This window comes from Chanos chanos, chromosome 5 (genome assembly GCF_902362185.1).
Source record: "Chanos chanos chromosome 5, fChaCha1.1, whole genome shotgun sequence".
NCBI lineage: Eukaryota > Metazoa > Chordata > Actinopteri > Gonorynchiformes > Chanidae > Chanos > Chanos chanos.
Window position 1 is genome coordinate 18,577,628 of NC_044499.1, and position 70,579 is coordinate 18,648,206.

Here is a 70,579-nt window from a genome sequence, read left to right on the forward strand (position 1 = left end):
ACTGCTTCTTCTTTCTGATTTTATCGCTTCAAACTACTTTCCATAAACATTTTCAAACATCTTATTTTGAAATCTTCTTATCAATATCTTTAATTTTCTTATTCTAAGTAAATAGAATAAGACAATTTGAAGATGTAGCTAAGAATGGGAAAGATATACTCCCCCGCAGATGTTGGAAATCCAAATTCAAATGAAACTCTGATTTAAATTTAAACGAGGGAGAGAGAGAGTGAGAGAGTGAGAGAGAGAGAGAGAGAGAGAATTGGTTATCGTATGGGAATGTAAACTACGAAAGCACTGGTTCTCCACCTATGTACTCTGTGTCATATATGTCTAATATGCTGTCATAGATCAATAAATAGAACTGCCTTGAGGTCTTCTCTGGCAATGCGGCGCTCTACAAATTTCAGTGCAGGATGCAGAGTGTAGTCATGTGATAGTTCTTTCCCCCTATAGTTCCCCTTGAAACAGCGCTAAAGCAGACAGCACTCTGCCTTTCTCTCCCACACTCAATCTCGGGGCGCAAGAACAGCTACCTGGATGCGGGCTCTATCATTCCGTTTCACCTAGCTAAGTTTACTTCCACGACTCGAGAGGCACAAACTTTTCAAAAATGGCCGGGGCAATTATTGAAAATATGAGCACGAAAAAGTTGGTGATTGTGGGAATTATTCTTCTTTTATTCCAAGTATTTTCCTTTATGGTCGGTGGATTGATTGGTAAGTAGCCTGGTAAAAAAACAAACAATGAAGTTTTTTCCTTCATTATGCTTTTTCATCTTTTGTTTGGAAGTGAGCAGCAATCCTTTAGCCTCGGATCCTATGCAACATAGGCTGTACGGAAAGTGAGCCGACTCAAAAACAACTGACATACTTGTCTTACTAAAAGCAGATCTTTCTGGAACGGAGTGAAAAGTCTCGGAATTTGTTTGTCGCACATTATCCAAGATAAGCACTCGTTTTTTAGAGCGGTACGATCACAGCTTTTGTATCGTTAGTATTTCAGGTGTGGAACATTGAAAAGTTTTTTCCTGTGTCTGCAAATCAGATGGAATACAAAGGAACGGCTTTGTCGCAGCTTTGATTTCCACAAGCTATTCTGGCGTGGTCCTTTTTTAGTACTCGTGAGTTATTCACACTGTCTGGTTATTCGTGTTTTTAAAGGTGCTCGATCACTGCAGGAAGGCAGTAATGCTCTAAATTATATTTCTAAATTGTTCAGTTCGTCAATCCTTGGTAAAACAAAGTTTTGCACCGCTTCTAAAGTGAAGCATTTTGCTACATCCTAAGTAGCCTTGATTAAAAAAACCAAAACAAAAACCCCGTAGGTTTCCTACCAGAAATCTATCGGAATTTCATCATCCATGGTAAATATGCGTGGCACAGTTTCATTTAGAACTGCTGTGAAACAGTTAAACACCAACGTTGTTGATCTCATACGGATTGTATTTTTTTTGTGTTGTTTTCCCTGGGCATTCAGGGTTTGTGAGCTGTTAATTTGTTATCAATAATAACATCATTTTGGCCTCTGTGCGTTTATACTTCTAAGAATAAGGGCTGTCCAAGCATTCAGTCAGTAAATGGTTAAACAAGGTACATCTATTCTGTAGAACTTCGTGTCTTTGATCTTCCTTCTGTCAGAGAAAAAGGAGCCCCTCTGTTTCTTTTGACTTGTCTCGCTGTGCCTGTGGCACTTTTGTCTCCCGGATCCTTCTCCTTTCTTCTCTTTTCTCTCTCCGGCAGTTTTTGTCCTCTTACTCACCAGTCTTGTTATCATAGCTTTGATTTCCTTTAGCTTAATGCAGTCAAATGTTCACTCTTCACCATCTTTTCACTGCCTTCCACACTGAGATTAAACCACAACAGAACTGATGCTTGAAACAGACAATAGAGTTATTGCACAGGGGTGAATTTCAGTTAGAGATGCAAGTTTTGCTTGCATCATTCTTGTCCTTTGGAGAACAGGCTATTGCTGCCACCCCCCATTGGCGGTGTCTCTTTTATAGATTTTTGGGAAACTGTTCTAAGTCTCCCCGGGAAGAGATGGATGACTGGTCATAAATTAGCTTGTTTGGGCCATTCTTGCCTGAGATTGATTTAATGAAGCCGGATTCCTTTGTGTTTGCTCGTTGGCCGATGGCAGCCAGGGTAATTGAGTAGAAAGGCGCTCTGCTTCTCCTGTTATTGGACAGCCTCAACATGGCATGAGGTCACTGGGACCAAAGGCTACCATTATTTTGGACAGTTTGGGGTGGAGACTTGAAGAGTGTTTGCTCCCAGGATTGCGGGTCAATGAATAATTGAACTCCGAGTGGTTCACAATTGCTAATTTAGTTTGCTTAGTTTTTTATGCATTGGTTTATACACTCCTGCACCCCACAGATGCCAGTAGAGAGTAATCTGCCAGGCCACCCTTGAGAAGCAGATGTACTTAATACCATTCTAATACTGTCTCTGCTATAGCTTGAGGGTGATGTCATTGAAGTACATGCAGGAGTACACTCTGTAAATGTGCAGAGGTGAAAGGTGGATAAATAAAGTTGTTGTGTGGCAGTAAAGCTAGTGTATGACTAAATCTTTTTTTATGTCCAGCAGCTGTCCATGCAAACGTTACTTCCCTGTAATTTGTAATTGCCTTTTTTGTGATGGTGTTTCTTTGAAGTCTGTTGTTTTGAATGGGGTTGGAGGGGATTATCTTTATTGTAAATCGGCAGCAACCTGCTGAATATTCAGGAAAATTCCCCGCAGGCAAGTGTGATTCCTGCTGCAGACCAAACTCTTGTCTTCTGCTTTAGCTAGTTCCCTCAAGGCGACAAACTGTTTTGCATTATCTTCCGCTTCCTGGACATTTATAGACTTCAGGTGTCCTTAGTGACCTAGGAAGAGTTCTCTTAACTGATGTTTAACACACTTCCCCCATCCCCTGCTCCATGAGCACCTCAGGGGCATTGACACTCACTTTCTGATGTTAATGGGCTTTTTCGTACCAGTGGGTGGATTATGCACAGTGTTTCAAGCAGTGCACAGTCTCTAGGTTTTTCTTGGAAGACCTTGTTGATCTCTGAATTTTAATGCGTAGAAAGTAATATTCTGAATAAGGACCTTTTATTATGTATGTGGTGATAACACATGCTCCTGTATATTCCTGTAGGTCTGGTCCTACTTGCAGTCTCATCTACTATTTTCTCTTCTCTCTGTCTACAGCTCCCAGTCCTACCTCTGCTGTCCACTATTTGGCTGCTAAATGTGTGGACTCTGTGAAGAGTCATCAGCCCAAAAAATGGTTCATGCCCTGGGGCCCCAACCAGTGTGAGAAGATCCGGACCTTTGATGAGGCCATGGCTCGGAGGATTGAAGCCAATAACATTGTCTTTGCCGTCCACATCCCTCTTCCCCAAAAAGAGATGAGTCCCTGGTTTCAGTTTATGCTGGTGATCCTCCAGTTTGATATTGCCTTCAAAATGTATAACCAGATCGGTGAGTCAAATCAACTTGTTTCTCTGCCTCTGTATTCCTCAGTGTGTCCATGACCTCCCTCAGTTTGGTGAGATATAAAGAACTCGGTGTCAGGCCTCTAGTTCTCAATCATTTGTGTGAGTGATGGTTGTGTCTTTGTTTTTCTCCCATGTCAGTATCACTGTACCTAAGGGCAGAACATAGCCGTCCTCTGTTGTGTAAGTCCAAAGGAATGGAGCATGCACCCAAAGCAGTTCTGTTCCTCCAAAGTAGATTGAATTTCTGATTTGCTGAAGGAAGACTTAACAATGATGGATGTGCTATTTTCTTACTCTGGGATACCTAAAGGCTTTTTATCCGTGGATCGGGAGGGTGTGTGTGGGCGGGGTATTCTCAAAGCTGTTGCCTGTTCCACTGAGACTTAATCTCAAGGAATACTGTTCTTACCACATGATCAAATTGACCTTTACATCTCCCCATTCACCAGTGTTCGGAACAATTGTGGTGGACATACATTTATAGATGTGAGATTTCATGTGGATTTTCATTCTCTTGGTTTCCTTTTTTCACCTATAAGTTAAATCACATCTTTATGTCGGTGAAATACCTCATATTTTTGATAGGATCCCTCATCTTTGTGTTGCATTGTCAAAAAACTAAATCTTTCTTTCTAGTATCATGACTGGCCATTTCCTCTCAGTAGACCTCCTTGGTACTGTAGCCATTTGAAATCTCACAACTCTGGGAGGGTTGGACCTTGGCGCCAGTCCAAGTCTGCTCTTTGAAAGAGAGGATTAAGAGGATAACACAGGCAACTAATGAAGAGCCATTGTTGCACCGAGGCAGTCTGGGAAAATGATCGGAACACGGGGTCCTTTAAGCGGCAGGAGCTCCCTCTCTATCTATTCACATCTTGAGAGTTGGAGGAGGGGCCTCTGTAGTTCTTCAGCGCATTACCAGCCAATAGGGTGCCTCCTAAGATTTGCCATATTTCCAATGGCATAACCTCCCCCTCTTCAAACACATATAAAACTCTTTCAAAGAATAGTTTGAGAGACATTCCTAACATCTCGAAACCTTTCTATTATTTTGTTAAAGCCGTCCCACTCCTCATGTTGACCTTTGTGCCACATGCCTGTATTTCCACGAACCATATACTGTTGACATTATTTGCTGTATGTGTGATATAGTTAAAATGTAGCTGAGTTTTTCGACAATAACAGAACACAGTTTCAGAGTTTCGTAGCAGCTTCCTCTTCTTGCTCACTCTGAATCATCCTTTCCGAGGACTCCTACACAGCCAGATGTTGCTGTTTATCATTTATCTAAGAGCTGATGTGGCACAGAACCTCTGATCGTCTGCCAGCCTCATCCCCTGGTGTGGCCCCTAGCATCTGAGCAAAGCTGCTGTTGATGTCAGCAGCTTCCTCTCAGTAAGGTTAACTGGTTGCCTTGGTTAATTGGGATACTAGAATTCAGTGCATGTTTCTGTCAAACACTGACACAAGACCTCTGCATAGTTATGTTTTTTTTTTATTATCTTTCACAGAATGCATGATTTCTGTAAAGGCTGAATATTACATGATTGCTATTCATGAGGAGGACATGATGGGGTCTGAATTGCTGTATAGACATCAGAGTGTGTTGTGAGTTGGGGGAACTGGCCTCAGTGAATTTTGAGATATTTTTAGATACGTGAAAGCAGAGTGTCTGGTGTTCCAGTGTGTTTTGGATGTGGCACAGTGCAATGAACATAAATCAGATCCACAACAGATTTTACTCCTCTGACCGTGTGAATATGACGGGGCTGGAGATACTGTACCTCACCTCATCAGCCTCTCTCACCTAATGAGAATGCTAAGGTCCTGGTAAAATGTTCTTTTTATTCTTTAAATAATTCAGCAATGTATTTGCTTTTAATTATGACCATGGCATCTGTTGACATTAAATAGGACTGCTCAGTACAGACTAACATAAACACTGTGGCGGTCATAAGTTTACCTTAGCATTTCCCCCCTTTTTGAAGGACCACCTGAGTCAAGTCATGGCTTTCATGGTGATGCCAAAAACTCTTTGAAATAGTCATTTTCACTGAAAACTAGATTAGTTAATAACTAATATTCGGTTACTGTTACTTTGAAAATAATTTAATGTGCTTGAAGTGGGTTCCCAGCTAAGTTTCTTTAAAGAATATATTATACTATTTCAGTCGTTGTAATGCACACAATTGTATCACAAGTTCAGTTCCAATTCTTTTATGAAGCTAGCAATAGCTGTATATTTCCTTTAAGAATAAGTCAGTCAGTTTGAGGCTGGTGCACAGGGGCAGGAAAACACGTGAAAAACTTGCTTCCACTCCTGGAGTAGATAATGTTTGCCTTTCAAACATGGATGAGAAATCACCTTGGTAACTCTCCTGTGACCTAAATACCTCCAAGGTGGGAAAAGTCCGGCCTACATTATAGTCACATGACACTGACTCCACCTCTGTCCCACGTCTCCCTCTGGTGTAATAAAACTGGTTAGCTGGGCTGAATGCCCCCAGCATTGAGCAGCCTGGCAGGGTTCCAGCAATAACACAGCTGTTGAAACGGCTTAGTCGCCCGGGTGATGGGCGCTGCGCTCGGGCGGAATGTTTGTGTGTGCTAAGCTGACATTCAGACTCTCTGGCACAGGCTACAGCAGGGGGGCCACTGCAGACACAGGAGGAGAGGAGGGCGCTGCCAATAACACATCTCTCTCTCCCTCTCTCTCTCTCCCTCTCTCTCTCGTCCCCTCCCCCATCCCCACTCCTAGCACTCCCCCTTCTAGCGTTGCCTCTCTAAGTTCAGCCACAGAATTCCTTTCTGTGCTCTCCAGCTTGTTTCATAACAGCACAAGGGTCTCTTTAAAGGGGTGAAGTAGAGCACACTAAGCTGTGCAATGCGATCTAAACCAGGGGCCACACTCAGATAGCTGCTGCTTTCCCAAGGCTGGGCAGCATCAGAATGCATTGTGGGGACCGTTAAGCTGCCTGACCACTCGATTAGAGGATGTCATTTGCTATTTGTGGCAACCCTCAAGTTTGTGCGTAGTCTGTGTACCTAAAGATTCAGCAATATTTGAGGTAGTGTGATGGAATGCATCATTTGAAATGTTTAGAGAAGAGAGACACATTCTTTTGCTCTGGGTTTATAAAAGTCGGTATCGGTGAAGTGATGTTTGAGTTAAGTGATGTCATGACATTTGAGGTGGGGGTATGAAGAGTCAGTATGCTGAGAGTAAATGGGTACTGGAGAACCTTGAGGTATTCCCTGCTTTGCTCTGATCTGAGGGGAGATAATGCAGGCTGTGAGTGGTTTGTTCTGAATGTATTCTTTTATTGCTCATGCTCTGGCCTTTTCCCAGAAGGGCACATCTGCTCATCGCTCATCAGGAACTAATTTTTTGTCACATAAAAATGCAACTGGGTATCGCCATATATTGAAATAACTTAACAAAGCAATCTGTAAAGTACTTTTTGAAATACTATTGGTATAGTTTTCTTTTAAAATACATATTTTAATGTGCTTATTTTGCATGCTGATTGTTGAACCTCTAAAAGTGAATAGAAGATATTATAAGTATCTCAGTACTGTGTTAAAAAGGAAAGCTGGTAAAGCTGATGTGGATTTTTTTGTTTGTTTGTTTTTTTCAGAGGATGGGGCTATGGTTACCATAGATGTTGGCTTGGCTTACAGAGATGACACAGTGAGTGAATGGACTGAGATGGCTCATTCTGTGGAACAGAGGAAGCTCAACTGCAATTTCACCACAGCCAAGGTAAACATGGGTTTACCGGTCTCTCAAATGTTCACATACCAGATGTCTAAACGCCCACATGTCAGCAACCATAAACAATAACCATGTTCCAGCATTCAACGTTTTTCCTTAAGTATATTTAATCGATTTTTGAAACCTCTTTTTGGTTATTTGTGAATAAACTGATAGTGACTCTCTGATCAAGTAAGCTTTGGTGAAATCTCATGAATGTAACTGCTATCTTGCATCTTCAGACTTTTGAGAATGAGGGACGTTATTATGAGTGTGACCTGCTGCCCTTCATGGAAGTGGGCAGCGTGGCACACAAGTACTACCTGCTCAACATCCGCCTGCCGGTCAGTGAACGCAAGAAAGTGAACATCGGTATTGGAGAGGTCAAGGACATTCGGCTGGTGGTGAGTGTGAATCGGACTGTAGCATGTCTGGTTAATCAGAAAAATTATGGAGATTAGGAGAGAGCTTTCAATACATGCCTGTAAAAACAGTTGTGTCCTTATGGTACTGTGTAGATCATGTTTTCTATACAGTTGGACTCAGCACTTGGACTCGGATCTAAATTTTAATAGCCACATCAACTTAATAACAAAATCAACCCATTATCATCTCAAAAATATAGCGAGAATTAGAGGATTCATCCCCAAACAAGACTTAGAAAAGCTCATGGATGCCTTTATCTCTAGTAGGTTAGATTACTGTAATGGTCTTTTCTCAGGGCTAGCGGAAAAAGCTCTCAGACACCTACAGCTTATCCAGAACACTGCTGCTAGAGCTCTATCTAAAACCAAGAAAGCTGAACACATTACACCAGTTCTCAGATCTCTGCACTGGCTTCCAGTTAGTCGAAGGATTGACTGTTGGTTGTTTACAAATCGCTCAGTGGTTTATGGCCAAAATACATCTCTGACTTACTATTACATCTCAGCTAACTATTCTATATATTAGAGCTAAACACGGTGAGATTGTGTTTAGTTACTGTGCTGCACACAGCTGGAACAAAGTTCCAGAGGACCTCAGAAGCGTCCCACTTTTAAATCTAGACTTAACTTTTTTGTTCTACACTGTCTATACACCTTGACCTTTATTTTTTTTATGCATTCTCTTGTTTGTCAATTTTAATTCTGTTATTTTCCCTTATGCATTGTATTATCATTTTTTTAATTTGTTTTTGCTTATCTTACTCTGCATTTCTTATCTAATGTTTTTGTTCTGCACTGCCTGACCTGTATTCTTTTTATGTTTTCTCTTCCTTCTAAGTTCAAATTTTTGTTCATTTTCCCTTATACATTGTATTATCTCTTTATTTCTTTTTATTTATCTTATTTTATATTTCTTATCTGATGTTTTATATGCCTTGTGTGAAGCACATTGGATGGCCTTGAGTCCGAAATGTGCTCTATAAATAAACTTGCCTTGCCTCGCCTATATGCTTTATTACGTAATGACCAGCTCAGATTTCCCGTAAATGTAGAAAGGCATTCCTGTTACTTGTAATCTAGAAAAATACCAGAGCTAAATTTGTGTGAAATTTGTTTCTGTTTAATACTCACTTCTCCTATTTTAGGGTATCCACCAGAACGGTGGCTTTACCAAGGTGTGGTTTGCCATGAAGACCTTCCTCACTCCAAGCATCCTCATCATCATGATATGGTACTGGAGGAGAATCACCCTGATGACCAGACCTCCTGTGCTGCTGGAAAAGTAAGATCATGAGTACAGGGTTTAATACCTTGAACAGGGAGGAATATTCCTTCAACAATGCATGCAGCTGTGGTACTAGGTTGGCACTTTCAGCATATATCCTGCAGGGTGTAAATTTGACTGGGCTTTTATTCATTTACTGGCCAAGTGTAGGAGGTAACGACAAATGCGCATTTACATAGCAAATGAGCAAATGATGGTACCATAGAAAATGTGAACCTCTACTTGGATGACTAATTCAGAGCACTGCTTCAACTGAGGAATGTTTGTTCAGAGTGCTGTGACTTTTTCAGTGATTCTGTATTTTCACTTCCCTATGTATTACCTCCTTCAGAAGTCTTGTCGTGTGGTTTTTTTTTTCTTCCCCTTTTTCATTTTTTTTTCTTTTTTGTCCTAAACAATGAGAACTACAGTGTTATTCACTGTATGTGAAATGTACAGTTAATGTAACATGGAGTTCGTGCAAGTTGTTTGTCGGTTTTCTTCTTGAAATGTAGCCAGGGTAAAAAAAAAAAAAGAGAGAGTTGCTGCGAGAGTTTTGCTGCTCCAAGCTCTTGCTCTAAGCGCTCTGTTCCTCCTACGCTTGGGCTTGCCACAGTTGGTCCATCCCCAAAGACCAGAAGCTCTCAAGTCGTCACACCCGTATGTCATTCCTGGGCAGGGGGATGATTTTTTCATGCTGTAAAAGCTTTGGCGAGCTGACTTGCATGCTATTCCACTGAGGCGTCAAGACAGAAATTGGAGCCCTTTTAATGTCTTAAAAGAGGAGAAGCTAGAGAATGCATAACATGGACTTCCCGCTGTCTGTCTTATTGTAGGAGCCGTGCCAAGATAACACTCTGCTCTAGTGGAGCCAGAGTCAGCTGTTACACTGAAAATGCAAGTTTAAAGCTATCACAGACGATGCCTTCCCTCTTTTCATGCGTGACTTGTTCACAGATTTTTATCCTGCGGTATTATCAGTTCTGAGCCTTATCATGCTCTCTTCAAAAAGCACATTGAGAATAAACTTAGATAGTTTGAAAGTACCACAAAGTCTTACTGAACCTTTTTGTTCAGAGAGTTTGAAGTTTATGCTGTAGGAAGTGTGTTTATATGTAAAATCAGCCTTAGTAGTCAATTATTGGAATGCTAACTTCCTTGTTCCTGCAGGTTTAAGTGCTGAACATAGTTCTGCTGTAATTTTACACCGTTAAAACAATCTTTTAATCCAAAATGCATGCACGCACACTTGCACAACTGCATGCTTCTTACCACTGGTTTACATTTGCTAGCACAGGACATTCTTAGCATACCAACACAATGTGGACTCTCTCTGTGTTGGCTTGGTTGAACATGCTGAGACTGTTCTGGCTTTTGAGCGAACTGGAATGCAATTCATGTTTTGAGTCAATTTCAGCCCCCATCTCCCTGCACCCTTCCCAATTAGCCTTTTATCTTGTCCCAGCATGTATGTCTCTGCAAGTACAGAGCAAAAAAAGAGGAGCAACTCGTATTGTTACTAATTCATAACTATTCTTGTCAAGTACGTATTTTAGACATTTAGATAAAGTGTTCTTTAATGCTTAAAAGTTTTGTTACAGAGCAATGTTGTGGTTTTGTTAAAAGTCCTAGGAATGTACATTAAACAAGAGGGCTTTGCTCATATCGGTGCTATTGCGCATCCACGCTGATGAATGATTTTTCCCAAACAGGGTGATCTTTGCTTTGGGAATCTCCATGACTTTCATCAATATTCCAGTGGAATGGTTCTCAGTGGGTTTCAACTGGACCTGGATGCTGCTGTTTGGGGACATCCGTCAGGGAATCTTCTATGCCATGCTTCTGTCATTCTGGATCATCTTCTGTGGAGAACATCTCATGGTCAGGAACTTAAACTGTCTCAAATGGAAGTTGAAGTTTTATGTCATTATAATTTTGGTTAGAGAAAGTGTCTGTCATTTTTGATCAGATCAATCCATAGTCACTATGTTCTTTAGCAAAAGATTATCCAGAACTAGGCCTTGCTAATGAAATCATAATTAGGTGTTGTTTATGTCTGTGATAATCTGCTCAGTTGACTTTCTGTGAAAACAATCCAGATGTTCAGCAGTTGTAATATTCCAGTCATGGTGGAAAATACTTTAACATGACTGTAATGTCGGACAGTTTTACTTTTAGCCGAGCTTATTCTGTGTATGTCCTTGACTGGTTTATCTATCAGGACCAAACTGAGAGGAATCGTTTCTCTATGTACTGGAAGCAAGTCGGCCCTATTGTCTTTGGCTCCTTCTGCCTTTTCATCTTTGATATGTGTGAGAGGTGAGGTGACATCAAAGCTGTAATTACTCATGAGATATAATTTTTTTCTTTTCTACCTTGGCCGCTGATCTTAATCATGAGTTGAAGATCAATTTAAACTGTAGCTGCTGTTAGATTGGCACTGATGCATGAATGATTGTAATTCTTCAAATAATGTTTCCCTCTGTTCTAGAGGGGTGCAGTTGACAAATCCTTTCTACAGTATTTGGGCTACGGATGTTGGGACAGAACTAGCTGTATCCTTTTGATCATTTTATGGTTATGGTGTCATTCTCAGTTGAAAAGGTCTGTATTACAAACAATCTGCAGGGTTCCCCCACCTCCCCATAGGTTTGTCACTGCCCACACGGCACTAATACAGATCCACATGCTGAACTGGGCTAATTTGTCACTTGCGTAAAATGGAGAGGTTGATTTTTTTCTTATCTAAGAGGTTTCTGTCCATATTTGCATATATTGTGCAGTGTCTCAGTCGCGGGATTCCCGTCTGAATTGTGACTTCCTGTTTCACACAGCAGGATCTCTCTGGCTTGACTGAGCCAACTGCCTCCTCCCTTTTCCTCTGTCTCTCACTCACTCTGTGAGATAAGAGTAAAAGATGAGTGGGACATATCACAGCTGTTAACTGTTTATGGACAGGGTGGACTGTTTTTCAAGTCTTAGCACCTCTGAAAGATCTCTTTCTCTTGAGATGGCCAGAATGGTTAGGGTTCATTTCTCAAAAGCAACACATTAATGTTATTGGGAGAAAGCACTCAGGTTAGGCATTCTGGTGGTTTAATGTAAATGTATGCGTAGTTAAGAGTTAATTATTACATATTATTTGTCAGCTCATCACATGCTCTCTGCTGGATTCATGGTGTATACCAGCTTTATTCCAAAATTGTCTGTGTCCTTGATTGAGAACCATACAGATGGCTTTCATCATAGTGGCTGGTATCTGTGCCTGCCTCTACTTCCTCTTCCTGTGCTTCATGGTTTTCCAAGTATTCCGAAACATCAGTGGGAAGAGATCAGCTCTGCCTGCCATGACCAAAGCCCGCCGACTTCATTATGAGGTAAAATTAGTCATGATAATTCCACAGTAGTTGAAGTTTGCTGCAGAAGTACATCATCAGTTAATGAGCACTACAGACTGGAGTGCCAATACAGGCACAGTAGAATGGTCACTGATAATCAAAAATCATTAATAAAAAAAAAAACACTCTTTTTGATTTCCACAGGGCCTCATCTTCCGGTTTAAGTTCCTGATGTTGGTTACGTTGGCTTGTGCTGCCATGACTGTAATTTTTTTCATCATCAGCCAGGTCAGAGTGTTAAATATTTCCATTTGTTCAAGTTTCATCTTAATTTCATTCATTTCTTTTCGGATTGTCCTGTGCTTGTGTGTTGAAAGAACATGTGCATTTGTGATCAGGATTTGAAATCCCTGACAAACAAAGCCAATGATTAGGTCACTTAGACTGTCATATCTCTTTGGTGATAGGCACCAAAACACTGAAAAGTATATGTGATTGTCTGTGCATATTTGAACACAGGTGAATGAGGGCCATTGGCACTGGGGAGACTACACGGTGCAAGTGAACAGTGCTTTCTTCACTGGGATCTATGGCATGTGGAACCTATACGTGTTTGCCATCATGTTCCTGTATGCACCGTCACACAAACGTTATGGAGATGAGCATTCCAGCGGTAAGCCTCTTAGTCTTTTTATGGGTGACTAAACTAAAAAGTCAAAATTGTTTTGCCCCATATCATGTTTACTCCCTAGTGAAATCCAATGAATATTATAATATTTAAAATCAAGCGCTGAAGGATAACGAATCAGAACGGGAACATGATCAAGTCTTTAATCGTGTTAATTTAGACAGGTTATTAGTAGCATAAAGACCGTGGTGGGAACTATAAACAAATGACGCGCGCTTAAATCCTTTAATTTGAAAGTGTTGTGAGACTAAGCCTTTTAAGTGTAAAAAATCCTTGAAGTAGCCCACTCACACACGCTATGGTCTTTGCAATACAAATTGTAATTTCTGAAGGGAGACTAAAGGCAGGATTCTGGTTTCAAATGTAGTATACAAATTCTGCTAAGAAAGAGAAGATAATGTATAATGTACATGCAGCTGCTGCAGCAAGTCCCTGACAAGTCAGTTCGGATGTACAAATTCAAACAGCAGTCAAAGCTCCTCATTTCTTTTTTTTTTTTTAACTACATATCTCATTGGCCAGGAATGGGTGAGGCTTGTGTTTTTTTCCCATGGGGAAATGGGGCCTCTTTGGCTGGAATGGGTGTTTCTAATGGAGACCAGACTTCCTTCCAGGGACGGCAAAATGAGAACCATCCATCTCTTGATGTGAGAATTACAGCATTTTTCTCCTCCCTTTCTTTGGTCTCAGTCTAGAATTTGAGTGTGTCAGATAGCAAACACACTTTACAGATGACTCTTCAAACAGTAATCCTCCACTTTTGAGACCGAAGTCAGTCGACTTCTGGGCCTTCTTCCCTGCTTTTTACGAGCAGAATAAGAGCTTTGATGTGAAGTTACAGAGAGCCAAGCAGTAAACACTGAGAACTAAACAGTGAAAGCTTTTCTTTGGATGTTGGAGACGCCCAAAACCTGTCTGTGACATTTGCAGAGCAGCAGAGGGTCCAGTCTCTTTTCTGGTGGCCTTTGATTGTGTCCAACTAAGAGTCATTCGGGATCTTTCTTGATATTTGTCCCGACCACATTAAGTACATGGTTTGGCTATGCTTTCGTATGTTCCAAGAGGTGTCAATCAAGAATCGTGTTTTTTTTTTTTTTTTTTTTTTGTGGATTCACCGTTTTCCTCAGTTGTTTGAATGCAGTAGAGTTCTTTTGGGAGTCGGTGAGTAGTAGTCATTCTTCCTGCTACTCAGCAGTTGTCAGAGATGATCAGACTCCTTATGTTGGGACAGTTCAGAAAATAGCCTTATTTTTCTCTTGAAGGCTATGTGAGTAAGAGTGTGAAAAAAATAGTGAGTGGCTTCACATGTGTTTTGGAAAGCATGTGCAAGCTTCATTATCCTTGAGTAATGTTCTTGCTGTGAGACGGGTGATATACAAAATCACAGATAACCGCATATTACAGTTTGGGGGCACAAAAATTAATTAAGTAGATGTGACACACAGCCAGATTTTACCAGAGCAATAGAGTTGCTCGTTTTATGAGAATTTTACAAAGCACCTTAGCATTTTTATAATTGAAACCACATCTCCAAACCAAATAACTGTTTAGATGTGTGCGTTTTTCTTCTGAGTAGTTTTATCTATTCAGCAAATTCAGTTGATTCAAAAACTATTGAAGAAAGGTGTCAAAGTATTACAGTGATATAGAGAACAATGTTAACATGAAGAATGATGCGGAAATTAGGGAAGGAACTGGTGTTTGGTCTGAACCATTGACGATCCTTTCTCTAGCACAGTGGATTTTGAAAATATAAGGTTTTCTATTGACCATTGAAACCTCAGTTTCATTTGTTTGGTACATGAGACTGAGAGAAACTCATGTTTCTGTCCCTGCTCCGTAAAGGTGACCAAGGAGCCAACAGTGGAGAAGACATTCAGCTGACTACCACTATTACCCATGTGGATGGTCCTACAGAGATCTTCAAAATGACTGGAAAAACGTCGCAAGAGTAGCCTCAACGCCTGCCCCGACCATCCCTGAACCCATCAAACTCACGGTCTTCCTTCTGCTTGCATCCCTGTAGTGTTCCAACATGCTCAAATGGTACCTACCCATCATTACAATCACAGACTCCTTCTTGCAAACTCTGCCTCGTACCAACTTATTTAGGGCGCTCAAGTTGAGGTCACCACGGCTGTACTTTGCTACTGGAGGTCGTTCTAGGAGAAACGGCCTTTGGTTGGACATATGAATGAACTAGCACGACACCTGGTGGACAGTTGAAGGTGCTAGAAATTTTAACTTGCACTGATGGCTTTCAATGCGCCGTTTTATGGCTTTACTGGTCCATGCAATCAAAGGGAGCACTACCAAGTACTTTGCAATTCTGAGGAGAAATACATACAAGAGGACAGTATTGTCTTACAGTTAGTGTTTGACATTTGCCTGCCTTCAGCATTTCATCAAATTTGAGTGACCTTTCTAGTCAGTAGAGGTATTTCAATATGTGTACATCTTGCACAGTGTTTCTAATTTTGTTGAAGATCTAGTTGAATTTACTATAGCTGTGTCCATGTTTTTCATTTGTGGTATTACAACACTGGCTTCCTTTCACTGTTCCAGTTCTCACTTCCTGAAACACTCCCTTTCAAAAGTAAACTCATAACATTGTAAACGACCAAGTTTTTCCTGATTTCAGCCATTTGTCACCAAGATGGTATAAGAGATCTGTGTTGTTGGACTGAAGAAACGCATGGTCCACTGGGCTTGAATTGCCAACACTGATATGGTGTAGATATATATTTTTATAAAGTGCTTATATTCAACTGTATGGAATACATTCATTAGTTGTATAACTGTCTATACACAATATCTTGAGGTTTTCAGAACAGCTATCACATGTGGATATTTAGTTTTTCTCCATGCTTTTTTTATGCTAATTTAAATAAAACTTGTACTTCATATCTCATTATGTCTGGATCTATAATTGTGTGGTGGTTTGTTTATTGAAATGAACCCTTTAATTTACAAAACTGAGCTTTTACAAATACTGTCGTAGGTATTTTGGGACACAACCTCCATTTCTGCTATGCCATTTGTTTTCCATGTGATGGCAAATACCTTCCTTTAACCAAAAGCAGACCCTGGGCTCAAGACACAGTTGTCACAGATATCTTGAAGATTATACTCCCCCCTCATTCAAACTGGCCATTGTGAGAGTTGAAACAATACACATTGCACATTCTCATTTTGGCATACCATTTTAATCTCACTTATTCTAATTAGGGTTGCAGGGGGTGCTGGAGCCTATCCCAGCGCTCAGGTCACCAGTCCATCACGGGACAGACAAACACACGCATACCTAGGGGCAATTTAGTGTCTCCAAGTCACCTAACCTGCATGGCTTTGGACTGTGGGAGGAAACTGGAGCTCCCGGAGGAAATCCGCACAGAAAGGCCCCTGGCTGCCCCGCAGGGAATTGAACCCAAGACCTTCCTGAGGCACCAGCGCTACCCATTGCTCCACCATGCCGCCCATTTTAATCTGGCATTTAAGACAAAAAAAAAAAAAAAAACCCCAACCACAAAACGCAAGAGCAATCTTGTTTTTCAAATGCTTTAATTTGTGAATATAGTTGACATCACCACAGCTCAGAGGTACACAAAAAACAGGTCCAACTTTAGTACTCATCCTCCTCTTCCTCCACACAGCCATCATCAGACTCTGCCCCTACCTCCTCATAGTCCTTCTCCAAAGCAGCAATGTCTTCTCTGGCCTCAGTGAACTCCCCCTCTTCCATTCCCTCACCTACATACCAATGAACGAAGGCGCGCTTTGCATACATCAGGTCAAACTTGTGATCTAGGCGACTCCAGGCTTCTGCAATAGCAGTGGTATTGCTCAACATGCACACGGCTCTCTGGACTTTGGCTAGATCGCCACCAGGCACCACAGTGGGTGGCTGGTAGTTGATGCCAACCTTGAACCCCGTGGGACACCAGTCCACAAACTGGATGCTACGGCGGGTCTTGATGTTAGCTATAGCAGCATTAACGTCTTTGGGCACCACATCGCCACGGTACAGCAAACAGCAAGCCATGTACTTGCCACGGCGTGGATCACACTTCACCATCTGGTTGGCTGGCTCAAAGCAAGCATTGGTAATCTCAGGAACAGAAAGCTGCTCATGGTATGCCTTTTCAGCAGAGATGATGGGAGAGTAAGTAACCAGGGGAAAGTGGATACGAGGGTATGGCACAAGGTTGGTCTGGAATTCGGTGAGGTCTACATTAAGGGCTCCATCAAAGCGCAGAGAGGCGGTAATAGAGGACACTATTTGGGCAATTAGCCTGTTGAGGTTGGTGTAGGAAGGACGCTCAATTTGAAGGTTGCGCATGCATATGTCAAAAATTGCCTCATTGTCAACCATGAAAGAACAATCAGAATGCTCTAGGGTGGTATGTGTGGTCAGAATGGAATTGTAGGGTTCCACCACAGCAGTAGAAACCTGAGGTGCTGGGTAGACTGAAAATTCCAGTTTGGACTTCTTGCCATAATCGACAGATAATCGTTCCATCAACAGAGAAGTAAAACCTGATCCAGTCCCACCACCAAAACTGTGGAAGATCAAGAAACCTTGCAGTCCAGTGCACTGGTCAGCCTGGGAACAGGATTAGAAGCAAATGAATTCAACAGACTAAACACCACTTAGTACAGAAAGCACCATGGTGCTTTTTAGCCTTCTGTCCAATCCAAACCAAGGTCGGCTTTTTCTTAATCAAATGCATCAGACTCACCATCTTCCGCATTCGATCAAGCACAGAGTCCACGATCTCTTTGCCAATGGTGTAGTGACCACGGGCATAGTTGTTGGCTGCATCTTCTTTGCCACTGATCAGTTGGTCAGGGTGGTAAAGTTGACGGTACTCCCCATTACGAATCTCATCTGCAAGTTAAGAGGAACATTTGTGACAGTGCTTTATTATTGACCAAAAACGTACCCACGAACCTCAATCCGTGTACGAGCAACAGAACCAGAAACTCTTGCTTGTAAGACAAGTGAAACCAAGATCATTCAAAAGCAATCCAATAAATGCTGCCAGACCACCAGAAACCCATATGAATGAATGTTTACCTACAACTGATGGCTCTAGGTCTATGAAGACAGCCCTTGGAACATATTTTCCAGCACCAGTTTCACTGAAGAACGTGCCAAAAGAAGAGTCCGTTAAAGCAGAGGTATCGCCAAGAACAGTCCCATCTGGTCGGATTCCATGTTCCAGGCAATATAACTCCCAGCATGAATTGCCCATTTGGACACCTGCTTGGCCAATGTGAACAGAAATGCACTCCCTCTACAAGGAATGAGAGTTCAGTTATCCCACAATCCATAATCATGTGCTTACATCTCTGGAGAGATCAGCATAAGCCTTTAGTTGTAGAAGAATGTCAACATGAAAACCGTCTATTTATTACCATTGTAGTGAGCTGACAAGAAGGAAGGGAAACGTTGAGGCCCAAAATCCTGCAACCATTAAACAAAAAATAATTTTCAAAGGTAATTAAGACGGAAAGACCACTCACTGATTTTTGTGCATTACTGATCAACGAGATAAACGTAACTCACCTTTACAACCACAACAAAGACGTTTCTTTCCCTCTTTATACGAAGGTAAAGGCAATTACATATTATGGGCGTGGTTTTAAATTGATGTCTCTTAACGGAATTGCGAATCTGTTGTGGACCAATCAAATATGACAAATGGGTTGGTTTCTCTCTGGGTTTCAACCAGTTCTAAAAAAAAAAAATAAAATTTGAGGGGTTTGAATGACAACAGCTGTGTGCCGATGCGTATATGAACATATAAATCATAGGCAATGAGCGAGATACAAAACATATACGCAGATTTCCTTAACTTTGAGAAATCATTATCGGAAAATTTGTAGACAAAGTGTAAATTTGTAACAGGATTTTTCGGCTGCTCTGTTTTATTCATTAAACCGTAAGAATTTACTTTAAAGTGATCACAGCCGCCTCTGACAAGCTCATGTAAGAAATTAGGAAGCTTGTCACTCTACCCTGGTGTCAGAAAATAATTTTGCTAACTGAGCCAACGTCACGGTGATAGTTCAGTTCACCACTACGACTTTACAGCGTTTGTTCACTACGTTGGTGGTCCTGCGCAGAGCGGGCTGGATTGATCCTTGGCTTTTCCCCTATTCCTTTTTCAGTTGATTACCGACATCGGGAATTCTAGGCTGTATTGAAAACGCACAGGCGAGTGATCTTTGTGAAAGTGGATCAAGAAACAATGGCCTGGGTTCTTGACTGACAATATGTAGGACCAACTGACAGGCTTTATTCATTTGTGCCAGCTCAGTGTTGAATAGTAATGACATGTTTGATCTTTTTAAAATACTAAAGAACATGGAGTGACTCTGGCTTTTTTAGTAAAAGTGGAGCATTTCTTAATTCCTCTTAAATTTCTTAATTTACCACATAGGCATGATTCAGCAGGGCTACTGCCTGACAGACTATGGGGGTGTTCCAAGTACATGGTTTCGTGACTAACCCGGATAAGTTAACTCAAAGTAGTAAACCTCCTATTGGAAAAACCCTAGGTCTTTGTTTTGTTAGGAGAATGAAGTCATAGGGCTCCTCTATTAGGTTTACTACTTACTACTTAGTTAATTTATCTGGGTGCGTCACTAAACCACATAGTTGGAATACCCCCTATGTCTGCTATGTTAGTTGTTTTCAGCACAGTACACATGTTGTGTACACGTAGCTGTGTATGAATTCATGTTAGATATGATGGCCTCATCGTAACTGTTATTTCAATACAAACAAATCCTGTCATCTCTCAAACTGAATCTACTGTGTGAGTTTTTGTAGAGAATGTTGGCTATATTGAAAAATGGATGATATTGGCAAATTTTCAGCAGATGCTCAATCATATCAATATCCAGAAATGCCTATAAAGTTGGAAAGGACCTCTAAATATTTTGTTAAGTGCTTAAGTCCCACCTTGCATTGTTTGTTTGTTTGTTTTGTATGTTTTGAGAAAGTAAGTTAGAGTAAGTTAGAGACAGGGGAGAGATGAGATAAGTAATGACATATATAGTGGGGGTACTGACTGTAGCTTCTGATCTTGAGTTATAGTGTTTGACAATGTTTTCTTTTTCCCTTTTTCGTGCATTAGAGTCTGTCTCTCTCTCTCCCTCTCTGATCTCTGTCTCTCTCTCTCTCTTATGATGCAAAGTTATGCATGGCCATGTTCTTCTCAGATTTTGTTTGACCAATCTCAGACGCAACTACTCAACACTAGGACACAAACTGTTCTGGCTCTCTTTCACGACCCTTAAAACCTTGTTTCCTCCGTTACTCTGAAAGGTATGGACATTCCAAAATTACTCATAAGAATGAATTGGGGAAAATTGAAGAGACCTGTGGGAAAATCATGGGGGTGCAGCAGGCTGACCTGCACTATCTGTACCTGGCCAGGCTGACTGAGAAGGCAGAGACAAGGTCTGCATGGATACATTTCATCCACTTTCAGCAGAGTTTGGGCCACTCCCTTCTGGTCGGAGGTATAGATACCTCAATATCAGAACCAACCAAGCAAAAAAATCCATTTATTCCCATGGCAATAACTCAGTTAAGCAAGATGTGGTAGCCACAGGGAGTCTGGGGCAATACATAGACCAGAGGATGTGTTTTATGCACTTTAAATGTCTGCCTTGACTGTGATGGCATTTATGATGGATGCTATAGATGATTTGGATTATTGTTGTTTCTGTTTATTTGATGTGCTTTTAATGTGTCTATATGTTCTGTGCTGTACCACATATTGCCTCTTGGAGGACATTAAAGTTGTCTGAGTCTAAGTCTAATAGTACAGTATGATTTCTTCCTGGGAATGATGTTACCCTTACTCGGTAAAACTGAAGAACTGCATTATTAATGCTTTTCTCCTTATGTCTCACCAATCATTTCCATAATCACATTCAGATATTGATTTTTTGAAACCAGCTATTCTTGTGGAGGTCGTTATATATGAGAGCATGTCAAACACATTGGAATTTTTTCACCTCTGAGTAGGAATAGCAAGATTCAGAATGCAGTTCCCTTTGCTAAACTTTATTTCAGTGTAACAATTTGAGCACAATGAACTTTTACACTGAGTTTGAAATTTGTTATCTCAGTCCTAAAACTTTGGATAATCAGTACACAAGACTCTGCATCATCTTATGTGATAACCTCTGGGAAGATTTCCAATGAATTAACGCTTGGACAGTAATCCTGCCATGCCTGTTACTATTTTATAGACACAAAGGAGTTAGAATGTACTTAAACATGGAATAATTCTGAAATGATGTTGGTTTGCATTTTAAAAGAAATAGCACATTTTTATAGGAGGTGTACTGTCATGAGAAGAACTGCAGCATATGCTGAAATGCCATGGAGATTTTTGTGTGCTGCACGGCACTCCAGATATTGACCGATATTGAGCGACTGTGTCTCCCACTGCACTCTGCTTCTGATTGGAAAGGTGGGTCGAGATATCAACTGGTTCAGACTCAGATTTTTTGCTGTCTATTTTGCCTGGTAAATTACTTCAAAAATATTTTATTTGCTTTTTCCAGAATCGAAGCTGATTAGTCATGTCTATCAAAAGTAGGTATGGGAGCAGCTGTTACCTCATCCTGACTGCTTTGCTCTTCTTTTTTTCAGTCTTTTACCTGGTATATAATTGCACAGGTGTTATCTTCTTATTAGAGTTATTTATCTTTAAAAGGCAATTTACCCGGAGTTCATAATTACACAATTAGTGTTCAAAGTATTGTGTGTTAGTAGATGGGCATGTGACACATCAATAGAGATGTCCTTTACTTAGTCTATTCTGTATAATGTCCTGCATAATGTGAAACTCCTTTGAATATGCTGGTTTTATTTCTGGAAACAGCTTCTAAAAAATGGCAGACATTACTTCACCTTATAATGTGGGGGTGGTGTTCAAGGTGTGACTGATCTGTTGTGACTCTACAGTGTATCATAAGCTGCCTGGACTAATATGGTCCCAACTTTCTTTTCTTTATATGATCCTATCAGCTTCTTGCAGGACAGGTAGGAAGAGATTCACCTCATTTAAGAACAGCTGTTTGCAACATTGTGTAAACTGGAGCTAGTTCTCTTTGCTGGAAGGCAGTGAAAAGGAAAAGCTGGAGTGAGTTATTAGTTGAAACATTTACGGCACCAGCCAGTCTCTCAGTTCTGTGTCGTGAGACACAGTTTGATTGATTAGCCCAAGCATTAGGTTGCTCTACCTGAATGCAGATACAAACTTTATAACAGAGCATTTTTGTTTATTGAGAGAAACTAATATTATGTTTTTATCCCTGCTCTATACACATGACCAGAGCGCCAGTGGTGACAAAGACATTCAGCTGACTACCACTATTACCCATGTGGATGGTCCTACAGAGATCTTCAAAATGACTGGAAAAACGTCGTAAGAGTAGCCTCAACGCCTGCCCCGACCATCCCTGAACCCATCAAACTCACGGTCTTCCTTCTGCTTGCATCCCTGTAGTGTTCCAACATGCTAAATGGTACCTACCCATTATTACAATCACAGACTCCTTCTTGCAAACTCTGCCTCGTACCAACTTATTTAGGGCACTCAAGTTGAGGTCACCACGGCTGTACTTTGCTACTGGAGGTCGTTCTAGGAGAAACGGCCTTTGGTTGGGCATATGAATGAACTAGCACGCCACCTGGTGGACAGTTGAAGGTGCTAGAAATTTTAACTTGGCTTTCTGATGGCTTTCAATGCAACAATGCCTTACTGGTCCATGCAATCAAAGGGAGCACTACCAAGTACTTTGTAATGCTGAGAAGAAATACATAAGAAAGAATTGATTTGGTAGCTAATACTTGCCTTACTTCAGCATTGTCAAATTTGAATGATCTTTTGAGTAAGTGGAGGTATTTCAATATGTGTACATCTTGCAGAGCGTTTCTAATTTTAGTTCTTGTTTAGATCTAGTTGAGGTTACTGTAGCTGTGTCCATATTTTTCATTTGTGATATGACAACACTCTGGCCTTCTTTCACTGTTCCAGTCCTCACTTCCTGAAACACTCCCTCTCAAAATAAACATACCTGTGGAACTCATAACAATCTGAATAGCATCAGTTCAGCCTCAAGAGTCCATGCACTGAAGTCTCTTAGGGACTTACTCATTTATGTAGGTAACTGAGCATGTACACAATTACGGCTACATCTTAAACTGATGTTCAGCTGCATGAGAGTTACGAAAGTAAAGCATAGGTTGGATGAGCAATCTTGTTTTTCAAATGCTTTAATTTGTAAATATAGTTGACATCACCACAGCTCAAAGAGGTACACAAAACAGGTCCAACTTTAGTACTCATCCTCCTCTTCCTCCACACAGCCATCATCAGACTCTGCCCCTACCTCCTCATAGTCCTTCTCCAAAGCAGCAATGTCTTCTCTGGCCTCAGTGAACTCCCCCTCTTCCATTCCCTCACCTACATACCAATGAACGAAGGCGCGCTTTGCATACATCAGGTCAAACTTGTGATCTAGGCGACTCCAGGCTTCTGCAATAGCAGTGGTATTGCTCAACATGCACACGGCTCTCTGGACTTTGGCTAGATCGCCACCAGGCACCACAGTGGGTGGCTGGTAGTTGATGCCAACCTTGAACCCCGTGGGACACCAGTCCACAAACTGGATGCTACGGCGGGTCTTGATGTTAGCTATAGCAGCATTAACGTCTTTGGGCACCACATCGCCACGGTACAGCAAACAGCAAGCCATGTACTTGCCGAGGCGTGGATCACACTTCACCATCTGGTTGGCTGGCTCAAAGCAAGCCTTGGTAATCTCAGGAACAGAAAGCTGCTCGTGGTATGCCTTTTCAGCGGAGATGATGGGAGAGTAAGTAACCAGGGGAAAGTGGATACGAGGGTATGGCACAAGGTTGGTCTGGAATTCGGTGAGGTCTACATTAAGGGCTCCATCAAAGCGCAGGGAGGCGGTAATAGAGGACACTATTTGGGCAATTAGCCTGTTGAGGTTGGTGTAGGAAGGACGCTCAATTTGAAGGTTGCGCATGCATATGTCAAAAATTGCCTCATTGTCAACCATGAAAGAACAATCAGAATGCTCTAGGGTGGTATGTGTGGTCAGAATGGAATTGTAGGGTTCCACCACAGCAGTGGAAACCTGAGGTGCTGGGTAGACTGAAAATTCCAGTTTGGACTTCTTGCCATAATCGACAGATAATCGTTCCATCAACAGAGGAGTAAAACCTGATCCAGTCCCACCACCAAAACTGTGGAAGATCAAGAAACCTTGCAGTCCAGTGCACTGGTCAGCCTGGGAACAGGATTAAAAGCAAATGAATTCAATAGACCATAGTGCCTGTTAGCGTTTCATCTCTGCACTACCTATTTTGTTTTTTGTTGTTGTTGTTGTGTGTTTGTTGTACACTACCTCTGATCTACATTGTGTGAGCTACTGGACACCTGAATTTCCCCGAGGGAATGAATCTAATGTAAACCAATAAATGCTGAAACACATAGTGAGAATAAATTGTCAAAAAATGAAAACCTAAAAGGATGTTTTTCTCTGGTGTGCTGACTGTAGCTGCTCATTTTGAGTTACAGTGTTTGATAATGTTGTTTTCTTTTTGCCTTATTTTTTTCCCCACAAGAGTCTCTTTGTTGCCGTTTTCTTAAATGTATTAGACTCACCATCTTCCGCATTCGATCAAGCACAGAGTCTACGATCTCCTTTCCAACAGTGTAGTGACCACGGGCATAGTTGTTGGCTGCATCTTCTTTGCCACTGATCAGTTGGTCAGGGTGGTAAAGTTGACGGTACTCCCCATTACGAATCTCATCTGCAAGTTAAGAGGAACATATTTATAAGTGAGGTGAAAAGGAATGCATTTGTGACAGTGCTTTATAATGACCAAAAGGTACCTGCTAACCTGATTCCTTCTATGAGACAGAATAAGAGATTGTACGTTGACAAAGTGAAATCAAGATCACTCAGAAGCTATCCAATAAATGCTGCCAGAAGACCAGAAACCCATATGAATGAATGTTTACCTACAACTGATGGCTCTAGGTCTATGAAGACAGCCCTTGGAACATATCGTCCAGCACCAGTTTCACTGAAGAACGTGCCAAAAGAAGAGTCCGTTAAAGCAGAGGTATCACCAAGAACAGTTCCATCTGGTCGGATTCCATGTTCCAGGCAATATAACTCCCAGCATGAATTGCCCATTTGGACACCTGCTTGGCCAATGTGAACAGAAATGCACTCCCTCTACAAGGAATGAGAGTTCAGTTATCCCACAATCCATAATCATGCGCTTACATCTCTGGAAAGATCAGCATAAACCTTTAGATGTAAAAGAATCTGTTAACATGAAAACCATCAATTTATTACCATTGTGGTGAGCTGACAAGAAGGAAGGGAAATGTTGAGGCCCAAAATCCTGCAACCATTAAACAAAAAGTAATTTTCAAAGGTAATGAAGACAGGAGGACCACTCACTGATTTTGTACATTACTGATCACAAACTAAACGCAACTCACCCTTACGACCAAAACAAAGACGTCTCTTTCCCTCTTTATACGAAGGTAAAGGCAATTACATTTTATGGGCGTGGCCTTAAATTGATGGCTCTTAAAGTAACTGAACATCTGTTGTGGACCAATCAAATATGCCAAATTTGACTTCTTTTGATTTGGTCCTTTTGGTTTCTCTTAATTCTAAAAGAAAATTTACTAACGCTTGTGTTCAAAATTGTATACGAGCATATAAGCAATCAGAGAAATTTATATATTCAGAGAAATACGTATATTCAGCCTACGTCGATTAGTTAGCAAACTTTCCTTCGTGAAATTTTCTAGGAAATTTACAAATCTGTAATCGGCTACTGTTCATTATTCACCAAACTTCAGTGTTTCATGAAACGCATTTACAGTTTCACACAAGAAATTCAGAGGATTGTTATCCCACTGAAATTTCGGCAAATAATTTTTCTAATGATGTTGAAATAAGTGTACCAGCAGTTACAGAAAGGGGGCGTAAATTGAATCGAGGGAGGAGAAAAACACATTCCCCATTTTCCCTTTGTACGGCTGCGCAAAGCGAGGTTGAGCAAAATAGGTGGAAGTTCTATCAAACTAGGTTATTTACAAAGTAAACGAATCAGATATCACTGAATTTCAGAAAATAATGCAACAGGGTATTTGACAGTCCGAAGATTCACAAGATATTTCACACATGTGTTAAGAACAAGCTATTCTGAACTACTTCTTCATCTGCGGATGTGAGTTACAGAAAGACCTCAAGATCAAGATTTGACAGGTAAGTTACTTCCAAGACTGATGCGAATTCTTTCAGCTGTCTGCTAGAGCATGCGCCAGTTAGACCATCCATATTAAGTATATTTCCACCTTCTAACATTAGATTTAATGTTATCACCGGTCAACAGGGTTGTAACTTGCAACCCTCCACTAACAGTATTAGGCTACCGAAAAATAAATCAATTCAGTAAAATGTGCACCTTCTTCAGTGTTTCAGTCACTGTTCACTGCATGTTGAAAAGTTGGAAATTAGCCCCGAACATAACAAAATGATAAGGCGTTGATGTCAGCTTATTTCTAACTAACATCTTGCTTTATGTTCCTTTTGGTAAACTTATAACATTGAAGAAACGGAGATCTCCGGTGGTTATGGCAAAGCTAAAAAAATATTTGACCTCATGAATAAGTGAGCTCCAGCCATGTCTTGGGATGACTTGTAGTTCAACTAGTGTACAGAGAATTATTCCAAATGTTCGGTTCTGGACCCAGAGCCTTCTGTAAGACACGATAAATAAATGGGTTGCCACAGGCTGTGGTCTGAAACGGTTATCAGTTTGTGATTTTGATGAAAGATTTGCAGTTGGACGGGCGTGCTTTTTTATGACAATTGAATAAACTTTCCTTAGAAAATGTGAAAGTGCCTGAAGACAGTATGAATACCAGTGATGCTACTAAGCACACTACCTCGAAATGAATGCTATGGAAATATCTAGATGGAAACCAGACCCCTTGTCACCTTCTCAGACTGGGGGGCCTTTGCCTTCTGAATGACTTGTTTTAATCTAAACATTAGCACTTTAGCAATTAGCACTACTTCAGGATTTAGGGACATTACAAAGCCCTAGCAGCTGTAACAAAGCATTGTCAAAGTGCTAGTGCAGTTCTCCTTAACAACTTCACAGCATTTGAGCACTACATTATTTGGTGTTCCTGAAGCTGTGTGGGTTGGATAGATCCTTTACTTTGACTACTTCTCAACCTTTCTCAACTCTTGTGAGCTTAATTATCTGATGATGTCATCATGACCAACCAGCATGACAAAATGAAAACTCATCCTTATGGAGTGTCTTTGTACTTGCCTGGTCTGGTCAACACACTGCAAAGCCTGTTCCCTGGAACTGTGTTGTCAAGTTTTCTTTGCAGCATAGCCGTCCGACTATTTTCCCATAATAGCACATTCTCAGAATTTCCTGGAAAACTACTTTCCATTTTTGCTCGGCTTTCTGTTTGTACTTGAATTTACAATATTAGTGAGATGAACTGAGTTGAAGAAAAGAATTTATTCAGTTTGTCGCTGTGATGTGATAAAATTGACTGTTTTATGTGTGTGTGTGTGTGTGTGTGTGTGTGTGAATTTTGCTGGATTGTCCCTGACCTGATCATAGAGGAAAGATCAGGCTCTCCCCCTCATCAGTCCACCTCTGCCACTCTCTGAGAATGATGACTAATTTAACACTTTGATAAATCGGCTGCTATGTGTGACGTCTAGTAGTCAGAGCATGTGACTGAAAGAGTGAAAATTCAATTTTAATAAAAGCAATCCAGGCTGCATTTGTGACCTCTGTGACGTTCGGCTATTATCAAAAGTCAAAAGATTCCATTACTGAAAGGTGATACATTTCATCAATACCATATAGTTTCTTTTTTGCATTACAAACAAAATTTTCTTGAAGAACTTTGTGTGGGTTCAGTTATGAAGAGAGTGTAATTTCAGTGGATAGTTAAGATATTAGACCCATTCCACTCAACAGGCAAACAACAACATCAATGACAATAGCAGCATCAACAAACATTTGTGGCATTCTGAATAACCTGTCCTCCTGTATATCATTATCCTCTTGCATTGTTCTCTTGCTTTCTTTCACTCCCTGATTTATAGCAACAGGTGAAATTCTGTATGAAATTTAAATATTAGGCAAAAAAAAAAAAAAGTCTAAACATCGATGATGCAAGGTTTCTAAAATAAGCCTTCACTTTTCTTTTCTTGCTCATTGACAGGAAATAACATATAGCAGATGATTACCACATTTCCTCCCCTCAGCGGTGCTCTGGAGAGGAAGCGGTGCTCTCGCAAGGCCAATGTTTAATGTGATTTTATTGGGTCTGCACCCACATGTGCACTCGTGGTTTGACGTCACAGAGGATTGTCATGGTTACTATCAGAAATGGGTCGAACTGTTGGTGTAGTTCTTAAGCCCCCCCCCCCCCCCCCCCCCCCCCCCCCCCCCCCTTCATTTGATTTGTCACTGACTCATGAGTGAAGTATGTGGTAATACTCACACAGGCTGTACTCATCATGGACTAATCAGTGAGTTCGTCCCATTATTTCTCTCGATGGAAGAATGAAGTGGGATGCACAGGCGGAAGGCGGGGCTTAGTTAGACAGGAGGAGTGTCTGTAGGGGTATGGTCTGCGGCGTTCCAGCTTTGTCTCTGTGGATTCCTACAGGGGCCACTGGCCTTTCAACCTTTATGCACCTTATACGGGCACTTGATTATTGACTGATATTGGAAATGGGATGTGCTGCTGTTAGGGTGTAATAAAAACTCTCAGACTAATGATCTTTATAAAACTGAATTGAGAAACAGCGGTCTTGGTTCTTGATTGACAGTGTGGAGAGACAACTGACAGGCTTTATTCATTAGTGTCAGCTCAGTGTTGAATGGCAATGATATGTGTGAACGTTGTAATATACTGATGAGAGAACATGGAATGACTCTCTCTTTTTCATTTAAAAGTGAAGCATTTCTTAACTCTTCTTAAATTTCTCAATTTACCACATAGGCATGAATCAGCAGGACTACTGTCTGACAAACTATGACTGCTATGTTAGCTCCTGTCAGCACAGTATACATGTAGTGTACACACAGCTGTGTAAAGTACGACTTTATGTTAGATATGTTGGCCTCATTACAATTTTTATTCCAGATTTCATCCTCCACTTATCAGTTAAGCTGAATTTATAAGCAGCTGTGTGAGTTATTGTAGAGAATTTTGGATATATTGAAAAATGGATGAAATTGGGACTTTTTAGCTCATGCTTAATTGTTATGCCTATCAAACTAGACTTCTGAATTTTACTTATTAAATAATTAAGGTATGAGTAAGAGACAGGGGAGAGGTGAACTGAACGCTAAAATACATGGTTGGGATACAATATGTCAAAAAATGAAAAGGTAAAGGAATGATTTTTGTTTGGCGTGCTGGCTAACAGTAGCTGCTCAATTTTAGTTGTAGTGTCTGACAATGTTGTTTTTTCGCCCTCTTTTTCCCCTCATGAGAGTCTCACAGTTTATCTTTCTCTGTCTAGACACAAGAAGGTGCATGGACATGTTATTCTCAGATTTTGTTTTACCTTTCTGAAACAAAACTGCTCAACACTCTGACGCTCTCACTGTTCTCTTTCACAACCCTTAAAACCTTGTTTCCTCTGTTACCCTGAAAGGTGTAATAGTACAGTATGGTTTCTTCCTGGGAATGAGGTTGCCCTCTGTTGGTGATACCGAAGAATTGCATTCACAACATTTTTTTCTGGAAATGTTTTTATTGTTGTAAACCAGCTCCTGTTATACAAGGGCTTATAAATGTGAACACATCAAACACTTAGTAAAGTTTTCACTTTTGAGTAGGAATAGAAGTTAGTCTCAATATACTCCCTATATAAGATGAAAGTAGGCACGCAGTTTTCTCTGATAACTGCCTGTGCTTCAAAATTCAGAAGTACAGATGACATGTATGTGTAATGTGCTGCAACTGTGCTGTAACTATTGAATCAATCTATGAATATTTTAACTTGCAGACAAAAAAAAAGATTTGCACTTCCTCTTTCTGACCAGACTGTGGCGCCATCTGAGTGCTCTCTGTCTCAGGTCCTGTATTTCAGCGTAGGTGTCTGAGAAGACTGAACCCTTACACTGAGTTTGAATTGTGCCCGGAATTTGTAATCTCAGTCATATAACGTTGGGTAATCAGTACACGAGACTCTGCATCATCTGATGTGATAATTCATTGGAGATTATCTTAGAGGTTAATGCTTGGACGGTAATTCTGCCATGCCTGTTACTATTTTACAGACACAAAAAGGGGTAGAATGTGATTTGGTATGGAATAACTTTGAAATGATGTTGGTTTGCATTCTAAGTGAAATAACACAGTTTTGCAGGATGTGTACTGTCATGCAAAGAGCTGAAACATACGCTGAAAGGCCATGGAGATTGTTATGTATTGCGTAGCACTCCAGATATTAGGTAAAGCTACCCTTTCTCCCACTGCACTCTGCTTCTGATTGGAAAGGTGGGTCAGGTCACGAATTGGTGCAGACAGATGGCAGGATGAATTGTGATCTCTTAGTTGTCCTGAGACCAGGTAACTAAAGTTTGCATTCGTGCCCTGTGTTTCCGCTGCCTGGCACCGACATCACGGCCTTCGCGTAACAATGAAGAGTAAAGAGTGGCTTTTCCTTTCTGTTAAATATGTTTGTCTCTTGGAAGCTGTTTCTTTATTTATCTGCTTAGCCTGTTAAATGACTTCAAAAATATTTTGTTTGCTCTTTCCAAAATTAAAGCTGATTAATCGTGCCTGAATCAAAATTGAGTACGGGAACAGCTGTTACCTCATCCTGGAACATGAGGTAACAGCTGCAATTTCTACACCATGGACTGTAACCTGGTGTGATGTTGCATTGGAGGTGTCCCGTTATTAGAGCTGTTCGTTTTCAAAAGGCGCTTTTCCTGGAGTTTATAATTAGACAGCTAGTGTTCTCAGTGTTCAAAGTATTGTTTGTGTTTGTCGATAGGCATGTTACGCATCAACAGAAAAGTCTTTTATTTGCCTGATCCTGTGTAATGTCCTCCATAATGCTAAACTTCTTTGAATATACTGGTTTTATTTCTGGAAACAGTTTCTGAAAAAAGACTTTTTCACCTTATAATGTGGGGGTGGTGTTCAAGGTGTGTCTTATCTATTGTCACTCTACAGTGTTTCATAAGCTGCCAGCACTAATATGGTCACAACTTCCTTTTCTTTATATGATCCTATCAGCTTCCTGTAGGACAGGTAGGGAGAAATTCCCCTCCTTTAAGAACAGGGATTGGCAAAACTATGTAAACTGGGGCTAGTATCTGGAGTGAGTTATTGGTTGAAACATTTATGGCACCAGCCTGTTGTTCTTCAGTTCTGTACCGTGAGACTGAGTTGGGTTGGTTTGTCCGGGCATCAGGTGGCTTTGCCACCGCTCTACCACAATGCAGATGCAAACTTGTTTGTTCTAATCAGTTCTAAGGAAGGGTCGAGACAAAGAAGGGACTGTGTTCAGCTCTGGAAAGTTCCTCGGAAGAGCTGGGGTCACGTTTGTGGCCTCTGTGGGTGGCGTAACGAGCAGGACACCTGTGATGGGGTTTTGTGAGGGTGAGAGAGTTTTTGGACTGTTTTGAAACCCCCACAGCCATGACTCGCGTGGGGCCACCCCCAAAGTATTTTGTCCTCTTTCAGCTCAGTGGGACGAATAGAGTGTGCAGGTGGCGGAGTGCCCCACAAACCACCTCCTGTGCCCAAAACAGCTAACAATTGTACTTCCTGCTCTCTCACGCTCCTGTACATTCAGACTTTTAGGTACATTCAGGTTTTAAAGCAAGGATGTTTTGAAAGCCTTTTTATCTTAAATTCCTTGTGTTTGTGCTGATTTGTGATAATCCCTGAACAGTGCTGAGAAGAGAAAAAGAGACAGTTTGTTCATTGATAAGTGGTACAAATATATTGCTGTTATAATGCGCACTACGTTTTAAAGAGAGTATTTCATTTAGTTGTGGAGGACACAGTGTGTGGAGCGGCATTGGGAAGGAAGGTCATTTATCTAAACAGGCAGAATAGGATGATCAGGGTGGGTTTTGCGTTAGTTCCTCCCATGGGTACTTCAGTTTGAGACACACAGTGCTACCCGTGTCCTAGCGTATCCTCTTTCCCATAATGCAGCTTGGTTATGGATGTTTCATAAGGCTACTGAGTGTTCGAACACAGTGTCATTTGGTTTTACGGGCAGTGGAAACTCACCTGTCTGCATCAGACATAACGATCATATGGTGCTGGTCTGTTTCAAGGGCTGTTTTGCTGAGCACAGATTAAGCCAAGTCAACGACTTAAAATGATTATTAATGGAGGCTACCCTGAAATTAAGTTCTTGACAAGGATTAACCTGTGTTCTTCTGTAGGCTTAAACTGTGTGTGTGCGGCCCATAATCTGATTTATCTGTGCCCCATATGTAGTCCTGAGTACGAGATCTGTTGACTTTTGGTATAATTCTTCCATGCCTCTTTAATGTACTTTTTAGCATATTGCCTTAGTCATTTCCCAGTATTGACTATCTTTAGAAAATCCCTTAGTTTTCTCTCTTGTGTTTATGTTCCTTTCTGCTTCCCCACCTGTCATGCTGTCTGAGTACTTCCTCTGACCTCATTGTGCCGTTGACTCCTCCCCCAATCACATGCTTTATTTGAAGCTGTCCTTGAACTTTAAATACCGTGCATTAAGGCCCATTTTCTTTCCTCCTTGTTCTAAGGGTTATGTAAACTTAGAATGTCATGCCAAAGGCATGCTCAGTGCCAACATCTAAATCTGCATTGCTATTGCTTTACTCCACTCTCAGATTCATTGATTACATAGGCTAGGCTGAAGTTTACCTTTTCCCACCGCTGTGTCTGGATTCTGACTCTGGCTGTTTATTGTATCATATGAACAGGGTCATGTGCAGATGAGTAATTGGAAACGGCTCCTTAACTGCAATCGCTGGATGGCATTTCCGTTCCTACGTGCTGTTACAGAAGTCGGGGGCATGTTCATTCGTGGAATTCTTTCCGTCAAAAGCATGCTTCGCATTTTTCAGTGTGATTTTTTTTTTTTACCAAAGAGAAGCCCGGTGTTACGGTTGTCTGTAGTACATAAAGAAAAAAAAAAGAGCAAAATGTTTGTCTGACCAGCCCGTGTCACAGTTCAGAATCATTTTGCTTTCCTCTGCTGTACAGGGCTGCTGTGGGTCGGTGGCTGTAGTGGTTTTACTTGACATATTAACCGTGCTGTGTCACTCTGTGCTCTGTCAACTATCAAAGTCACATGAGATGTTTCAGTGTTGCTGAGCTCTTCTGTTCTCTTAGTCCAAACCCCCCCCCCCCCCCCCCCCCCCCCCCCCCCACACCAACACCAATTCCATGGAATGGAAATATCTGCCCCATAAGCATTTTATTCACGATCTTTTCTCACAGTCTGCTTTGCTGGGTTATCAGTTTTAAAGTCATGGGAAGCGGTTGTACGTTGGAGTGTATCAGGTGGGCTGGTGGGGCCCTATTTTAGTGATTGAATTTTTTTTTTTTTGGAACCCAGTGCACTGTGTATGAGACCTCATAACACCTGGATATTGCATATTTGCGTGTTTGCCGACATATGCATGTTTGTCCAGTTCCATTCGTTGTTATTTTTTGAGACTACAGATCGAAATCTGTAATCTGTTTGTGTCGTGGTTTCACAGAGACTCGCTTGCTTTTTCACTGCTGTGCCTACCAGTAAGTTAAAAGGGAAATTCACAACTCTTGTGTGTTCAGTATAACTTTTACCTTGGAGGTTAACAGTACCCAGTGCATTTTTTTTTTTTACATCACTTGGACTTTTTTGCCAAATATTTCTGCACCAGCCTACAATGCTCTCAAAAAATTACATTGATGTAACATGCTATTAACAGTCATGACTGCCTCTATGCAAACATTTTGATAATATTTGTCTACTCCGAGAACATTGCATTGACAATTTTATTACAAGGAGTTAATTGGAGTTTAAATGGACTTTGGAGTGTCAAGAAAGGTGAACCTCTCCTTTAAGAGAGAGGAACTTAGTGTGGACCTCTGTCCTGAAAGTGCCTTGTAGACCAACTCTGATTAACAATGATATTCAGGCAGCTCAACCATGCCCATGAGTTTATGAAGAAGACTCTGTTTAGCAGTTGTAAAATGCAGAGGACTGTTTGGAAGAAACTGTTGTTTGAGTTGAATAGCTGTGCATTTCTCAGCTGGTTAGCTGAATAGCACCATTTAGAGAGGCCTGGCAAACAGAGGACACAATAGCAGCAGAGTTTTATTGCGCCTGTTACACCAGCAGCAGAGCTGGCATCATGCCCATAGACATGTTCACAGCCTCACAGCTGCACTCTCTCTCTCTCTCTCTCTCTCTCTCCCTTCCTATCCCTCTCTATCCCCCTCTCTTTCCCTTTCCCCCCTCTCTCTCTCCCTCTCTCTCTCTCTCTCTCTCTCTCTCTCTCAGTGAATACAGGTCTCCTCCATCTACTCTCTCTGTGTCTTTCTCCCATAGCATTTTTATTATTATTCCTGAAGGCCAGGGGTTTTCCAGTTTTGTCGACTTTGAGAGCAATTTGCTTCACCATTCTCCTCCCTCATCACAATGGCTTTTGTTGTAAAAAGGGTGAAAGCTCGACTCATGGCTCTTGGCTGTCAGGCTGCGTCCATGCTGACGTACATGAGACATTATCTCCAGAAGCTGGTGTTTGTTTTGAGCAGGGGCTCTGACTGATAATGGTCCATTATTCTATGCCTGGCCCCTTGTTATTTCTGTGTAGACAGGCTCCCTCTTAGTAGCCTTTTTTTTTTTTTTCCACAGATCCCCATCTGCCAGCTTGTAGGGTATTTTTGGCTCCACCGTTAACGCTGCATGACGCTGGGCAGCTTCATGACATCATCGTAACTGTGTAATTCTGGGCTTTACAAAAACAAGGCATTATAAAACAAGGCTTTTTATGAAGTGGTTAGAATTAAGATTTGACAGTGAATCTTCTTGGTAAACTTGTGGTGCTAAAAGTGCTGTATAGCTTGCTGGCCGCTTCTTGTCCTTTCACAGAACAACCATAAATTTGTGGAGATTCTTTACAGAGTCCAGTGAAATTAGACTGCTGACAATGGTGTAATAGCCTGTTTCACCTTTTTGTATGTTCTTTTTGGTTTCTAGTCTGTCCCTAGTGAGTCGTAAGACGTTATTTCCATTTGTGTTTTCTGAGGATTCTTGTGAAATGGTACTTTTTTTTTTCTAAGAACTGTATGCTCACTCCCATTTCTAGCATGCCCTGAAGACCTGTTCCCATGACTGTGGACTCACTGAGGTCGTGTCTGTATCTTGAGGTCTCTAGTGCCCTGAGAACTTGAGACTTATACACTCAAGATCCAGAGTTCAGGATGAAACCTCTGGGTTTATGGAAATTCAACTATCTCTCAAATACCAGTGAGCATTACAGAATAGTGTTGGTATGATATGTTTATCCCCACTCACACTTATGTGCAATTCCTTACATTCATCAGTGGAAATTTTTTTTAGTAATTCTGGAGTATTTCCAAACATGTGACTGTAATGAGCCAATGAGAAATACGAGCTGTTTCACACTAAGGGGGTTCAGCGGCCTCTTCCACAGAACTGCTTGTGTGAGTAGACAGTTTTCACAACTAATTAGATTGTGCAAATAACCAACTGAAACTGGACCCCGAGGGTATCAGATCTACATTATCATTCCTCTTTCTTTCCAATTTTTTTTTTTTTACCTCAAAATTAACATTAAACTTTCGGGACTAATGAAACTAAAGTTGCTTTTGGAACAGAAGCCTTAAAACTCTGTGTGGTATTTTGAAAACATCTGAGAGGTCATGTGCGTAAAAATGATATAACACCAGTTATCCATCGTGGAAAACTTTGTGTGGCTATACAACCTGGAGGCTATGTGTTGGTCAGTCAGAGAGACACCACGAGTTCTTTGCTGTTCAAATGTGTGAAACAAAAGCAAGGTGTCTGGGGTGTAAAATACGCTGTACAAACAAATGGTGCTTAAGTGAAAAGTGAGGCTGAATTTTTTGAGTGTTGTATTATTCTTTCAGGCTAACCAGCAGGAGTACGGGATGGTGCTTGTCTATCATTATGAAGGAATTTTTAAGATTCTTAAAGTGGTCACACCAGGTTTTTGGTGGTGAATGGACATAACCAACCTGTGGCATTATCCACACCTTTGATGAACAGGGAGAGAAGAAAGTACGAAACTATATTGTAAAACATCTTTGTTTTCATAGTGGTAGAGTCCAGTATTTTAACTCTTAAATTCTATAATCTTTATGTGGAAAACAAAAGGGGCTAGTGTTAGGAGTGTGGAGAAGAGACCAAAATTATTTCTTATAAGTTTTTTTTTTACTAAATGTCTCTGGCACCCAGATTAATGTAATAATAGATATTAGACATTTTCTAGTCATTACATGTGTCCTTTAAATATGTGCTGTGTCTAAAGACATCGTAGCAATGTCTCTCCAGCAGTGGAAATTTGTTCATGATCATTACTTTTTTTTATTTGCTTTTTGATTTTGTGCTCTTATTGTTTTGTTTTTATTGTCTCTGTCCAGAGTTTTGTTCTGTTTGAAAACAATTATATGCCATCATGTAATATTAGGCCTATTATGTCAGTCTTAGCAGTGTTTTTGGACTGGGGAACATATTACTCAAAACAGAATTTTTTAAAATTTTGCAGAAGACTAGGGATGATGATAGCACTGTCAAACAGTAACTTTGTGGTTATTTAGTGCTGTTCATTTTGTCAGAGGAGTGTACAGATACAACACTAAACCCTCCACCAAAGATAATTTTGAACTTAATTGGTTCAATAACCCCTATATCTAATCAAATTTTCTAAACCTTCATTAAATAAAAATAGTTATTGTTTGTTGACTAATCACACGGAGATGTCTCTGTATCAAACCACCTGGAGTCAAGGTGCCTTTGCATCCTCAATGACGGAAATGTGTGTGTAGAGTGTACATATGTGTATAACTTCATATGTCCAATTATTCAGACAGAAATACAGTTAGTGTTTTACCTTTGCCACTAGTGTTGAAAAAGCCATCAACAGCTGAGCACGCCTGAGCTGTATTACTATATTGTCTGTATCAGTTGTTCAGATGCCTGGAGGGCATGCTGGAGCTGTGGGATCCTACACTGAATGAGTCGAGGTGACTAAGTGGGAGATAACATCTGCTGAAGCAGCACACCTAAGCAACAGCTCGAAGCAATCAGGGGACCGATGGGGGTGGGGGGCAGGGGGTGTTTAAGGAAGGCTCTGTACCATACCGTAATCTTCTGCATGGTTACGCTTCTTACCGCGAGCAAAAGGACAAGACCACGGCGTCAGCAGCTTCTCCTCCTGTTAAGCTACCGTAGAGCGGACTTCTCGGTTTGACCCCCTCCGTAATCTGTTTGATCAACCTGTTAGCGTATGCATGTGAACCGCTGACAGTGTTTACAGTAAACGGTGGATTCACCTCTAAAATGCATTTTTCTGTTTAGTATTACCAAATTTAGCATGTCATGTTTCTTTACCTTTCATTGTGCAATGCATGTGAGGACACTTACGAGTATTACTCCATAGCCACACAAGCGATGAGGTAAAGCCATTTTGTTAGGCCCCAAACTGGCTGGACTGAAGTGCAAACCAGGAGCTTTACTGCTCTGGACTGACATGTGTCTATATCACCAGACAGAAGTGGAAAACAGCAGTCTACCACAGCCATGTTACCTTATACCGCTGTTCTTCTGTTTACTTTCCAGTCTTTCCAGTGTTAATTAGATAAGGTAATTCATCGAAAGAGTCCGACTTCATGAATCAAAGAATACATTAACACTTTTGCCAATTCTGTTGTTAGTTCCTGCGTCCTTTCTTTCTGCTCGTAACAAGTGGAAGAAAGCGGGGACTCCCCATGTTACTAGGACAAGGAATAGGAAGGGTTTTGTCACAAACCGCTGTGAGAAAGATGAAAAGTGAAATCGGCTACAGTTACGTCTTCCTGTGCAATGAGAACTGTTAGTAGCAGTTTTAAAAAAAGTAAGATAGTCACACAAATGTTGCTCATCCAGTCTAGCTTCTCCAGAAAAAGTTTTCCTCCAAAAAAAAAAACACATTAAGGTTACAGACTTATTACAAGGCTTCAAGACATTCACACTCGGGCAAATGCATAGATCAAAAAGGGGAGTTGAGGCTGTTTCATTAGATTAAAAAAATCATTTAAAAATGAAAAAGACTGAAAATAGGACACACACATCTATTTTTATGAAATACTCTTCTGGCAAAGAGTGTTCAGCTCTACTGTGTTTGACGATATGTTGCATCATCCAAGGCAACAGACTTATGGAACCCCAAGACCAGACTTATGGAACCCTAAGTTCAGTGGCATAGTTGTGATTTGATCCTAGGTAGAGAAGCACATCTACTTCCAGGGACATAGCTGGGTGGACCAGTCAGGGGGCCCATTGTAAACACAAACATTTTTAGGTACACGGACTCAGAGAACAACTGTTGTCCAATTTCAGAGAATTTGAATATCGGTCCTTTCCCTTAGTTTTGATTTCCAGGGAAAGTTAATGTCACGTGTCCAATGAAGTGTTTGTTTCTGTCTCGGCAATGATTTAAATTCCTGTAACTATTGCATACAGAATGAGTTCAAGGTCATTGTGAAAGCTGTGTGTACTCTTGGAGAGAACTGGGGAGGAGGTGGAGATGTACCATTTCCACAGTAGCTAAGCAGTTTGGAGATTGAAGTATATGTCGAGGCATGTCACCTTTATCATGTAAATTATTAACAGAAAGCAGACCGTAGGACTCTCATAGGCTTTGAACTTTGCAAGATTTTCCAAAGCCCTCAGCGCATACAGAAGTAATCGGCCATGTTATTGCATCAGTACCAAGTAGCGAATTTTACTGCTTGCAAAAGAAAGACTTCAGAGAATCTAGCTGAAAGAGTATGTTTTTAGAACTGGAAGGGCCACCTTTTGTATTCCTGATATGAGATTATTTTTTTTATTTTTTTTACCGTGAATCCTGTTGGAAGGGGCATGTCTGAAATTGTTTTTGGAACTACTGCTTATGTACAGCGCATCAAAAAGTACTGTGTCATTTTGGAAGCATCACAGCCAACCTGTTTTTCTCGCTATGCTTGAAAACAAGGACAAAGTGCCGGTTTCACTTAGTCAGTCTCTTCGCACATAACAAAAACACATTATATAATTTCAGGTAATTAAAATATTCACATCATTCACTGAGTACAGAGGATTATCTGAACTATTGACATTTGCATTAAAGCTGGCACAGTTGCTCCTGTGACGTGTCAAATGACAACAAACGTGACGTAAATTATGCTGACGATACAGCCGAGTAAATTGTGGTCTTTTAATAATGTCAAATACTCAGAAATCAATTAGGAGCTACAAAAACAGAAAAAAAACTGAGTGAATTTCCAAATTAAAATGTGTGAAGATAACTTAAGCTGATGATACAACTGAATGAATCATGGTTTGTTAATACTGTAAAATACACAGAAAACAATTAGCGGCTACGAAAAGAAAAAAAAAAGAGTGAATTCCAAATTGAAAACTGTGAAGATAACTTAAGCTGATGATACAGCTGAAAACGTGTGGGCTTTAAATAATGTAAAACACACAGGGATCAATTAGCAGCTACAGAAAAAGAAAAACAGAAAAGCTGAGAACTGCGCAGTTAAGGCAGGCTCTCAAATGTAGTCAGTCAGTGACGTAATGTAGCAGCTCAGTGCTGAAAGAGTGTGTAATGAAAGCTAGTTTGATGTTATGAGTAAACTTAAACCACAACAGCAACAACAAAAAACCCCCATTGAGAGCTAAGGATGGATTTGTTGCATCTTGAGTTTTATGTCATAACTACCTCTAGTGTGTCAAAATGATCTGTTCTTGGACGTCAGAAACAGGATGTAGGTCAGCTTCAGATTTCGTCAAAGATCATTCTTGTACTCCACACCTTCTTAGCCATTCATCTGACTAAACTCTGTACAAAACATTTAATGCTTTGATCTCCTACGTCCAATAAATCCACTCATATGTTTTGGTCTGTCAGCCTGTCACAAAGTCAAATGATTAGTCTAATTGTCTGCTTTGAGATGATGATGATGAAACCACCTTTCAGTTATCATACATGTGTTATTTTGTCACTGATCATTGCAGTCTCTCTTTTACTTACAAATATAATGTGATTTCAAAAGTAAAAGTGAAAAATATACAAAGGGAACACTTATAAATGTATAGCATTTATGTACGGCAGTACATGTGTGCACACGTTTGTACAACATTATTATGTGATTGCTTTTCAGAGACATATGCAAACAGTCATGTCCTCCAAAATGGCAACCTCAAACAACATAGCACAAGCAAAGAGGACAGTGCAACAGCTGAGAGTAGAGGCCAGCATCGAGAGGATAAAGGTACCTGTTCCCATGCCCTCTTCTCTTGTTCTTAATTTGTCCTTTTTCAGAACACTTTTGAGGTTGCACACAAGAATATGGACTCTGAAAAATGCAGCAAAATCAAACGCTACTCAATAAATGTTTAAACCCGCTGTGTGCTTTAAACCATATGAAAGAGTCCTCCAGGTTCAGAGCTGCATAGTTTGCTCCGACCATGTCTAAAAAAGTTTATACATTTACCCAGTGATCTCACATCTTGAGCAATGGAGGTTAACTAATTTGTTGTGTCATTATGAATTGAAGAGAGAGAAAAATATCTAGGACATGCAGACCTCAATTCAGTGCCACTAACATTATGTCTTTCCTACCTTTTCTATCAGGTGTCTAAAGCCTGTGCTGACCTCATGCACTACTGTGGAGAACATGCCAAATTTGACCCTCTTCTTATGGGTATCCCCGCCTCAGAAAACCCCTTCAAGGACAAAAAGCCCTGCACTATATTGTAGTTGGACTGTTTTTTTGTCGTATTTGTTATTTATCTTTTGACCGAGGGGCCTGTAATTAAACCTTGGTCATAACATTTCTGTTAAACCCTGTGATAAATCTGTGCTACATCCAGCTAGATGTAAATCAATGCTTGTTGAACCTACCTACCACTAAACAAAGTGCTGTCCAGGAGATGAATTTTTTTGGGGGGGGGGGGGGGGGGGTGAGGGGGGGGGGGGGCCATACAACACTGCTAATGGACCTGTAATTGTTTTATGGTGTTACGGCCACTTTAGGTGTTTCAAGAAAGTAATCTATTATCTCAGTAACAGTTATATCACAACACTGGTTACTTTTAGTTTCCCCCTTTGGTCAGAACTTCAGTGTCAGTAAACTAGAGGGAAGTGAAAAGCGAAAGCAGGTGCAGACCTTTGACAGCTGTATGTTAAAACCTTCCCCCTCATGCTCTAATATCCATAACAGCGCCTCAGTACTGATCTAAAGTGAAATGATTATACTGCTTTTATAACAAGGGGTGGACTTTTGAAAAACCCAGATGTGACAACTGAGGGAAAGAAAGATTTTTTTTTTTTTTGATTAGATGTTGAGATGGATGTAATTCTTTATGATGGGTGATGATTTGATAGTAAACCCGAGGGGTCTTTGCTGAAGCCCAGCTTGCTTTGAAATTAATATAAGCCGTGCATCCTCCCTGTCTGATCTATGGAGACATTTTCTGGGAACATTAGAAAGGCTTTAGCTTATCATGCATCTATCAGCAGTTACGTTTCACTCTCCACACCAAAGGCCTGTAATACTGGTAGCCCTTATGGCTGACAAGAATCTCTCTAATATTAACCTTCTTCTGTCTTTTTCTTTATTTTTCCTGAGGTCTTGGTGATGCTTGTCTGCTGTGTTTAAATGATTTATCTGAATGAATTAAATCCCCCAAATTTTTATCTCACGTCTCTGCACTCATTTTGTATTACCTCACTCTCACTCACTCACTCGTTATCTAAGCCGCTTATCCTAAATATAAATATTACGCCGATATTATATAAACATTATAATATAATGATTATATTATTATAACATTTATATATGTTTATATTGTTATTATAACAATAATGATAATATAAATACATATCTAATTTGTGTATGTGTGAATATATGTGTGTGTATCTGCAGCTTATATAAAATTAGTTGGGAAATACGCTTGCTTGCAGTTGCTGGGAGTCTGAGGGAGCACAACTGGCCATGTTCCAGTAAGCAGGTGTGTTGGCCAGGCTTGCTTTCATTCTGACTGCTCAGTGATGGTCACTTCAGTCAGACATCTGTGTAGCTGTGGGCAATGTTAAGCAAATAGTGCTCTCCTCAATGCACTTTGTCACTTCACAGTACCATGTAAATCGTGTTGTTTTACATTTGTGCAAAGTATAGTTGTCACAGAATTACCAAACCAATGTACAGCTGTATGTTGCAACTCTATACAAATTGGAAAATGATGGGCAACATTTACAGCACTGGCTTATTCAATTGTCTGTTTAAGCCATTTGGTGATAATGGCATTTTGACAGTGTTATGGTTTATTAAAAATTCAGCACATTTCATACATACATATATATATATAAAATGTGATGAATTCAATTCTTTTTAATCAAGAGCAAAAAAAGTGTTAAATTGCACAGAACTACGTTTTTGAGGCCCTGGACATAATGTCCCAAAATATTAGCAATATTAACAAGACCATTGATGATTCACTGCGTAACACAGTAACTCTGTGATGTAGGGAGCGGTTCAGTGTCAGAGAACTGGAATGTGCTGATGTGAGGACCAGGAGCAGAGCTGATCCCAGCAGAGCCCTCTGCAAAGCTAGCACATCCTACTACACTGTCCCCTGTGCACTGTCCCCAGGGCCAGGGAGCTCTGTCTACAGTGTCAAACCACCGCTGCCTTATCACTTAGTGCATATACAAAAAGGCACTGACTGTTTGCTCTGTACCTTTGTAGAGTTTGTTCTTTTGAGCATTTGAAGGCTTGGCCTTGTAGGGGAGTGTGGCTATCTGGAGTACAGGTCATGATAAAGCAGGTTTACCTCAAGGTCTTTCCAGTGACTCTCATAGTCTAAAAATAAACCTTTGAAATCCATGAATGACATCAGAAACAAAATTCCTGTACTCTGTTCGCTTCAGAGTCTTTAAATAACTCCATAAACCCAGTGTATTTTGATACTTGAGATTGCTGAATTGAGAGTCATTTCACTACAACAGAACATTGTTAATGTGAATTAAAACATCTTGGCTGAATATTCTGTGGTGTCTGCAATTGAAAATTATGTAATAAAAAAAAAAAGCTTTGTTAGGATGACTGGCCTGAAAGTTAAACTTGAATTCTGGTTTGACATTACCATTCAATGGCATTTACCACAAGTAAATCATAAATAAATATTTCACCATCACAGTGTGGGAAGCAGAAGTTTATCAGTTAAGTGGGTTTGTCTGTACAAAGGTACCTTGCTTCTCGTGATGGTGAGATTGACTAGGGTATTACCTGCCTTGCATCAACTCTGACATCATCCACACCTTCCACCGTCACCTGTATACATGCAGGAAGGTGGTTTCACAACCTCTTTGTTGGTAGCTTTCCTGTATAAAGTGTCAATGGTTTCTAGTCATGCAATGGCAGCCCCACCCTTGGTACAAAAGACTAAAGTGCACACATGGCTCTTCCAACTCTCAGCTCAGCACAGTAAAGCTTGTGTAACATGTTACATACCTCAGTGCTTCTGCAGCTTTCCAGCCATATTTTTAATAATGACCTCTGGCCCAAAGCCTCATTTAAACATGTGAAGTAATTCTCTTACAAATTAGTAGGACCCTTACTGTTGAAAAACAAACAGGCTCATCTCATGAACATTTGAGCTTCTCTCCTCTTACATGCAGACAGAATGATGGATTTACAGAGAAATGCATGATTGGGAAACAGAACGGTAAAATAGTAAGCTGGAGCTGAACTGCTTGGTTCTGGTGAAAAGAGAAGCTATTGAAATGAATGAGAACGGTCACGCTGACCAAAGCAGGACAAAGAAATGGGATGGGGAGCTTTTGTCTGCCTGCAATGAGGTGTCACTCAGGCCGCTGAGGACAGAGTGACCTCTGTGATCTGAGAGAGAGAGAGAGAGAGAGAGAGAGCCTGTTGCAGAGGCATCAGCTCCTATTCTCTGTGCATTTCCAGAATCCTCACACAGAATGATCCACATCTCAATCAGTTTAGTTTAGGTTCCAAAAAATGCTTTATTAAAACACAAAACACATCTGTACCATTCACTGGTTGGTTGATAATAGTATAAAATGTTACCATAAATACACTTAAATTAATAAAATAATTTGAAAGTTGTAAAAAGAACAATTAACAATTTATGTAAATAAAAAAAAACACAGGAAATTCTGAATGCATAGTTCCTTCTATTCAAAACAGTTGAACAGCCCTTCCCTTTTTAAATAGTTTAAACAACAACAACAGCAACAACAACAACAATAATAATAACCATATTAATAATAATAATAATAATAATAATAATAATAATAATAATAATAATAGTAATAGTAATAGTAATAATAATAATAATAATAAACAGTGAGAATATTAAGAATAGTTGTAAAAGTTGAAACAGTAAAATTCCAAGTGCTAATTACATCTCCAGCCTCTTAACAGTGAGGGATGAGTCCTTGGGTTTGTGCCAAGCCCCTCTGCTTCTCGGGTGCTTAATCAAACTGACTCCTCCACAAACACACACACACACACACACACATTTTTTTTTACAGGTCGGTAAGGTGCTCAGTTCCTTACATGATTTTGCTTTTCTTTGACCCTCATTTTTTTCCTCTCGCAAGTCCTCTCCAGACCCCCCAGTGAGGAAACACTGAAACTGCTGACTCATGTCACTAGCTTGCCAAGGACAAAAGGTTTGTGCACTTCCTCCTTCCGAACTGAAATCTGTCGCCTTGGTTCCCGTACGAGCAGCGAGATTTTGTGCATTTTTGCTGGATTTTTGAAGTTTTTAATTTTTTTTTTTTCAATTTTCCCTTCTTAAGGAGGTGTGCATTAGTAATCACACTAATCCAAAGCAGGTCCATTGAAGGCACTGACTCTTCATCGTTCAGGGAGATTTATGATGGGAACCCACTGATCCAGACAGCGGCTCTCTCTGCAGAAACGGTTCAGTTTGCTCAGAGCTGGATCTTTCCATGTCGACGAATGTGGGCTCTGTGGAGGACAAAATGACCATTAAATACTGTTCAATCACAAATGCTTTTGAATAATGACCCTTGAGCGGGTTAGGAACTTTGACTGTGATGACTAACACTGTAGGAATTCTGCCCGACAGGTATGAAATCACAAGGTTTCCTGAAAAAGGCTCCTGTTTCAGTAACCTCACTGGAGGTTAAATAATTAATACTTAAAATATTAAGCTGCTTTTTTGCTGAGTAGTAGATTGAAAGGGTTGGGAATTTTAACCCATGTGTCAATGAAAAAGTGTGATTGCATGCATATTTTTCTGACATGTGGAATTAAGTATTGGGTATAATTAGAGCAATAAGAAACTCATATTCAATAAATATCTGACAGTTTTTTTTCCTCATGGGGCACACACTGGGGTAGGGGGTAGATGGTTCTTGAACATGTTCTGACCAGTTCAGAGTGAAGACCTGTAGGCTGCTCTCAACCAGAACTACCTTTGAACTTCCCTTCCTCTAAACACAAACTCATGATAAGTACTTATGAACAAGGAGACACTGATATTTTTGACAGCAATAATATACTCACAGTGACTAAAACGCAGTGTAAATCCATTGGTTCTCCACCTTGTTTGACTCCACTACCGAGAATCTCTGCCAGCCGTTGCGTGTTGTTCACTCGCAGAATGTTGATGTCATTCTCACAGCAGAACGCCTGTATCAAGGTGAAGTGAATTTGGAGGGCGACGTCTGTCACATCTTCGTCGTCAGTGGCGAGGATGCATAACACCACATTATCCGGGTCCCTGCTAACATAAATGACAGATTGTAGATTATCACCAAGTATCAAAGTTGTGGCGAGCTTGTCTTTGAATGAAACAACCTGTTGTTTAAACCTGGAGGCCCCAAATACAAAAGTAGCTGGCTCAGTGAGTAATCAATGCTGACAACTGTCGCCTTACAAAACGGTGAATTTGGTATATATATACTTACACATTCAGTGACTTTGCAGCTTCATAAACTCCAACTGTGATGCATCCTCGAGGTAATGCCGTTCGCAAAACCTCCTCCAGTGCTTTTGACACAGAATCCATTCTGAAACAAAACGTATGACATTTCAAACTTTGCCGTTAAAGTTCGACAGCTTAACTGGCGTAATATGAACGTTGGCTTGTTGCCTTGCACAGGTTAGTCCTTCAGTATCAATGTGAAGATGCAAAACTAATACAAAGCTACAGAACAGTGCTTTACAGCACAGCAACTTGATGCAGCTTGCGTAAAATTACGAAAGTGAAGTTACACAAGACCTTTCCTGCAACTTTGCATCAGGTTCAGTAATTGAATGGGCGAAATCTGATATGTTGAAGTATGCGGAGAAAATTCCCTTAGGTAGGAGAGCTACTTCGAATAAAATGGTTTTCAAACTGAGCCTCGTGATCTGATAACGTTGGGCTATACCCATTCGATATTCCCCCACAGTGTAGACGATTAAATAAAATTAACAGAATCTAACGCAGAATCTAAGGTCAAGCAGACCTTTTCCATCTATTTTAGATCAAAAATGAAAAGTAGCATCAGCTGATATCTGTGATCTCTTAGATAACAGAATCTAAAAAAGCAGGTAAACCTGCCGAGTAAGCACGCGCTATATTACGACAAGTGTTAAAATTTGATAGTTGATAGATACCTTTCACTCGAATAATCTCCATTTAGTTCTTCGAAGGTCATAGTGTGCATTAAATCCAGCACGGAATAAAAGTATATTCCAACGTTGTTTCAAACGGTCTCAAGTCTTCTGAATTGCTACTCTCACAAATACTTCACGATCCTCTGTCACTCTGTCAGTATGCAAGTATGACACAGTTTAGAGCAGTGCAGGATTAAGTTTTCCCATGAACAATGACACTGTACGAAAATGGATATTTGCATACCGATGTTCATTGGCGACATGCTAATTGTGGTTAATAAATGCGTGTTCTAAATGGTTGACAAGGAAGTAGCAACAAATAGGAACGAATTGTATTGGTCGTTCGTTTTGAAGAGGCGTGGTCTGTTTCCAGTTGTTCACTCCAGAGTCACGAGATAGCAGCCACGAGATCATTTTTTTCCATTTTGCTCTTTGCCCTACTAACCGAATGTCTATCGGTGATTTGTCCGGGCATGCTTATTGTGGCATTAGATCCATGTGGGCAATCATTTTTAATTTGATGCTTATAAAAAAAGTACTTTAAAGTACTTGCATATATTTATTAATCTTAATGACACGTAAAATTTTATTTAAGTTAAAAGTGTAACAGATTTTGTGAGGGTAAAACCTGAGCCTGAGTGTTATTGCTGTGAGGGCAAGACAAGAAGATGAGAGAGTGACATTAACACATCTGCAAAGATCATCTTAATGGGTTTCAGTGTATACACAACTGAGTACCACTTACAGTATAGCCAGTTGTTACCCATACCTTTCATCTACACAAATATAATCTCTAAACATTTAAGAAATACATGATCAATTTTACACAAAATAAAAAGAAATTACATCATGGTTTGAAGTACTGACGTGTGATCAGTCAGGAAGTATAAATCAGAAAACCCCCAAAGTCTGACAAGAATCTTGTGGCCAACCACATAGAAATTACACCAAATCAGATTTTTTTATGATATTACATTGCCCACAGAAAAAGAAGAATTTTCATTAAAATAAAGGCATTCACTAACGCTTTGTTTGCCACGTAGCTTCTACATCAGTTTGTCAGATATATGTATATCAGATATTTGGGTAGACTGCTGTACAATTGCATGTCACCATTGTTAATTTATGATATATATATATTTACGTAAGTGTCCAAATCCTTTATTATTACACTCCAGATTTCACTCCTTCTGTGTCCTTTTTCTTTTGATCATCCTTGAGACGTCTCTGGAACTTGACTGGTGTCCAACTGTGGCAAGTGCACTTGATTAAACATGACTGAAAAAGGCCCACAACTGTCTGTATAAGGCTTCACTGTTCACGGTGCATGGAAGAGCAAAGACCAAGCCACCAAGTCCAAGAAACCCTCTGTAGAGCTCTGAGATCCACATCACATCAATGCTTTGATCTGGAGAAGGCTATAAAAACTTGCCAGTGCACTGAACATTCCCAGGAGCACAGAGTCACATGGAATAAGTTTAGAACTACCAAAACTTTACCCAGAGCTGGCCGTCTAGTCCAATTTGTTTTTTGGGTAAGAAGGGCCTTGATCAGGCAGGTGACAAAGAAACCAATGGCTTCAGAATTCCTCTGTAGAGATGGATTGATCTCCTGTATAGAGATCAGTCAATCCATCAGGTCTCTACAGTGGAATGGCTAGACGGAAGTCACTGCTGATAAAAAGGCACATGACCATTGGCCTGGAGTTTGTGAAATGGTAATTGAAGGACTTTAGCAGCATGAGGAAAAAGATTCTCTTATCTGATGAGAGAAAAATTGAACACTTTGACCTGAATGTGAAATATCGTGTCTAGTGAAAACCAGGTACCGCTCATCACTGGGCTTATACTGTCCCTGTGGTGAAGCATGACGGTGGCAGCATTAAGCTGTGGGGATGCTTGTCAGTGGCAGGGACTGGGAGACTGGTCAGGTCTGAGGGAAAGATGGAGCCAAATACAGAGTCATCCTCCTCCTGCTCCAGAACACACACAACCTCAGACTTTATTAAATTTTTAATAAATTTGCAATTAAAAATGTTTTCACTTTGACATTATGGGGTGTTGTGATTTGACTGAGGGCCAAAATGAATTTAATCTATTTTCAATTAAGTCTATAACTTAATGTGGAAAAACTGACAGGGACTGAATAACGAATGTATGTGTATATATACAGTATATATACACCGATGAGCCAAAATATTATGACCACCTGCCTAAGATGCTGATGGTCCTCCTTGTGCCACCAAAACAGCACCGACCCGCCGAGGCATGGACTCTTCAAGACCCCTGAAATGTCCTGTGGTATCTGGCACCAAAACATTAGCAGCAGATCCTTCAAGTCCTGTTCATGGCAATGGTATTCCCTGATAGCAGTGACCTCTTTCAGAAAGATAATGTGCCCTGCCACGCTCCACACATTGTTCGGAAATGGTTTGAAGAACATGATGAAGTGTTCAAGGTGTTGATCTCAATCCTATTGAGCGTCTGTGGGATGTGCTGGACCAACAAATGCTGTCATTTATGAAATTTAGGCAAGACCGGTAGCTATGCAAATCTGTCACTTCTACTTAAAATGGGACGCACATGCTTCAACTTAGAAATGGCATATACAGAAGGTCTGTCTGCTTTGACCTAACAGTTATGTCAAGTCATGGTAGTTTTTAAAGGCAGTTAAGAATGTTCAGAGTGATACCACTTCGGAGGATGTTAAATGCACTGTGTGTGTGAGTGTGTGTAAGTGTGTGTGTGTTCATGCGTGCCTGTGTGCGTGAGTGTGTGTGTGTGTGTGTGTATGAGTGTGTGTGTGTGTGTGTGTATACATACGCATACATATCTGTGCCCAAGAGGGAGAGAAGTGCACTACTGTATTAGAATCGTACTATCTGAATGGAGCAGAAAATCTACAGCTCTTCCTGATGTGTTGCAAACTGATTAGTTAGGTCTATCTCAAGAATGTTCATTCTGAAAGTGATTCAAGAGAAAGAGAGGTGACTTCTCCTGTACAAAGCCCTTGACCTTGGCGCTGGCAAAAAGACCGGGAGTTGGTCTCAGAGCTGCTCCTAGTTCATAGTGTGTGTGTGTGTGCTCACTGCTCTAGTGTGTGTGTGCTCACTGGTGTTAGGATGGGTTAATTGCAGAGGCTGCATTTCACTGCTCACTGCTCAGAGTGTATGTGCCAAATAAAGTACTTCTTCTTCTTCCTCTTCTTCTTCTTCTTCCTCTTCTTCTTCTTCTTCTTTTTCTTCTTCTTCTTCTTCTTCTTCTTCTTCTTCTTCTTCTTCTTCTATTTTTTAATTGATTTGCTAATGACACCTTACATCCATTCTGCAGTACTGTATTAAGACACTAGATGGCAATAAAAGATTGCTAAGTGAGGAAAGAAGCCATCTGGTCACCGCTCCATTACTGTATCAAGGGACAGTTCATTTATTTTAAATAAGAGATATTATGAAGTGCTAAGCATTGTTGTGAATATCTCAGTTAAATGCCAAATCAAACTAACACACCACAGTCAAAAATTAAGTAGGCTTTTGTTGAAAAGTAAATTGTAATTATGCAGCCACTGTAAAGTAATGTTAATGTAATGTAATTTCTTTTTTTCAATGAGATCACATTATTTTAGTAAACTGAACTGTCTATAGAGATACCTGCTAAGATAGACACACTGAGAGGAAGACTCATGTTGATAATTTGTCAAAATATCAGAAGATATTTCTCTGTGCTTCTCGGTATATGTAATGAGATCGTAGCCTGATTCAGTCACAGGGTTTTAGCTGTCAGTTTTATATTACTTAGCCCTGTGGTTACTGACCATTCCCTGTTAGTTAGTTCAGACCTCAACTGTTAGTTCTCCCCCTGAACAAAAGTGCCTCCCAACATTAAAAAAAAAAAATTTAAAAAATTATGTAACCATTAGAATACCCGTTGATGCTGGTCTGTTATAGCTGTACCATTCCCTGTAGAAAAGATACCATTCTCCAAGAATATCAGGACCTAATTAAAAAAATTCTCATATAAGTTATATCCCAGTGTGACCAGTATTGTAAACGTTTACTAGGCTCAGACCTTAAATCTCAGGGCAAATTACACATTGTAAAAACTGATAATTACACAATACAGTTTAATACAGAGCTGAAAGGGTGTTTCTGAACAAGATTTTCAATGGTAACATCTACCCAGTTCATTAGATTTATTACTTAAACAACATACCTCATTGTGGATAATGACATTGTATTACCATTTTTTTGCAATACACTAAATAATAATTACTAATTAGTTTTCCACAGGTAAATTACACACATTTTACAAGTTTTAAAGTGTTACCTTAACTTTTTGCATTTAAGACAAAAAAAGGACCATAATCTTGTTTAATGTGGAGTTATGTGTAGATTTTTACCATCTAAAGGCAATGAGATAATTACAGTTTACAATGTATGAGTTCTGTTTCTTTATATTTGAGTGAATATGAGGAAACTCTCACTCTCACACAACTGCACTGTCAGTGAATTAAATATTTCATCATAATCGTGGACTAACCCTTCCTGCTTGGCTCTGAAATCCAGTTTTGACACCTGGGCACAGGACTCACTTTGGGAACGATTTAGCACACTGATATTTTAATGTCGCTGATCAAAACATACCTCCTCAAGCCACATTTATTAACTCTGAAAGAAACATTTCCTTCAGTTACGCTTCATCTGAGCTGCAGGTAATCAATATTAAACACTCTAGTTAGAGAGAGTTATGTCAAAATATATGAAGCATATGTTATAGTACATTTAAAGTAGGATTCACAGAGTTTGTTTCAAGGTTTCTGTGACATGATCAAATGACAAGCAAGACATGACTGTTTTGTAAAACTGGAAAGAGTGAATCCGTGATGGGAATGATAAATTTAGGAAGATCTGACACTGCGATAATCCTAATCTATACAGCAATTGAAAGCACCCAGTGAAAAGAAAATATCAGAGAAAGAGAGGAATAGAAATGCCAGCTGTGGTTGACAAATGTGGAGGCAGCAGAAGAGTGCCAGCTCAGATATGTCTTTGTAATGGCCCAATTGCTCAATTAATTCTGTGGCTTGTTCTGTGCGGCACTCTTTAATGTGGAAACAGTCATATTTCCTCCAAGATTAGTATAGATACTGGCTGACAGACTGCACTGCTCAAGGTATTTGGAAGGCATAATTCATTCATAATGCCACAATGCAGCCCATCTATCATCTCAATTTTTCCCCTGCTCTTTCACTCCCTCTCCAATTCGTTTCTAGGCTCCTGGCTCCTTATAGTAGGGGGGGTTGGGATGGAGTATGTATCTATATAAGTGTGTGTGTGTGTGTGTGTGTGTGTGTGTGTGTGTGTGTGGGTGGGTGGGTGGATGGTGTATATGTGTTTAGTTGTGGTGGTGGGGTTGCATGACAAGGTTAGGAGGTCGGCAGCTTCTTGCCTGCTGATGTATTAGCTGGCATATGCAAGCGATGAATTACCAAGTGAGAGGAGTCAATTACCCGCTCCAAAAAAAAAAGAAAAAAAAAAGGGAAAAAGAAGAGGGGGCCAGGCGGCGCTCTTGTGGCCTCAGGGCCCTTTTTTTCCAATTGAAGGAATGATTTCTGGAGAGTTGAAGGAAAGAGCACCAAGAAAGAGGAAAAGGAGGATGAGGATGAAGATGAAGATTTAGTATGGAAGCAAACATTTCTCAGCTCCATGACTTTTCCATTTCCAGTTTTCACATAAATTCAGACCACAAGGAGTCCTTGGAAAATTCTGGACAACGATGGGCATCCCACAGAGAAGATCCATGACAATCCATGGTTAAAATGATATCAGCGTGCCTTTTATCTCCTCTCTGCTCTCCTCTACCCCTTTTTCCAACATGTCCAAATCTGTCCCGTGTTTGACTACTGCAGCTATTAGAGTGGAGGTCAATTGAAATATAAGACCGGCTTCACATATACACAAGTCCCAAGCCACCTAGCCTTGTCATTTTCTCCTGCCATTGATTTCTCTACTCTCTCTCTCTTTTTTTTCCAGGGAGGAGGAGAGGAGGGTGGGCTGTCCCGTAAGCATGCTAGACTCCCTTGGACGCATGCCAGAACATCCGGCCCTGGTGCTGACTGACATGGGTGACACTTAGGGAAATGAGGTCATTAGCTGGAATTACAGGGGGTTTTGATAGCTCAGTAATGGGTTTTAATGATGGAATTTAACATACAGCGCCACTAGGGACAGACAGCACACACTGGCAGACAGGTCGTTTAATAAAGAGAGGGAAAGAGACCCTACTCTGTGGAGAGAGGGAGAGAACAGGGACTCTATGTGAATGTACGTGAGTGCCTGTGTGTGCGTGCGTGCATGTGTGTGTGTGTGTGTGTGTGTGTGTGTACGAATGTGTAAAGCGGCAGAGACTAAAAATAACATATGCTCCTGCAATGAGCTCACACATCAGAATACTGCGGAAATTTGAACAACTTCAAGAAATCGTTATCTGGCCTAATTTTTTCAGCTTTCCGCAATTTCAAAACTTTCAAAAGCAGTATACCGAAGAGATAAACATCCTATCTCATTTACTGGGCATATGCTATGATTTTCAATCTTTATCCACCAATATTCAGGGATTTTATCGTTATTTGTATAGTTTTGCATTATAGCATCATGACAATAAATGACTCTGTCAAAATATATTATTGTAGACTCATAAGTTCAATCGGTCTTAAACACAAAAGTCTCATTTGCATAGAACACAACACTACTCTAACACATGGAAAGACAAATGCAGTGATATCCAGTGATGGCCGTGTCACATTTACATTTGGTTGTGTTATCTGTGATATCGGAGCCCAACCATCTGGAGAAAAACAAAGGCCTGAAAAAGCTGTAAACTTTTAAATCTTTAGATCCAAATGGAAATCTTTAATATACTTAAAATCAAACTCAATTCCACATCCAGCTGAATGCTTGCCCAGAATTATAAAAGTTCTTTGAAAAGAACTGGCAGATGGACCAAGACCAACCTCTACCGTAGATCCGTTGGTTTAAAAAAAGAGTAGACAATCAATATGAATGAATAAAAAAGACCCTTCGTAATCGCTAACACCACCAACGCTTTTCATTCAGTAATTAGAACGACGAGAGGCAACAGAGGGATGATCTGCTTTGTACTTTATGACTGTACACTTTTAAAAAACAAAAATTCTGTTTTTCATACACACCTTTTATTTGTATAGACTGATACAAGTGAAATAAGCTTTATTTATGGATATCACATCAACATTTCTTGCTCTTTCAATAACTAGTTCCCTGAAAGGTAAAAAAGCTAGTGATCCTTGAAATACATTTCCTGTCATTTTCATTAGAACAATGGCACTGAGCTGAAAAAAAATCAAACAATTCAGAAAGATTTTCTATATACATAAATATGATGAAAGTGATGAGAAATGGAAATGTATAATGTACTTCACACACGCAAACACACTCACACACACACACACACACACACACATACACAAACTTATATATATATATATATATATATATATATATATATATATATATATACACACACAAAACAAAAACAACACCCCCTCCCTAAAACCCCCCAGAAAATCATAATGTCAGACTAACTTTCTTTGTGAAGGTTTTGCAGAGACAGATGTGAGTGAGTGAGTGAGGAGTCAGAAGGAGTGAGAGTGGAGAGCTGTGAGGGAAGAGAGGGAGACTGTTGGACTCGGAGGCTTACAGAGCAGATCCAGTGCTAAGCTGTGGGGAGCAAGGGGCTGTAATGGCTTGTTGAGTCGCTGAGGCCAGGCCTAAGGGCTCCGCGCAGCCATATTTCAGTAGATATTGATCAGGCTCTCCCGTTCGCCCGCAGTCCTCCCTTCCTTCTGTCCTTGATCCTGTAAAGTAATAACTGTACGCGTGTCAGGGAGGTAATTATCATTGATCTGTTGGGAAAGGTGACAAATTTCGCTGTCGCGCTGGTACGTGATTCATGCTACAGAGCGAGACTAACAGGAAAAGGTGCAGCCATAACAAACCTCTTTAATGTAACGCTACCTACATTCTTGTGACGTTTTATGTTGGAAAAAGAATGTGAGAACAGGGTTCTCACTGAGACCAGCCTTGGTTATATCCAGTATTCATATTGGATAAGTTACTCAATCCCAACTCCAAGTGTACCACATATTTTTTTTAATCATTCTATTAAAAAACAAACAAACAAACAAACAAACAAACAAACTTTTGTCACCTCACTGGGTCCTCTTTATCTGTATGCTGTTTCTTTTCTCTGCTGTTCTCCGTCTGATAAACACTCTCATTTAAGAACTGCAGCACATTTCCTTGATTGACTGGACAAAAACTAAAGGGCTCTTTGTCAAAATCTCTTGAAAGTTCTCATCCTACTTAGCTCGGAGTCGCTACTGGCAAACAGGGGGGGAAGAGAGAGCCGTCAGGACGTCACGTTGTAACAAATGAGCTGTACAAGGCAGGAGGCTGGAAGATTGCCACATTCATCATAAGAGGAATAGATGGCGTCAAGGGCTTGTAGCGCTTACTGCCAGGGCTAAAGGTGTAGAGGCCAAAAGGACAAACTAAGCCCGCAATCCTATTTAATATCCTCTTGATCATAAAAGACACTGTGTCCTGACTGTAAAACAATTGACTTTACAAGTCTGCGTATACTCGACGGCTGATATAACAGTTGTATATTCGGGGTGACTGTTATTTGTGAATCACTGAGGTAAATATTTGAATGAATGAATTTCAAATGTCTAAGAAGGTCGGTAATTTAAAGTTTTGTTGTTTGAGACGGCATATCGCTATTTGCGAAGTGAGGTAATAGGTCATCAAAGGCTGTTTACCATCTAGTTACAGCAGAACACCTTTCACACTTCTCTTTTACTTTTAATTAAGCTGGGTAAAACTTCATTCATTTTACTGCTGATGAGACGGAAATGCATTAAATATAAATGAGCTCTACCTCTAGAGCAATGGCCCTTTTCATTCCAGTTACATCCAAACGTATTTACAGAACTGAGTGAATTTGCAGCTGTAGAGAAATGAATGCAAATGAAGTAGTTAGCAGACTCAGAGGAACTCAATTACAGAATTTCATCTTGTGTCACTATCTATTTGGCTGCTTATAGGTGTATTCAAACACCCAAAGCGACAATTATGAGTGTTTTGACAAAATGTATCAGCTGCGATGCCTATGAAATTTTCCCCTCTCATTTAAACCTGTTTAACAGAGCACAGAGACAGCCCTGTTTTGAGTGGTCACTCATCAGATATTTAAATCATATGTACTGCATCAAATCTAAACTATGAGCAACCATTTTTTAAATCAAACAACCAAAATCATCTCATACCTGAGACATGGCTGTTTTCAAGGGAGACACACACACACACTCACACACACACACACACACTACAGCTCTAACTCAGACCCACTCACTGCTCTCTCTCTCTCTCTCTCTCTCTCTCTCTCTCTCACTCACTCTCTCTCTCTCTCTCTCTCTCTCTGAGTTTTGATAGATGACTGATTGCTGGAGTGCACAGGAAGATTTATTAGTGTTTATCCAGCACTCGGTGGTCACCTGCGGCTTACAGACCCAAGCTCAATACACCACCAGACACACAGTCTATGTGTGAGTGTGTGTGTGAGTGTTTATGAGTGTGTGTGTGTGTGTGTGTGTATGAGTGTGTGTGAGTGTGTGACTGTTTATGTATGTTTCAAACCATTTATACCATGTGTGATTATATGTGAAAATTCCGGTCCGAGAGAGTGTGTGTATGCATACAAACTACTGTTTGTGTGTGACTGGTGTACATTTCATTTAGCCCCAATTTCACCTGCCCATTTCAGCTGTTCTGATACCTAGGCATGCTAAACCCCATGGCCTTTCTCACCATAAGGAAAAAGCAAACTGAAGGAAAACCTGATAGAGGTGACTTCTTATCCAGAAACCCAACAGAATGACCTACAGCTCCAAGCGGACGGTCCGCAAATCTCACTCGTAAACTCTGATTATGGGTTAAGTGGAGTCAGGTGTAGTTGTGCTCCATAATTGTTGCCTAGGATATTGGTTTGACACAGATGGACTTCAGGGATGGCTCCCAGCATCCCCTCAGAGAGCACTGAGAGCAAACCAGAAAGAATAGTCAGGCAATGTAACTTCATGCCAAAAATGCACTGAAATCCTCAAAATTTTCCTGTTCCGATATTGGCAAAGTGTCAAACTTTCAGTAGAATACTGCGTGTACTTGAACAGCATAGAAATGAGGGAGGGAAAAAGTAGAAGATAAGAGAGACACATCTCAACCTGAGGGAAGTCATGTCTGACTTGTAAGTCCTTAAAGTCACTTATGTCTTTTGTGATTGTAAGTCTTCAAAATGAGATTTATAGGGTAATAGATGCATTTATAATCCACTCTAAGTGTAACTTACTGAAATTACCTTCACATTTTTAGGAATAGGTCGGACAGAGTATCTTAATTTGACAAGCATTTGAAATACTCACCTGTTTCCTACATATTTTCACGTCATTTAACCCTGAAATTGTGTTCACTGACATGACTTTAGATCTTGCTACATTTACCTCACAAAATAGACACTGACAAGTAATTTGGGATGTTTACAGATAATGTCACATTCATCAAAGCTAGTGTGGCTGAGGGACTGTTTAAAACACTGAATATCTCTGATGGAGTGATGGCCTTTCTGTCATCAGAGATAACAACGTCTATCAGTCACTGCATGTGTGTGTGTGTGAGTGAGTGTGTGTGTGTGTGTGTGTGAGCGAGTGGGTATAGGGACCTTACACATTCTTTTGGTAAACATCAGGTCAAACCAGATACACACACCCCCCACCCCACCCCACCCCACCCCCCCTTAACCTTCCCGTGTTCTGCAGCTATGCTCGGCGAGTGAGAAAGAGAGAATGAGGGAAAGAAGAGGAGAGGAGAACGAGGGAGAGAAAGACAGGCAATCATTTCTCTCTTTGAGGGCAGCAGAGCGGGGAGGCGTGCAGATGAAACCCCATTTTCCTCTGATTAAGTCCTCGGAAAATATTCCATTTGTCAGTGCCAGAGTCTTGACGGTAGCCCTCTTGCAGCCAGCCGAGTGTGTCTGTTGACTATGTAGCGCTGCGATTTACATCGGTCACTGACAGCATCATCTAGTCACTAATGTCCTTCTTCACTCCTGTCTATCTACAACTGCCCCCCCCCCCCTCTCCACGCTACCCCACCTCACCCTGTTCTCTCTGTGCACTCAACAGACTATTTTAGCTTGATCTGCCCTCATTGCAAGGTTGGCCGCAGTGATATTTTCAAAAAAAAAAAGGAAAAAAGGAAAAAAAAAAAAGGAAAAAGAATAAAAGGGTCCATCTCTGTCATAGTGACTCTCAATGTCATAAATTTCAATTTCCAATCTCTTCTCTTTCATTTTTTTCCCCCTCTGCTTTTTTTCCCCTTCTCTCCCCGCCCCCCCCCCCCCCCCTCAGTCCCATCTCTACCAGATTCTCCTGGCCCCCTCCCCACCTCCCCTTTCTCTCAGGGAATTTATTCGTTCTGTTTTTCGCCCCACAGCCCTCGCCCCCTTCTCCTCTCTACACCTATTACCCATTACCTAGGCCCGCGCTTTCTTCGGCTTTGCCAAATAGAATGCAATTTCCCTCTACCCGCCTTGTGATGAGACCCAAATGAAAGATCATTAATATTTTGTGTGTATTTTTTTCCTCTAAAAAAACACACACACATATTTTCATATTGCTATTTTTTTTTTCCCTTCGATGGTGTTTCTCATCACACAGCTCTTTACACCTTTTCTGGCGCTTGTGCATTTGTTTCTCAGTCGGCTAATGATCAGTCCTGCTTCTGCATGTCCAAACTGTTAGAAACAACACCGCCCCCCCCCCCCTCCCCCCAACATCCTTCTCCCTCAGTCTGTTAAAGGTCTTTAAGATTGAAATGAAGCCAGCGGTGAAACAGAGCCCTTTCCGATTTGTCACTGTACCAGACAGTGCGACGACATTAGGGGACCCTGACAAATGAAGCCGCGTCCCAACGCATCATTTGTAAAAAAAGAAAGAAAAAAAAAAGGAAAAAAAAAAAGGTGCGGAGTCGAACGAGCTGACAGCTTGATGAGGCGTCTCCTGCCCAGACTCAGTCTGACTGTCTGTGTGAGGCGCGTAGCTCAGGCCCCTCCAAAGTCTGCTCGCAGACGGACGCGTGCGTGGCAGCAGTTTGATGGGGCTGTTTCTCTTGTCTGGGGTTGTTCACCGAAAGCCCTCATTACAATGGCCCAAGGGCTGAATGGTCCCTAAAACCAAGAGTGAGAATAACAACATAATCGGCACCATGTACGGCGTGAACACTGCTCTCACTCACGCCTCTTTGCATAGCAACGCTTTACAGGACGCTTACACTGTATGAACGCTGTACAGAGCAGGAGGGAAGAGAGTAAACAAACAAACAAACAAACAAACAAATTAAAGCTAAAAGCTGTGAGGATGTCAGAGAAATAGAAGAGAGAAAAGAGGAAACAGAGAGAGAGAGAGAGAGAGAGAGAGAGAGAGAGAGAGAGAGAGAGAGAGAGGGAGACAGCAGTCGTGAAATTTAATTTGGGAATCAATCAGTATTCATTAGCCCGCAGGGTATCCACTCGCTGTTTCTCTCTCTCTCTCTCTCTCCCCTCTCCCCTTCTCTCTTTCTCTCTCTCTCTCTCTCTCTTTGGCACAAACGAAATGTTTCGCTACTCAGCATGGTACCCAGCATAGTCACTGCTCACCCAGCCATTTCCCGCTTTCTCGCTGCTTCGCTCTCTAACCAAACTTTACCCCCAGTCTGCCTCCTCCCGCCACCCTCATTAGCATACCATTAGCATGTCATTTGCATGTCCTTTTTTAGAAGAACTTCCCTCGTCTGTTTTAATTTTTTTTTTTTGTTCTCATTGGAGAGCAGAAAAAGTGTGAGACACGCTTTCTAGGCTTGCAAGCACGGTTTCAATAATCGGCCATTGGAAGTTGGTCAACCTATATTTACACTGCAGTGAGTAGATTAATTGGCAGTTTAAAAGATCGTTTAAAAAAATGAAAGGAAAAGCTGGAGAGACTTTTAATAAGTTTTCTAATAAATAATCATCTCCTGAAAAAAAACCCCAGACAGATTCAGCTCAAATCAGCTGTTTGAAAAGATTCTGCTGTAAGTAATTCTGGAATAAGCACATGTGAACATGTCAGTTAATATATCAAACCAAGAATAATGAACAAGTGTCAAAGTCTTCTCATCTTCTGATTATTAGATTGCTGCACAGTATTCTGAAAATGGTTTCTTACAGTCTCTTGCCTACGGCCAATATTTTGTCTTCTTTTAATTAAACAAGTTACTAGGGCCATTTGGCTGGTCTCTCTCTCTCTCTCTCCCTCTCTCTCTCTCTCTTTCTCTCTCTCTCTTTCTCTCTCTCTCACATACACACACATGCACCCACACCCACTAATTAGCAGGCTGTCAGGGAAAATGGTAGGGTCACATAAGCAATTAAAAGTGTGACAGCTCGTGTAGCGCTGTGTGAAGCCGCCCCTGTCAGAGAGAAGGTTCCCACTAACTGATGTCTATGCAAGCGCTGGCTCTTTTCAGCATGCCAAGTGGAGTCTCTGATTGATTAATAGAAGAATGACTGTGTGGTCTCTCTTGCACCGCCAGTCTCCCTGTGTCACTACAATTATTATCAGTAGCGGCCACAATGATAACACTAATCTCACACATATCAGTGATAGACGCCTTTCCTCTTTCCTCCTCAATGACAAAAAGCATTTATTTACTGATATTTACTTCTTGGAGGTGGCTAGCCGAGAAAATGCATTCACGAGGGATTGTTATCAGTATAAAATGCAAATGAATACGTTATGTTTGTTTATAATGGACTCTGTATCAGTGATTCTCTCTGGCGTATATGGGAACATGTCGTGTAAAAATTCTGCTGTAACCTACAAGCACGTCAAAAACACTGGGTCATAACAACACCACTGTCCCAAAGGGCCAGTCCATCCTTAAATGCCTCATGGCAAAGGAAGCTAATAAATAATAAAGTCAATTCTATTTTGTTCTATCCATCTAATTATCAAACAATTTCAAGAAATACTCAAATCAAACAATACAAGAAGTATTATTTCAGGGAACAAATACTCAAGTGTCCAAAGAATCATCAGAGAATGCTGAACTCATTCAGTCCAGTATTTATCATGAAACTGTTCAGTGAAATAACATTTCACTCTTTTTTCTTTTGGTAATCAAAACAAAACAAACAGCACTAATTCATATAATCACTCTTAAAAACATTAGCTCATGAAAACCATTGTTGATTAAGTGGCTGGTAGTAAGGGGAGATAAGTTGACATTGACAGTAGATGCAGTTTAAGGGTGTCCCCTAAAACTCCATTAAAAAGAGCAATGCTTTAGTAGGTACACATCCTGCCATGGTTCAGAGGGGAGCCCTTTTTCAATCTCTTCTCTATCATTTCTGAATATCATTAGTCAAGAGCATTCCATTTTCCATGCTTGCCAGTGCAAGCCCTAGAGAGAGCGTGGAAGCGAGAGAGACAGAGAGAGAGGGAGAGAGAAAGGGAGACAGAGAAAGAGAGAGAGAGAGAGGAGGAGGGGGAGAAAGAAAGAGTGAAAGAAAGAGTGAAGGGAAGAAAGACAGAAAGAAAGAAAGAGTGAAAGAGAGAAAGAAAGACAGAAAGAAAGACAGAAAGAAAGAAAGAAAGAAAGAAAGAAAGAAAGAAAGAAAGAAAGAAAGAAAGAAAGAAAGAAAGAGACAGCACCCGGGAGTGGAGTGAGAGATTGTAAAGGTGGGATGATTTATGGCTTTGAGTCTGAAGGCTGGGCTGTGTGATGACATTAAAGGCTGATGAGAACGACGTGCTGATGTGATATTAGTGGCCTGTTATCAATTCAGATCTCTCTCTCTCTCTCTCTCTCACTCACACACACACACACACACACACACAGACGCTACCTTCAACTTCTAGCACCCCATATAAGCGTGTGTGACAGGCTCGGAGCGAGCGGGCTCACTCAATGACTGGACTCGATCACCTGTGACAGTTTTGATTTGATGTCAGTCCTCGCCGGCGCGTCGTTTGTCTGAGCGTTTAAGAGGTAATTGTGTGACATTAGCATGGAGAAGGGGGCCACGCTTTGTCTCAGAACTTGCCGGAACTGGGGAACGATATGAGGTGTGTGTGTGTGTGTGTGTGTGTAGGGGGGGGGGGGGTGCGTAGGGGGTGTGCGGCAGTTATAAATGGCCTCCATTTCCCAAACCGCTCCGTTCTCCATTGTGGAACGCGTCGCCGCGGGGCGAGGAGGGGTGGGGGGGGGTGGGGGGTAGAGAGGGCAGAGAGGGGCTCGTTTTCTCAGGGGGCACACAGTGACACGCAGGAAACACACCTCAGGTATACTGATCTCAGTCAAGAAACCTCACCGTTCAGACTGTGTGTGTGTGTGTGTGTGTGTTTGCTTCAAAGAATACTTCAGCTTGTTCATTCATTTGCTCATTAAGCTGTAGTCTTTATGTGTTAGGAGTACTTAGTTATATTTTGACTATTTAAAAATGTAAAAACTCCACCATTAGCAGTACAATTTCTGGCAGTTCACTGACAGACATGCTCATTACTCTCACTGCCCTACGATGCAAAAAAAAAAGAAAAAAAAAAGGTTGCTTGGTTCAGAAAAAGTGAGGACAAAAAAAAAAAGATACGCTCCATACATTGAGTCAGAGGTGCACATACATGTGCGCGCACGCACACACACACACATACGCACACACACACACACACGCACACACTCACACAGACTGCTGAGGGCATTTAAACGAGAGACGTGTTAAGATGGCCTTCTAGTCGAACACCATTTGTGGCTGTGTGGAAATCCAGGTTAAGCACTTCCTTAAGGACACAGCACCCGATCACCCACCTGAGATCTGGACTGGAGATCTAAACCTTCTGGATATAAAAGTACTCTAAAACCCAGAACTGTTTTATGTGAAAAAGGGCTTTGTCCCTAATCTTTAGGGGAATATAGACAATATAATTCTACAAAAACCTAAAATGTTCGTAAGAAAAATCCTTGATATCATCTGCCCATGCAGAAAAACAGCCCATTAAGTTCAGACACTGTCTGAAAACACTGAGAACCACGGGCATCCGTCACAGGGCCCTTTAGCTGCTGCTTTAAATATTGATGAATTCCAATACACTGATCAGCCTCCTCTTCCCATCCCCTCCTCCTTCATCCTCCTCTCCTCCCTCTTTCCCCCTGTGGACAGACTGGTGATAAACTGGCACTCATTAAACACACCACGCAGAGTGTGAACAAACATCTCTAATCACAGCCTCTTAAAGACTCTTAATGAGCTGATGTAATTAGCCGGCACAGAGTAAATCTTTTCTCTCCCAATCTGTTTGCCAGGCTAATTTGTCTAGTATAGATTAGTGGGGGAGTGTAAGCAGTATGTGTAAGTCTGTGCTTGTGTGTGTGTGTGTGTGTGTGCGTGTGTGTATGTGTGTAATGTTTGGCTAGTGATTTGTCTCCCATTGATCTGAAAGAGAAAAGGAGGGGGGGGGGGCAGAGTTGTGTCTGTTTACTACTGCCGTTACCCACTCTATTTTCTTCTCTCTATTCTGTCCCACAGAAACCGAAAGGCATATCTGCCGCATATAACTAACAACTGTACTGGAGTTATAGCTGATAGCACAGTCATGAGTTTATAGAACATCCCTTAAAAGAAAAAAAAAAGAAGAAAAAGCCAACCCTCTAAAACAAATCTGATAAGAGTAATAGTGCTATTGTGAGGCGATTTCCTCGCAGAAGTCCGGCCTTGATCCTGCAAAATGTCCTCTTCTCCTCAACTGGTGTGGATTGCCAGGAATAAACTGCAATCCTCCTTTCTGCAGAAAAAAAAAGAGACAGAAAGAAAAATCCAAGAGGATCAGAGAAGAGATGGGGCCAGAGGAGAGGATCGGTCGGGGAGGGGACTTAGTGCTTGGCTGGCCTGTTTCTGCCTGCAGTACCTGCTCTGGCCACCGGGCAGTGCTAGTCGACCTCCTGCAGTATCCGGGACTGGAGGGAATAGAGCCAGTCCCCCACAGGATGGGCTGATCCATTTGTTTTTTATCTCAATCCTGGATTTAGAGAGATACAAAGCTGATTAGGCAACAAAAGCATATGGGGAGATAAAAGACACTTAGGTAATGGGTTTTGACAGCCTCTTTGGCATAGAAAAAAACCCCTCTCTCATCCCCTTTCTTTTTGCTTTGCTCCAAATATGTTTGTTATTCTCTTTCTTTTGCCAGCTACTTTTGAGAGGGTTTGGATGAAGGGGTGTGGGGTGAGAATTTCAGTTTTGAATGTGGCTTAGCAAAGAGTCTGAGAAGGCTTTAAAAGTCAGTGAAGAAAAAGCTAAAATTTCATGGAAAAGGCCAGAATACACAGAACTTGTTTTTTTGGGGGGGTTCAGACACAAACTGACAGATATTAAGGAGTTGGATTCACTTCTTCCACTGTATGGGATTGTGGTTTGCAGTTGGCATTTACATACTGAGGTCCTCACAGAGAGTTCACATAACTGGTTGTATTTAAGCAGTAATGTATGTACCTGAGGGAAACAGTGGACTTAACTGTAAGGTGGTGAAAATGAGAGATGACTTTGGATAGAGAGGAAAAGTAGCACCATAATGTTAATGTTGGTATCAGACCTGACCTCTGGAAGCTGTTAAGAAAAATTAATGTAAAAACCAGTGTATAGACTGTGCGTGCCAATATCTCAGAATGAAACAATATGATTGTTTCATTCTCGCTAATTACTATGATTGGGACCACTACTTTTTTCCTAAACTGTACATACACATTTTTATTCAGCTTATTAGATCACAAAACATTATTGAAATGATAATTGAAAATGAAAGAGAAAAAATGCTTTGAATTTTTGCGATTAAAGCCAAATATCTATAAATCAACAAACAGTTCCATAGAGACCTCGTGGCAGAAATGAAAAGCTTCCTGTCAAGTTCAGTAATGCCCCAGATTTGAGGCTTTGCAGGAGAGAAAGTGGAAAAACATATTTATCTGCTTTCTTCTGCCCCAAAACACCAGCACAGTGGAACTAACATGAGAAAGGTGCTTACTTACTTAGGCAAGATAAAGAGTGAGATAATAGAAAGAAGGGGCTTGGATTAGAGCACTTGGGTGATAAGCACACGATGAAAGTGTTGTGTGCGAGTGTGTGTGTGTGTGTTTGTGTATGTGTGTGTTAGTGTGTATGTGTGTTTGTGTTAGTGTGTGTGTATGTGTGTGCGTGCGTGTGTGTGTGTGTGTGTTTATGTGTTTGTGTTTGTGTTTGTGTAGGAGGGGGACCTTGGCCTGTTGGAGTGGGAGAATATTAATCCAAGCTCAGTGGGAGCAGGACCTCAGCAAACAGCTCAGGCACACAGAGCTTAGGAGAGGCCAAGCCTCAGAGAAAGTCCCAAATCTTCACATTAGCTCCCCGCGTTTCTTCGGCTGAACTCGTAAGCTCTTTTTCTAAAGGATAGCACAAACAAATCACACCCTCCTCCACCCAACCCCATGAGAGGAGATACTAGCCTTCAGTAGCCCAATTCCCCCCTCCCATACGTGTACACACACACACATACACACGCATACACACACACACACACACACACACATACACACACACACACACACACAGACAAACACTGTCATGGAATCAGAAGGATTTGGAGAAGGAGATGGAGTAGACTCTTTAGACCAGAGAGGACCAAGGAAAGAGAGGCAGTTTCAGGCTCTAAGAGGACTCCTTTAAAGAAACGATGCTCCTCAAAATCACATCACACTTCTCGAAGTTCTGCCTGACTTTACATATTAGTTAAACCAACATTCAGGTGAAATGAGCGAGACTGGGCAGAGCGTTTAATGTGTGACGACCAGTGAGGTAGCCCCCCCACGTGCTGCACTATACACTACACTATAACAACAGTAAGAACGCAAACAGTATGATTCCTATTCAAACTTTGTATTCGATATTTCACTCACCTGTGTTTTTAACGCTAGATGAATACAACATAGGTAGTTATATAAACCTGTTGTGACATTAGAGTTCAGTAAACTACATCTCTGTTAAGTTCACGTTCCACAAATTCACTTAATGCCATACATATTCTTGCAATCAAGTAGCAAGTGGTTATTTGTATAACTGAATAGATAATGTGACTGTGATATTTTGATTTTGTAAGCTGTTTATCAACAACTAGAAATTATGTTAAGTTGCCAAACTCTGTGGAATGATCACAGAACTGCTTAGCTGAATATAAATGTAAATTGGATTACTACTCCAGGCATGTCTAAGCCATGCCTCATTTAATTTATTCCTTAATGAATATTTTACTTCTCCCAGATGATGGGAAATATTTAGCGTTAAATGAAACACAATTTAAGCATGAATTTCTCTTGTGTATGTAAAAGGCACCTCATACTGAGATTGTTTTAATTAAGGGTGGAAATTTTGCTTAATTTAAACGTAATCATTGATAGACTGCAGGGTGGGAAAGAGAATTACTAAGTAAAGGTCTGGAAAAGGACCTGGGGGGATTTTTATAAGCCGATGTATGTATTTTTCTTTTGTTTTATTTTGTATGTCACACGATCCGATTAGAGGCGATGCAAACTCGCTTTTTCAACATCTCCTCAAAGGATCCTAATCTCATATCTAACAGAGGAAGAAATGCTTCCTTTCAATCATTTTAAAGAGAGCAGCTTTAGAGAGTTGGGTTAAAGGTGAATGAAGATCATCTACAGGGTTAACCCGAGCTGGTCATTTGGCTTGACCAAAGCAGTGATAAATAATGCACAACCTTTCTGGGGCCATGAAGAGTATTTAAATGCTATTGATAAACTAATCTGCCGAGGCGCAGAACGCGTTCAGTCACCGCGCCCCGTGTATTGATCTAAATGGAGCAGTAGTGAAGGGGGAGTGAGAGAAGGCTGATTTAAATTTTTTTTTTCTTTTTACTTTCTCTTGGATGAAAATGACTCCGAAGTGAGAGAGAAGGAGCTCTGAGAAAAGAGGCGAGGATGACACGCGAAGAAGGAAGAGGACGGCGTGGAGCTGAAATGAGGAGAGTCCATAGAGATTGCGCCGTCTATCTGTTAGTCGCCCGGGGCGACCGGGGGAGTAAAGTTGCTAATGATCTCATCGATGTCAAATCTTTCCGATGTCAAATAGGAAAGAGGTCCATCAGGGAAATGAGACAGTGGGCTCCGCATATCCTGAGGTGCATCATGGGTCTAAAGTTACTTTACAGCCAGGCAGATTAAACAGGGACAGAGCAGATTCTCACAGGATGTACAGGTCACATGTACGGAGGAGCTGGTCCACGAGGGTGTGGCGATAATTAACGTAACACATGATAATGATTATGTAAATAAGACCAATAAGCTATTTTTGAGAAGTCTCCATAGAAAATTTGTACTGTGCCTTTTCTCTCTTTGATTATAGGGATGTTTCATTTCCTCATGGTGGTTTAGCGAAAATGATAAAATCAGTATCCAACTGAGAATGTTTTTTAATATTCACTGAAACTAATAATTTTATTTATGAAGCAGAAGTCAGGGCTGATGCCTAGTTAAAAATATTTTGAAACCACAGCTGTTTACAGTTTAACTCTAAAGTGCACAACATAGTTGTGACATCGGTCCGGATTAAGCATCTTAATTCGTCTGATAAAGAAAACAACGACAGAGCTACCAAGATCTGTCGTGAGCCTGTGGCGAGATAGGAAAAGGTCAGATGGTCAGTGGTCAATACCAATAAGGAAAACATGTTTCTCTGAGACTTGGTCAGGCAAAGCACTCATCTGTTGATGTTTTGCCTGGATTGAGGAGGGGGTTTTATGCAGATTAAATACGAGAGTGAGAAAAACACCCATGTAAAATCACTTGCTCACATGACATTTTAGCACTTGCATAACAACGTGAGTCTCGCCAGTCAATCGACGGCCATATATTATATGTCAACAACATCTGAGGATAAATAATAGAATAAATAGCATCGTTCGTAAAATAATACGCTATTGAAATCATTCGATACATATATTTTATAGTCCTTTTATTGCTGTTTAATCAAGACTAAAATACAATGGGCTTTAAGTAACCTTTCGGTTAATTTTGAACTATTTAGAACGGTGATTTCTTTTAAAAAATATTATTAAAATAAAAATGGTACTTATATGAGCCGTTTCTGTACTGTCCTATAATTTCCCCCCTCCCCGCACGCTAAAGAGCTTTTCAGCGTAAAGATCAGTTATGAGAATATTTATATGGCCCATATTTATTCGTATGCACTCGTCGCCATTGCAGAAAATTCCTCTTTGCGCTAAGAAATAAATAAATAAACAAACAAACGTTCTAAATAAATGGCTGCCCTAATAAGGTTAACTATTTTGGCTTTTGAGAGGCTTCTGATATTTTCGGGGGCAGGTCCAAATTAATGACAGTAGATCTAATGCCATTGCAGTACTTTGGAGTGTGTCCAATACTTTAAGGCACAGCGTTAATGGAGACTTTGAAAGAGATTGATTTAAACATCAAACAGTGCCTTATAGGATGGCTTCTTTCATGCTTTTGGGTTTAAAAGTTCTGATGTCAGAGTTGGCTCCCAACCTGCTCTCCAGATTAACATAATTATGTTCTGAGCCACGCGGTACTACAGTTACCATAACGACCTCTACTTGAGACTTGTTATGGCCAAACTCTGAGGAAGAAAGGTCACTATATGATATATATAAACATCCTTATTAGTATTAGAGCAAAACATTTAAGGAAATTAGTTTCTGTAAACCTGAACGAGAGAGAGAGAGAGAGAGAGAGAGAGAGAGAGCAACATGAGCAGGTTGCAGTCCTTTGAACAAAATTTAAATGTAATGTCAGTGATTGTTGACTGCATAAATATTCATCTCCTTGAACATAGAAGTCTTCAACACACACAGGTAGAATAAACTGTCATAATAAGAAAATCGCCCTGTGAAAGGATGTCTTCTGTAATGCCTAATGGTTCAATACACACCTGTGACTACAAATCTGACTGTGTGCATGAACCAGCTGTCAGGGACAAAACTCATGGGTAAATATTCCACCATGGCACTGAAATAACTATGAGTGCAACTCAGGGATGAGGTTGATGAGAGGCACAAATCAGGTGAGGAGAATCAAATGTCAAAAGCATGCTATCTCCTGTAGACATGTCAGTCACCGAACATGGGCAGCGTTCAGACGCTGCCTGGAAACTTCTGTAGGAAGACTACAGAGGGAAGGCATGTCATACAGAATGAGCTCTCTTAGACAGCTGACAGAGACAGTAGCAAACGATATCTCGATAACAACTGTACCTTGATGAGAATGAATATTTAAATACAACAAATCCACCAAATGGATAACTTATCCCTCAGGAAGGGCTGAACTGAAGCCCCTCCCACCCTCCCCGACTCTTTTTCTCCCCTTCCACTCCATCTAAATGTTCACTAAGTCTTCCTCCTCCTCCCCCCTCCTCGTTTTCCAGGTTACCCTCCTCCCCTTGAATACGTCCCCCGGTGTCCGCCCCCCCCCCTTCCCTCTGTCCATTTCAGAAGCAGCTGCCGTGTAGCCCCGTTTTTTTTTTTTTCTTTTTTAAACAAAACACCGGCCTGAGGCAGTGCAGGGGTGAGAGCAGGCCTCAGCGGCTAATCAGGCCCTCCCAAGACAGTGCTCATCAAGACGGGCCCTACAACAGATCAATCTTCTCCTGACACTTCATTTAGACTGAATTAATTTGGAATTAGAGGCCATTACCGCAATTGGCAGCCGCCGATATTCCCCGAGCGTGGGCTGTTATCCCCCTTTTAGAGAAGGAGCAGCCTTTTGAATCGACTCGGTAAGGTCTTTCTCAGCACTGGCTTAGAGCTGAGCCAAGGATTTGATTTTCAGTTTAACCAAGTCATCACGGCTCTAAATTGACAGCGAGAATTAGTCGAGTGATTTTCTTTTTTTTTTTTTTTTCTTTTCTCTTTTCTTTTTTGTCACTTCACTTTGAATGGAGTGAAAGCAGATTGATCTGAGCATTTTTTGTCTTTGAAATGATGTTGTTTCCTTACTGGTTTCAAGAGTGATAATTGCTGACATTTCGTGCTGGATCAAAAAACTTGATCACACAGAAGAAAAAAAGAGAAGAATCTGTTCAGTCAAAAAGGGCAACAACGAAAAAAAGATTTAAGCAGCATACAAGTGGCGATATTTCTTAGGCGTTAGTGCCTTTCTGTATGTAGGTCTCAATATTCACCTCTACATGTAACTAGCTAAAATATGCACTTAGCGTACACAGAGACAATATGCTGGGGCATTTTTCCACAACCAATAAAGTACGGTAGTATAAAGTGATTATGCTTACTAAATATTGTTAAACATACTCATAGATAATTACTGGGAACATCAAATAAAGTGCTATTATTAGGACGTGTTTAGAAATTGCTAGACTCGTGGAT

General features: G+C 40.8%; 5 protein-coding genes across 7 annotated transcripts; 2 read left to right on the forward strand and 3 right to left on the reverse strand.

The window, feature by feature from the left end:
* Nucleotides 1–555: 555 nt before the first annotated feature.
* Nucleotides 556–15,862, forward strand: wls (Wnt ligand secretion mediator). 2 transcript variants are annotated; one of them, XM_030774476.1, is made up of 12 exons: nt 556–719; nt 3,204–3,476; nt 7,132–7,256; nt 7,490–7,651; nt 8,818–8,954; nt 10,649–10,817; nt 11,158–11,255; nt 11,428–11,491; nt 12,170–12,313; nt 12,479–12,562; nt 12,794–12,947; nt 14,808–15,862. In XM_030774476.1, exons 1-12 carry the CDS (start codon nt 614–616, stop codon nt 14,915–14,917), a joined length of 1,626 nt encoding a protein of 541 aa, XP_030630336.1. In that variant the 5' UTR covers nt 556–613; the 3' UTR covers nt 14,918–15,862. The 2 variants fall into 2 exon arrangements, with proteins under 2 accessions (XP_030630336.1, XP_030630337.1); XM_030774477.1 differs by lacking the exon at nt 3,204–3,476.
* Nucleotides 15,863–16,584: 722 nt separating this feature from the next.
* LOC115812006 (tubulin alpha-8 chain-like) lies at nt 16,585–18,262 on the reverse strand. The gene is made up of 3 exons (XM_030774478.1): nt 18,040–18,262; nt 17,702–17,850; nt 16,585–17,565 (listed from the first exon to the last, which is right to left on the reverse strand). The coding sequence occupies exons 1-3, from the start codon at nt 18,215–18,217 to the stop codon at nt 16,585–16,587; spliced, it is 1,308 nt and encodes a 435-aa protein (XP_030630338.1). The 5' UTR covers nt 18,218–18,262.
* A 5,068-nt stretch (nt 18,263–23,330) lies between these two features.
* On the reverse strand, nt 23,331–27,092 carry LOC115813064 (tubulin alpha-8 chain-like). The gene is made up of 4 exons (XM_030775653.1): nt 27,078–27,092; nt 25,049–25,268; nt 24,689–24,837; nt 23,331–24,311 (listed from the first exon to the last, which is right to left on the reverse strand). The coding sequence occupies exons 2-4, from the start codon at nt 25,224–25,226 to the stop codon at nt 23,331–23,333; spliced, it is 1,308 nt and encodes a 435-aa protein (XP_030631513.1). The 5' UTR covers nt 25,227–25,268; nt 27,078–27,092.
* Nucleotides 26,125–41,286, forward strand: gng12a (guanine nucleotide binding protein (G protein), gamma 12a). Its single transcript, XM_030775654.1, has 3 exons — nt 26,125–26,318; nt 40,511–40,621; nt 40,984–41,286. Exons 2-3 carry the CDS (start codon nt 40,517–40,519, stop codon nt 41,107–41,109), a joined length of 231 nt encoding a protein of 76 aa, XP_030631514.1. The 5' UTR covers nt 26,125–26,318; nt 40,511–40,516; the 3' UTR covers nt 41,110–41,286.
* Nucleotides 41,287–44,759: 3,473 nt separating this feature from the next.
* gadd45aa (growth arrest and DNA-damage-inducible, alpha, a) lies at nt 44,760–47,159 on the reverse strand. Of its 2 annotated transcripts, none has more exons than XM_030773863.1 (4): nt 47,015–47,159; nt 46,321–46,422; nt 45,917–46,133; nt 44,760–45,355 (listed from the first exon to the last, which is right to left on the reverse strand). In XM_030773863.1, the coding sequence occupies exons 1-4, from the start codon at nt 47,062–47,064 to the stop codon at nt 45,242–45,244; spliced, it is 483 nt and encodes a 160-aa protein (XP_030629723.1). In that variant the 5' UTR covers nt 47,065–47,159; the 3' UTR covers nt 44,760–45,241. The 2 variants fall into 2 exon arrangements, with proteins under 2 accessions (XP_030629723.1, XP_030629721.1); XM_030773861.1 differs by having other exon boundaries at nt 45,917–46,136.
* Nucleotides 47,160–70,579: the final 23,420 nt, after the last annotated feature.

Excerpts from the sequence above, each read along its gene's own strand:
- wls (XM_030774476.1), top strand. The coding sequence starts at position 614 with ATGGCCGGGGCAATTATTGAAAATATGAGCACGAAAAAGTTGGTGATT. Across the intron at positions 3,477-7,131 it reads CAAAATGTATAACCAGATCG|AGGATGGGGCTATGGTTACC; the intron begins GTGAGTCAAATC and ends TGTTTTTTTCAG. Across the intron at positions 11,492-12,169 it reads ATGTTGGGACAGAACTAGCT|ATGGCTTTCATCATAGTGGC; the intron begins GTATCCTTTTGA and ends AGAACCATACAG.
- LOC115812006 (XM_030774478.1), bottom strand. The coding sequence starts at position 18,217 with ATGGGCAATTCATGCTGGGAGTTATATTGCCTGGAACATGGAATCCGA. Across the intron at positions 17,851-18,039 it reads CCTAGAGCCATCAGTTGTAG|ATGAGATTCGTAATGGGGAG; the intron begins GTAAACATTCAT and ends CTTAACTTGCAG. Across the intron at positions 17,566-17,701 it reads TTGATCGAATGCGGAAGATG|GCTGACCAGTGCACTGGACT; the intron begins GTGAGTCTGATG and ends TCCTGTTCCCAG.
- LOC115813064 (XM_030775653.1), bottom strand. The coding sequence starts at position 25,226 with ATGGGCAATTCATGCTGGGAGTTATATTGCCTGGAACATGGAATCCGA. Across the intron at positions 24,838-25,048 it reads CCTAGAGCCATCAGTTGTAG|ATGAGATTCGTAATGGGGAG; the intron begins GTAAACATTCAT and ends CTTAACTTGCAG. Across the intron at positions 24,312-24,688 it reads TTGATCGAATGCGGAAGATG|GCTGACCAGTGCACTGGACT; the intron begins GTGAGTCTAATA and ends TCCTGTTCCCAG.
- gng12a (XM_030775654.1), top strand. The coding sequence starts at position 40,517 with ATGCAAACAGTCATGTCCTCCAAAATGGCAACCTCAAACAACATAGCA. Across the intron at positions 40,622-40,983 it reads CCAGCATCGAGAGGATAAAG|GTGTCTAAAGCCTGTGCTGA; the intron begins GTACCTGTTCCC and ends CTTTTCTATCAG.
- gadd45aa (XM_030773861.1), bottom strand. The coding sequence starts at position 47,064 with ATGCACACTATGACCTTCGAAGAACTAAATGGAGATTATTCGAGTGAA. Across the intron at positions 46,423-47,014 it reads GGAGATTATTCGAGTGAAAG|AATGGATTCTGTGTCAAAAG; the intron begins GTATCTATCAAC and ends GTTTTGTTTCAG. Across the intron at positions 45,356-45,916 it reads TACACTGCGTTTTAGTCACT|AGCCCACATTCGTCGACATG; the intron begins GTGAGTATATTA and ends TGTCCTCCACAG.